The 72089-nt window shown below is 34.6% G+C and overlaps 4 protein-coding genes and 1 long non-coding RNA gene across 9 annotated transcripts in view; 2 read left to right on the top strand and 3 right to left on the bottom strand.

Moving 5' to 3' along the window:
• Window positions 1–4991: 4991 nt before the first annotated feature.
• Window positions 4992–14494, bottom strand: g3bp1 (GTPase activating protein (SH3 domain) binding protein 1). Of its 3 annotated transcripts, none has more exons than XM_087280210.1 (12): window positions 14379–14494; window positions 13146–13262; window positions 12980–13061; window positions 11895–12068; window positions 9460–9550; window positions 9263–9353; window positions 8014–8224; window positions 7794–7895; window positions 7441–7582; window positions 7100–7228; window positions 6899–7008; window positions 4992–5700 (listed from the first exon to the last, which is right to left on the bottom strand). In XM_087280210.1, exons 2-12 carry the CDS (start codon window positions 13238–13240, stop codon window positions 5470–5472), a joined length of 1458 nt encoding a protein of 485 aa, XP_087136336.1. In that variant the 5' UTR covers window positions 13241–13262; window positions 14379–14494; the 3' UTR covers window positions 4992–5469.
• A 206-nt stretch (window positions 14495–14700) lies between these two features.
• Window positions 14701–18925, top strand: LOC141377524 (uncharacterized). Its single transcript, XR_015507519.1, has 2 exons — window positions 14701–14831; window positions 17387–18925. It is a non-coding gene; the product is annotated as an uncharacterized LOC141377524 (long non-coding RNA).
• Window positions 18225–36186, bottom strand: sparc (secreted protein, acidic, cysteine-rich (osteonectin)). Its single transcript, NM_001001942.1, is given in 10 exon segments — window positions 18225–18980; window positions 20549–20697; window positions 20788–20936; window positions 21919–22052; window positions 23724–23844; window positions 24071–24192; window positions 26390–26477; window positions 27510–27536; window positions 29020–29089; window positions 36133–36186. Coding segments are annotated over 9 exon segments (876 nt in total). The 5' UTR covers window positions 29077–29089; window positions 36133–36186; the 3' UTR covers window positions 18225–18951.
• Window positions 36187–62328: 26142 nt separating this feature from the next.
• On the bottom strand, window positions 62329–65134 carry atox1 (antioxidant 1 copper chaperone). Its single transcript, NM_001256633.3, has 4 exons — window positions 65038–65134; window positions 64792–64864; window positions 64447–64595; window positions 62329–62627 (listed from the first exon to the last, which is right to left on the bottom strand). Exons 1-3 carry the CDS (start codon window positions 65041–65043, stop codon window positions 64471–64473), a joined length of 204 nt encoding a protein of 67 aa, NP_001243562.1. The 5' UTR covers window positions 65044–65134; the 3' UTR covers window positions 62329–62627; window positions 64447–64470.
• Window positions 65135–66287: 1153 nt separating this feature from the next.
• The window catches only part of slc36a1 (solute carrier family 36 member 1), an 80810-nt gene continuing 75008 nt past the window's right edge, over window positions 66288–72089 (top strand). For 2 of the 3 annotated variants that reach the window (XM_087281518.1, XM_087281520.1), the window contains exon 1: window positions 66288–66411. The gene's annotated coding sequence lies outside the window, so the exon portion shown is untranslated. Of the gene's footprint in view, window positions 66412–68768; window positions 69149–69973 lie in introns of those variants that run through there. The other variant, XM_087281519.1, reaches the window with a different exon arrangement.

Raw genomic sequence — 72089 nt, forward strand, 5'->3', positions numbered from 1 at the left:
AAATTTTTTATTTTCAATGGGGCTGTACTTATTTATGCTGTGCTTGGTGTATGTAGAAGTATAACTAAAATAACATGCATAAATCAACTTGATGTTGGTTAACAGCTGTGTGAACACATCATCACGGTCAGTAAAACGCTTCTGTAATGGCAGACTTCAGCTGAAGCAACCCTTTGAATAGCGGTGCCGGTGTCTGTTGTGTTATAGGCCCCAAGGGTTTGCCAGGGTCCAGCTGGGGGGCCGTATGTTTGGTGGGCTCTGGCCAGCTGTAGGAGGACATCTTGAGCTCATGTGGGTCACGAGGGTGTGGGGCTTCAAAATAAAGTGGTGGAAAGAAGCCTCACTTTCCCTCTCATGAATACTAATGCTGGGCCACCTGCTGGTCAACACCCCCTACATCAGCTACGGCTAATCATACTCTGGGCTAATCTAGTTTATAAGGTGCTACAGTTGTAATTTTGCTACGGTCTGATGCAAGTGCAGGAATTCATAATTAGGCCCAGTAATCTCAGTAACCCAATCACGCTGAGAAAAAAAGGGAAGATGATTGGCTGGCGTGTGCCTCGGGATAAGGTATCTGTAAAGAACACTGCCGGGGCAATATAACATATTGATATTTGTTGAGAGTGGCAGCACAATATTGCAAAATCTCATCATTTTGGTGACTGGGTGATGGATGTCTATAGGTGCAAAATTGACTTTTCTGTTATGACCAGCACTACCCCAGCAGTAATGGAAAAAAGATTGAGCCGACGCTATGAGGATCTTCAGCTGCCGGAGCCTCTAGAAATTAGATTTACATATATTCTACTATACATTTTATATTTAACGCAGGATTCCCACAAATCAGACAATCAAAGGTGCATTCGAGAGTTCTTTAGTTAGTGTTAATATAAAGGAGCTGTGTAGAATTCAAAAACCCTTGTTATTAGTGGCCATTAAGTGAACTGCAGCCACCAAACTATTGCTCGTGCTCACTTTTGCACAAGCAGCATAAAACTCTATTTAATTCAGGCCTTTATATACTTCAGACAAAGTTCTTTCTTGTTCTCTGATCTAAAGTAGGTGGTATTGTGGCTCAGTGGTTAGCACTCTAAGCAAGAAGGTTGCTGGTTTGAGTCCCGGCTGGGCCAGTTGGCGTTTCTGTGTGGAGTTTGCATGCTCACATGCGTTTCCTCTGGTTTCCCCCACAGTCCAAAGACATGCGCTATAGGTGAATTGGAAAAACTAAATTGGCTGTAGTGTATGTGTGTGAGTGTGCGGGTGTTTCCCAGTACTGGGTTGCAGGTGGAGGGGCATCCGCTGCCAAAAACGTTTGTTGGATTAGTCAGCAGTTCATTCAGCTGTGGCGACCTGTGATAAATCAGGGACTAATGAGTGTATGTGATCACATCTAATCGTAAGATTCTACCAATCTTACCTTGTGTAAAATCTGATGTCCTCATCTGAGCTGTCAAACCGTTCCAATCCAAAATCACGCTAAACGTGTAGTTCTTGTAGCTATTTTTACATTAAAAAGTTCTATTTTAGCACATGCCAGGTATAATGATTAAGGCTCAAGTATGCTACAGTAATCATGATCCATCGTAACATCCATACGGGCCTCTCACTCCTCTCCCGCACTGGACCACGATGCTTTAACTAAATTAATCATTCCAGGTAAAAGCTTTAAGTTTCATTGAACTGCACGGAAGATGTTCAAAGCTGAATACAGCACTGTACAATGTATACCTTCTGCTGTCTTTGAAATCAATAAATTCTTTTTTTTTTCTGAACATTTCCTCCTAACTTCAAAACAATGGCCGACGAACCGGAGCCAGCCCAATTACGTCAAGGCGGAACTACGTCACCAGTCTGCATGCAAGTAGCGTATTTGGTATGATTGCATTCATGTCAGAAATGAACCGTACCCCAAACCACCATTTTCAACCACACTCGAATAAGGTTGCCAGGTGCCCACCTGAGTTTGAAGACAGCATTCGCACTAGATTAATTTACCGAAATCTGATGTCAAACAAAGGGTGTGAAAGTACCCTTAGTTGCAGTGATGAAGTTCCTGTTTCTTCTTACAGCTGTGCATAGATTAATAGTTCTCCCAAAAAATGTTGAAAGAGAAAATCGGCCTAAATTATGAAGCAAAAAAAGGCTATGGTGCATGGCAAAGCTTTCCCACCAGACGCAGAAAGCTATGCACTATGAAACCCATTCATTTCAAGGGTGATTTATTTGCAAGGCTGCGCACGCTCTGTGGTCAAATTTTAAAATAGCTCAATATTCCCTTCTGTTGATATACAGCTCCTGCCCATACATATGAACCTCACATGGTCACCAGAAAGGCAAAGTCTGCTCAAATAACAGGACTTTTTTATGTAGTATATTTGTTTCTGCTGCTTGCATTACCGCTACTGTGCTGTTATGGCAAGGCTGGTAAAAAGAAGCCTCTCAACTGTCAATAAAATGTGATTTTTTTTTTTCATTAGGGTGTGCTTTTTACGATTGAGTTAAATTAAAAAAAAAAAAAACTTACATCATTATTTATTCAATTTGTTTCGGGTTTTCAACCAATTCAAAATGTTTAATTTCAGTCCTGACGTTTCATTTTGGTGCATCCCTAATATCTATCAACACTGTTAGACCCTTTGCATCTAAATGAATCTGTTAGAGGGTAACAGTCGTTTGGCTCAACTAGTAGCAGTAATAAAATTCCAGACAACTTTATTTTTGTACCAAGATGTGAACAATTTTTACTAGTTGGGATTCTCATAATTACAGTATTGCAGCTTTTGTTAATGTAGTATTTCGAGTCTAGACTATGTGAGTCTACTTTGAATCAGTCCCTTTTCTTAGCATGACACATTGGCATTACAGTCCATCTCCTTCACTTCACATCACAGAATGAAAGAGGCTTTCAGAAGGGAGTAAATGTCACATCCTCCTGATATTCCTGGCAAAAACATCCCGAGTTCTTCAGATAAAAATCTGTCTACAGGGCTTCACAGATGACATAAGACGTCTGGGTTACAAAATGTTCTTGATGACAGTCAAAAGCAATACTTATCAAAGTTCATACGCAGCTCATTTAAGACACCAGTGTTGAGAATCAGGGACGGAAGCTGCTCCGCCTCTATTGATGAGGATTAGGATTGAGTTTAAACGCAAATTCTGAAATTTACACCTGTTCTAGTGACTTTTGAAAAAGCGGTTTATATGATAAACGAAAAAAAAAGCTTCACTTTGAAGGTTCTCAAATCTTCTTGGTTGTGAATGCCATACGGTCTTCTGGTTATACAGGTATGTATTTATGTATTCAATTTATGTATTCATATATACCTGCAAAATAAAAGTTTTGCAAACAAAACAAAGTATTGAGCGAAAAATAAATAAATGTAAATCTCCTAAAATTGCAAAGTGAAAATTAATTTGAGAAATTACAATGAATTTCGCAAACAAAAACTGCATAGAAAAAAAAATTGAGAAATAAGAACGAAATTTGCAAACAAAGAAAGAACTGCAAATAAAAATCAAGCAGTGCAAAAACAATGCCGTTTTGCTGATTTGATAAGGGAGCGGAGTAAAGGGAACTTAAAAGCCCAGTAGGTCCATGCTTGCTGTAAATGCCTTGACTCCACCCCCTTGTCAAATCTGGGCCACAAAGTGAACCATGCAGAAACGTGAAGCGCAAAGTGAAAACAGCTTCACAAACTCAACGATCAACTAGAAAGCTAATCAAAAACGAGCATTGCAATTGACTGGACGAGTTTTGTAAAGGTATAAAAAATGTTTTGCATATACATAGCTTTATAATTAATTAAAGAAAGTAAATTTTATTTGCTGTTCTTTTGTTTACAAATTATTTTCGCTGCAATTTTTGGAGATTTATTATGCCATTTATTTTTTTCTTTTTTGCTCTATACTCTAATTTATTTGGCAAGTATAAATGGCCCTAGATTAACTCCTTACATATTCACTATTTGTCTTAACTGGTATATCAAAATAGTCATTTTTCCATCATTTAATTTTTGTTGATAGACAGGGAAATGTTACGTGAAACATCACAGGTCATGTCATTTAAACACTGAGTGATCAATCAGAAAGGTTAACCTGAACTGTCCTGTCTATTTAGAACTTAAATAAAAATGAGTGACTTTGTGCACGCTCTTCAAACTAAATTCTTAATGTGCTAATTTGTAATGACCAGACTGCAGCACATTTATTTCCCATAACTTTATGGCCATGTATCACTGCTTCAGCATTGGGCTGCACAACAGATCACTTTAGCACCAAATATCCCCATGTGTGAATCTGCAGAAGTCACAATTGCAAGATGTGCAATGCAGAGTAAGGATAGCAGTTGACCAGTCGTTTCATTTTAACCATAATAAAATGAAAGCTTATCAAATGCTCGTGTTTAAATCATTTTAAGTTTAAGCATTTGGGCAAAATAAATATGTTTGCAATTTTAACATTTGCATTTGATCACTTAAACATTTAATATGCAGCTTTGTTAATTTTGATTTTATATATGCATGTGTATACTGTTAGACTCCCTCATTTGTATATTTGGGCAACACTTGTTTATATTTTATGCAGATGCACTCCCATACAAAATAAATCGCAATCAATCTAAAATTAATAGGTTATGTTGTGAAATACTGCAATATAACCCAGAGAAAATCTAGATATTGCAATGCAAGTTGCATACACAACTAACTAAAAATATAGAATTTTAAATATGTAGGAACACTTCTAAAATAAAAACATTAAACCTATTAAAAATAGCTTGAAAATCGTCCTCAAAATAAACAGCAAATACAATTTGTTTACAAGAATTTCCAGAAGTACTTAAAGGAAGTTCACCCAAATCTGAAACTTCTTTCCTTTACTCTGCATGACTGTGAACAAAAAACAAAACCAGCGATCTTCATCAAGCTATACTTTCCACAGGACCATGGGAATCCATCCTTCTTCCCAGAGACAAGACACACCCATGCTTCAAAATAGTACATAGAGTTTATTTTGTTCTCTCAACAGTGGAGTTGTTAAAATATGTTGTCATTCTTGATGAAGTGCAACAGTAGAAGGCAAACAGGATTCTTTACATGCTAGATAGTCACTCACACACAACCATGATTTGACTTGGCAACAATTCCAAATAAAACCATACTTGCACTTGACCTGAAAGCGGGTGCTAGCAATACACAGGATTGCCCAAGCAGTAAAAACACGTTCCTTTAAGAAACAGGGAGAGAACGCTAAAACCAAATGCTAGGTTTCTCCTTTCCCCAATTCAAGTAGTTTTGTTTTTCTACAACAAATTCAAGTTCAATCTCAGAAATAAAAAGGAAGAGTCCAGATAAAGAAGAATCGCACTCCCGGGTCCTGGAGTGAGGGATGGAGACAGGGAACAGGGAAGCCATCTTGTGTTAACCAGGGTGACTTGCATCAGCAGTGAATGACGTGGGAGCTGCATCACTGACGTGGTCCTGTGTAGCGGCCCTCGCTGGGTCCTGTGCCTCGACCGGCTCCAAAACTGGGTTTCTGAGCCATGCCTCCACGGGTAGGCGGCCCCCTTGACCCTCCTATCCGGTCACGTGGTCCCCCGGGGCCTCTGGGCCGGATGTCTCGTCGGTCACCTTCACGGGCTGAGCGGGTCTTCTTTTCCTCTACGTTCAGCCGGACATCTCCTCGCAGTTTAATGGGCTGCGACAATGGAAAAAAAAAAGGTCATTCTGATGATCCAACATCAGTCAAAACATCCCATAGCACACAACATTGGGGGATATGCACATGGACTACATTTACAGTTATCCAGTCCAATTGCTCCAGGTGAACTAACACACCATTACAAAAACATTTTTAAAAAGTTTAAGACCTAATTTACAAAAAAAATCTTTGATCTTTACTGCCTGATTGATACACTATATAAAAGCTGGTTTCAGATCAGACAAGCACCACTGCATTAAATCACATTTTACCATTTATTTTTTTACTGTATTTTCAATGTAGCTTCTGCACTTGCCTGCTGCTACTGAATCAAGCGGCAACCTCCCGCTCTCCCTCAAAGCGAACACAGACGTTACTGAAACTGCAATTCATCGAAATTCTGCTAGTCTTGTTAAAATGGCTTTATAGCAGAAAAAAAAGATGTTTACAGCCGGGTACAAAAAACTATTTTGGTTCATATAGCTAATATTACCCTTCATAACTGTGAGGGGGGGTGAATTTTTTACAACATCTGTTTTGTTTATATTAAGTCTGCATAATTAAGGGTGTGGTCACTTGAGTGATAGCCAAGTCTCGCTGATCGCCAACTCGTCACCTCAGCTGATTACCCACTTAACTCTGCTATATACCGCATTGTCATTTATTTGGCTTTACAAAGTCAATTGCCTTTTTAAATTATTTCCCACAATATCAGATAATATGGCATGCTGTGTGCACTTGTGTTCACAAACTGTTCAAGTGGCCTTCAATTCCTAGGTGAGTGAAATTATACATCACATCTATAAAACGTATGTTTTAGATAATTTTTCATTTCTATTTTTCTTTAGAGCTTGAATGCATGCCAGAATGACATAGATTAGCTGTAGGCTCCAGAACAGTCATCTGAAATGCTGTCATGCAGTATTATGCATGGATTTCATAAATGGCCTTGTTTGTACAGTCTATGTACCGAGTAAGCTTGCGTTTAAACTTTTTTTTGTTAGGCGCTTTATGCATGTACAACTAAATAAACACTTAAGTCTATTTAACGGATTGTATTTTAATTACTTTACAATACTAATGCTGTAAAAGAAACTTTATAAAAACTGAAAATGGTCACAAAACTATCACCGGAAGCTTACTGTTGGCTGAAAAACACTAGCTGTGCATATAGCTCTTCGAACATCACACGTACCCGATTGTTGAGGATCTTCTGCACGGGCTCAGAATCATCAAATACCACAAATCCAAAGTTAGGCAGCTTCCCGCCACTGTTGATTCTCAGCTCAAGGACAGTTCCGTACTCTGTGTGAGACGTTAGGTTAGATTTAATTACAATTTCAAAGCAAGCCTAATAGTAAAAAATAAAATAAATAAATAAAAAAGCCTCACTTACGTTCAAAGAATTCCTTGAGCTCATTCTTATCCACATCATGAGGTACATTTCCAACAAAGAGCTGGTGACTGTCGGGATATCGGACTGTTCGTCGCACCTCTGACTCCCCGCTCTCACCCTCTCGTACCACTAGAAACAGATAAATCGATTTCATTTGATCAGTGTCATTTTAGGTTGAAGGTTAACCAGCAATGATGAACACTTCTCATTAAGCGAGGTTCAGGAAGGGTTAATTACTTTCAGCAAAGCCAATGAAATCTAGAAACTGCAAAAGTTAACAGATCAAATCTTTTTAATGAAAAAAGAAAGAAAAAAAAAAGCCTCAAAATGTGCTTCCATACTCAGTTCATTAGAATTTTGCACACCTCCGGGCCTTGGTGTTCTGTGAGCTGGAGAGGGTCCTGGTCTTTGGTCACGTGGTCTCTGATCTCTCTGGGGTCTCTGTGCTGTGGTCTGCGTTTCTGTTTTCACCTCCACACGTGGCTATGGACCACAAAAACGCAATTAGCCACTCATGATAAAACTGGATAGGAAGTTTATTTGTGAAAAAATGCAATCTACAGCAGGTTAAAAAAGGCAACGTTTACAAAAGCTTAAATATTTTATTTAAAATATTTATTTTAAAAAATTATTTTAGTACCTTTAACTGTAGGCAGTCTTACATCAAAAAAAAAAAATTGTGATGAGCATTTACCTGTGCTGATGGGACTCTGACAACATGTGGAGGGACTCCTGTGGCTGGGACCACTCCTCCAGGTGGAAGATTCTTGCTAGTGACTGAAGCCCATGAAGATGGCTGAAAACAAGAAGCATCTGACTTTACAGGTGACCTTTCTTGTCCTTTCTGCAATGACTGTACAGGTCATGTTGACAAGAGGGACCTAAAAGACAGTGATTAATGAGGGTGGTCTTACCCGGTTGTCCTCTGGCATGGTGGGTGCGGTGTCAGCAGGTGTGGGCGATGGGGGAGATCTCTGAGTCTTTTCCTCAACATGAACCTCAGGCTGGCTGATGGGCTCTGCTTTCAGCTCCACAGCTGCTGGCTCCGGCTCCACCTCCACTTCTGGTTCAGGCTGGGGCTCTGGGGTTACAGACACCTCTTCCTGGGGCACCTCAGGCTCTACACTGTAATTGCACAAATGTGTATTAAGACACAACTCAGCAAATCTTTACCGGTTTTTCAAATGTGCATCATACTTAAGAGAGGGTTCCCACTCTAAACTAAAATGCCAAGTTCCCTGATTAAAAAGCTGATATCCATTACTTATAATGAATAGAAAAAGATGCAGCTGTTGTTTCCCTGCAGATTTTAGGGATTAGGTAATAACTGAATTTAATGCTAAATAAATGACGGATATTTTAGAGTAGCTTGCTTTGAAGCTCTATAAGAGCTGCAGCAGATATCATCTAGCCAGCAAGGACATGGTTTAAATACATTCTGCATAGTTTTATATTAAATTGCATTAGATCTGCATATATAAAGCACTTATCCACTGTGTGAAAGTTGACAAAGCACAACAGTGCGTGACATATGACATTAAAGAAACACATACAGCCAAAGCTTATTGGAAGGCCATCTTTGTACTGAATGCTCCATTTTAATATAGTGCTGTAATAATAATATAATCCTGTTGTTGATAAAATTAAATGCTATTTATTTTGACCTTCTAGAATATTTCATTTATAAAACATGTAGTACGCTTTATATGATAAAAGGTAGTGTCATCATCTCATTGTTCTAATTATATAAAACAGACTAATAGTGGAGGTACAATTTTATGAAAAAGAGGTTTAAATGTGTACCTTTTTACAGCAAAACAAGAAATTAATCAACCATTGATGCATATTATTAGAAAGTTTTCTGCCAATCAAAGTCATTAACTCTTTAATTAGAATTGGCATCATCACTGATTTTCACCCTCTGGAATACACCTTTTAAAACTCCGATATTCCAGAAAGGCTTTGAACACCTTGAAGACCTTGTAAAGTCTAGTATTCCAATAGAAACATTTAAACCTGCAGTAACTTGGGCTTACTAAGGTTAATGACAAAACTTGAGTGTATTTTGTTTTGACTTGACACACCTGCATGATTTGTACCCTGCCTTTCGAATGGTTGCCAAACTGAACGATTAAATGAGCTGCAAAACTCAATACAAATTACCATGGTGTCTGTTCGTAATACCCAGAAGACTCCTCTTGGACCACCTCAGGTGAGTGCACTCGCTCCAGCTCCTCCACATCCTCCTCAGATTCTGTGAACAACAGGAGATGAATGAACTCATCTGCTCACAGCGAGAGCAATTGGGAGACAGATTACTCCAAATATGCTAGAAATACCACAATATATCAGCGGTTTACCCTCAGGAGGTTCTGAGTCAGAGTCCCCAAACACTTCATCCTGGTACCGGAAGATATCATTGTGTACGTAGAACTTGTTTGCAACAGTTCCCTAAAAGATCAAAACAATAATAAGAATAAAAAAACTAAAAAATAGTAAGAAAAAAAGCTATGTGCCTCATTTAGTAAGCAACCCCTAATGACTTGCACAAGTAATAAAAAAAAATAAAAAATAAAAAAACAGCTAATTCTTTTCAGGGCTTCAAATAACTAGAAAATCTTAATTGAACAAATGCACTGAATACCACAGCTCAATGTAAAAAAAAAATTGCTTATTTGAAGGACTGAAGATATTCTACAGAATTAGGGAGGACACAAACTAGACCTTATAGCAAGCAAATTTAAGCCAAACATTTCAAAATACAAGTACACAATCACTGACCCCATTCACCTGTGCATATTAGTATTTAATGAACAATTCTCTGTAAAAAATGTATAAATACAAAAGAATATTATTTTAGAATAGTTTGCAGTTTCAAACCAATAGCTTCCCATACGGAATCAAAGGACTGCTGACTGTTTGGTCAAGACATCTTAAATCATTGCCCTTGAATCAGCATGTGCTGAAAATTAGATATGGAGGTGTTATATTAAGACACTTTCTAGAATCACTGGATGATACTCTTCATAAAAATAAAACCACTCTATCAATCTGGAAGGTTTAGTGGTCAATTAGTGGTACACTATCTTGAAATATTGCAGTCAGTTCATATGCTTGATCTTTATATTTAAAATGTAATAAAAGGATATGAGTATGTACATTAACGAACACGCATTAAATGCAAATTATCCGTTAAGTAAAAAGGAAATGGTCAAATTAAATAAATCAAAGTCATGACCATTAATATCACTAGTTGAGTATTCTCAAAGCATGTTAATCTTTACAAAAAAACTTGTAACTGGTCAACTCTATCGATGATGCACAATAATTAAAGCAAAACACTAAGCCCTAACGTCTATATTTCTCAATCATTTTGTTTTATTCTGACATACATTACAATCCTAAAATATACAAATGTATATAAAAATTATGAGTTTAACTAAATCTGAACACTACTTTTATTAAAGGGTAAGTTCATTGAAATGAAAACTCATTTATGTCCTCTTCAGCCATGTCAAGTCCCCAGTGCATGTTTATTGCATGCAAAACAATGCTTGCGTGTAGCACTGCTGACTTTACTCATCTCCATATCATAAAACACATATCTCCTTATTAAACATGCACCCTGACTAACTAACAAAGTAAAAAAAAAAAAAAACATTGGTAAATGTCATGTTTACAGTTTTATTTAGCACACGTGTTCTTGTAGCTTCATATATTTACAGTCGAACCAGTGAAGTCATATGTAATGCTTTTGGTTTCTTTTCTGAAATTTGAAAATCTCACAACTCTTGGTTTTTAAAGACGGTCTGAAAGCTCTCAGAACTCAATCTAAAGCATCTTAAATTGTGTTTTGAAGATGAATGAAAGTCCAATGGGATTGGAACGAATTAATCATTTTTATTTTTGGTTGAACTAATCCTTTAAATCAGGGGTCTCAAACTCGCGGCCCGCGGGCCATTTGCGGCCCTCAGTGCAATATTTTGTGGCCCGCGCCGACCGCTGTACACTGACAGAATCAGCGGAGCGGGGAGAGAGAGCTGTGACGTCAGTGTAGGAGGGAACTCGCGCCGGCCAGAACCAAGGTAAGCTGTTCCCGCCCCTGCCTGCCACTTAGCTACCTATCTGCATCCTGCCACCTACCTAGCTATAGCCTGCATCTTATATATATTATAGGTAGATACAGACTGGTACAAACTGATGTGACTGGAGTGGGGTGGGGGTGTTTTATTTATACATATATACGCCTTTTTTTTAGGTGAGGGAATGGAAGTTTTGAGTGAGTTCCCGCAAGCCATACTGAGGGTCTCAACTGCTTCCGCTCTAAAGCCAAATGTGGTTCAGATTTGTGAGAAGCACTGTCAAGTCTCTGGCAGCAAGGAGTAGGCAAAAGATGCCATGTTCAGAAGAACTGTTCATAATCTTCACTCAATGTTCTATTAATGTTCAGGACACTTCATGTTCAGAAGAAATAATTAAAACTTAATAATGACATTTGAGGACTTTTTTTTTTGTAAAATCCCTTATGCGGCCCAGCCTCACCCAGACTTTGCCTCCTGCGGCCCCCAGGTAAATTGAGTTTGAGACCCCTGCTTTAAATATTACAATGATTCCTATTATGCCAGTTGGCATATTCACTTCCATTTTACTGATCCATGAACATCTGCCAATGCAGATAAGTACAATAAATCTATGATAGCATGAAAACTATTTTTCAAATACACAATAGTTTAATTCACCTCAGGACATGCTAGCAATTTTATCAGATAACACATTTATGAAGGAATGTTCGTACCTCAGGTGCCAAAACAAATGTCTGCATGAACTTCCTCATGGGCTGCATGTTATTGGACAACTCCCCCAAAACTTGAACCACCACTCCCTCGTTCAGGGTGGCATGAGCATCGACATGTCTGATCTTAGTGTGACAGTCACGGAAGCTTAGAGCCATCACCTTCTTATGGATTTCCTGTTCACATGAGAGAAGAATAAAAAATGATTTACAGCACCGAATTACATAAGAGCAGCTACCATATCTCACATTTTCACATAACATTTATTCAATATGTACTTTACATGAAGTGTAAAATAGAGAATTGCGAGATATAAAGGGTGTAAAAATCTTTAAATTAAACATTTTGCATCTTTAATTCAAAATGGAGAGGTTTATTGGTGAAGCAAACCCCAAAACTTTAAGTGCGTCAGTGATAAACAAATATGATTGGTTGTTGGATTAATAGTTTCAATTCCTGCAGATTCATCTAAACCATGTAAGAGTTAGATTCTGATTTAATTCACAAAATGGAAATATTTTTGTGCACATATGGATTATTTTTTATTAAAATTTGCTCTTGATTGAAACTTGATTTGGATTTTTTTTCTCCCTGGTGTCAAAGAGGAACTCCATGATGACCACTTTACATGGTAGAGCATGCACATTCAAGACCAAGGGTACACCCACAATCATGCTTCACTCAGGATGAGGAAGTCACTGCAGCACTGCACAGCATTTGCTAAAAAAATGGTTAAAAGGTGGTCTTATTGGTTTGTAAAGGGAAGTTGGGCTTATTCAGGCGTAGATGATTAAATCCTCTCTCATGCAAGCTTGTAAATGCTTAAACTGAACTCTCTGTTGTTTATAGACTGGCACAAAATAGCTTATGGAAATAAAGGTTTTTAAAGACTGTCTTCAAATTAATTATTTGAAAAATCTTTTAGAAGTAATGTGAAATGTATCTTAAAAAAAGCAAAAATGTGGGGGTTTTTTTTACCCAAGACGCACAAAACTTATTCCAGAAAACCTCTAAAACAATGTTAGGTTCGGTTATAATAGTCTAAAAGGGGCAACTTAATTCACAACAACTGTAATATAATACTCACAGACTGTCCATATACTGCTTCTGCTGGTTTTCCATTGTTGTCCAGTCCACCATGTACATATGAGGAGTTCTTGCCATAAAACCTTAAGACAACAGCAAAGTTTAGCTTTACTGCAATATAAACTACCAAAAAAAGGAATGTTATACGTTAACAAAGGGCAAGTCACCTGTGCAGGTAGTCAGGAGCCTGGTTCAGCAGGGTGTAATACTGTCGGACAAACTCTCGCCCGACAAGCTGGGCACTTGGCTTCTCCATCACCATTTCTTTGGTCAACTGGTTTCAACTAAAACAAAAATGACTTATTATAAAAAAAGCACCTCCACTGTTTCTTCACCCTTATGTGGTTCCAAAGACACATGGTTGCTTCTTGAGGACCACAAAAGGAACTGCCCTGCGACATCTCCTTATGCGTCCTTCAGAGGAAAGCTAACGTTATCTGGATTTGAAAATCCTGATAGAGGCAACTCCCATTCCTGACGGAACTCATTTGAATATCAACCGCTATAAACGATATTTGATGAAGGAAATCGGGACAGGCCGCTTGTTGAAACCGAAACAAATCCCTTTGTTAAGCTCATGAAGACGTAACGTTAGACGCAATGAGGACGTTTAACAACAGCGTCTATACATTTCCGTCGCGCCCTAAAAGAACAGCAGTTCAATTAGATGTTTTAACTCCTAGTGAAGGGTGGGAAATTATTCCTATTGGAAAACTGTTTCAATCTGATGAATTCATTGTAAGGTTGAGCCAAGTAGGCCTGGACAACAGCGACGCGTTGCCATCTTGAGCCCCGTACCTAAGAGATAATCAATATTTCTTTCGTTTTCGAAAGGTTAACGAAAACTACTTGATCAAGGTCACAATTTAATCCACGTCCTAGAATTCTTCATTCGCCATTCATGAATCAGGCACGTGCCCAGTAACGTTACCGCGCTGACTTCAATTAATGTTACACGATCGTAATATATATCGAATGACAACACAATACGCAGAAATTTTGTTAAACTGATCTTAAACATCAGAAGAAGCGTAACACACCCTAACGACACCGTGAACGTGTGCTCCCTCTTTGTCGGAAATGTCGGCTGGTGGTCAAGCAAATGCAGCTAAAGCTAATCCTCACAGCGTCGACTAACAAAAAGACCCAGCCAGCGACCTAAGGCGGATTTGACCTTTTAATCGTCTGAAATAATCATAGCATTCATAATATGAAATATTTTTTATACAAAAACTACCGGAACTATACCTCTATATTAGATTAATCACATACTTTAAGCACATGGCTATTAGCTGCGCAGGAGCTAACAGAAAGCAGTACGCAACGCACAAGAACAAAAAAGATGTAGTGAAAAATAAACTGTAGAACATATTTAACTTAAAAAGCTAAAGTGAACTTACCGAAAGGGAATCAGTAATGTGTTTTTGGGAAGAGTTTGACGTGATTTAGGTGAAGCACCTCCTGCGCCGGTAGCTGTGAAGCTTTTAGCTGAGACACTGGCAGCAGCGCGTGTGGCGAATTGCCGGTTTCACAGCAGCGCCTACTAAACTCAACGGCCCACATGATCGCAGAACCCAGCAGCCAATCAGAACACCGCATTGGAACCCCCCATCCTATCATAATTCGTTCTGCCGTAAACCCCCTAAAATTACCCAACTGAAAACGTGGGTGAAAGAAATGATCATAGCAAGTTTGTCTGTCCCGCACGTACGTGAACTATGTGGTGAGCCATTGCGCAGCTGCCGATGCTGACCGTGTTGTTACTGTGCGCATTTTTGTTTGCGAAACTATGAGTTACTTGGTGATTTCCGTGCACATTAGAAACTGTACACTACAAACATTCAACTGCCAATGTAAGTCATTTGAGAAAGCGCCAAAGAGTAAAGAAAAGAAAGAGTAGATGATTAAGAAAATGTCAACAAGTCTTCATCTAAAGCAAGACAAGACATTTTGTACTGTGTTGTACTCATTTATGTAATTAGATAATTAATGACAGGGCTTTTGATTTAATTAAAATTATTATTGAAAGTTATTTCTACAGTTATATAGACATAATATAGCAATATTCATATATAGCAACATAACAATTTTTTCAGCCTCAGTAATGACCTAATGTTATTTACCGAAAGGTTTGAACAAGCAAGTAAAGAGTCATCGAGTAGTAAAAGATGGAAGAGACAGATTTTTTTATTTTTGGGTCAACTATCACATTAATGTCTTAAATATATATATATATATATATATTTATGTATATATATATATATATATATTTATGACATATATATATATATATATGTCAAGCCCATAGTCAGCATGATGAAATGGGGTGGTTCTTTTTCTCAAAAGTGGAGCTTTAACTTTCCTCATTCAAAATTTGGCCACTTGAATAATAAAAAATTAAAACAGAATAATAATAATATAGAGCTTCATAATTTTAGATTTTATTTGAAAATTCATGGATAACAAAAATAGCCAATTTAGCTTTCAAATTAATTTTAATATGGGCCTTTCGCGGTGCTTCAAGCCTTTTTATAGGTTTATTATATCAAAAATAAGGTTTAAGATTTAGAATAAAAGTTAATTGTAAATGTTTTCTCTATTTAACGACAATACAGTAGGTCAGTAGTGAATTTTCACAGTATGTCTGATAATATTTTTTCTTCTGGAGAAAGTCTTATTTGTTTTATTTCGGCTAGAATAAAAGCAGTTTTTAATTTTTTTAAAAAAGATTTTGAGGTCAAAATTATTAGCCCCTTTAAGCTAAACATTTTTCGACTGTCTACAGAACAAACCATCATTATACAATAACTTACCTAATTACCCTAACCTGCCTAGTTAACCTAAATAACCTAGTTAAGCCTTTAAATGTCACTTTAAGCTGTATAGAAGCGTCTTGAAAAGTATCTAGTCAAAAATTATGTACTGTTATCATGACAAAGATAAAATAAATCAGTTATTAGAAATGAGTTATTAAAACTATGATGTTTAGAAATATGTTGAAAAAAAATCTGCTATCAGTTAAACAGAAATTAGGGAAAATAAACAGGGGTGCTTATAATTCTGATTGTAGTTAGAATTGAGGTAAAGTTGATTTTACTTATTTTACTTTCACACATTCAGAATTACATTTATTCTTTGGAAATTCTGAATAGTGAAATCCTATTAGCAGCCAATTATACACAAAATTGTTCACAGTGAAATAAATAGTGCTAATGTTGTTTTGTCATCCTTACAAGTGATTTCAAACCAAATATTCAAAGTACCATGGTAAACAATATGGGGAGCATGTCACAAGTTGTCACTGAACGAATGTACGAATATAAAACCAACTTTACCTGAATGTAGTTCAACTGCTGTGAACTGCATTGTGATTTGTAAATGTGAATATATTGAGATAGGCTATATTGTCCGTTAGGGGGCGTCATACAACTCATCATAGTACAAAAAGTTAAAAAGCGAAACAGATCATTTACGTATTATATTTAAGCCAACCATCAACCAAATACTATTATATAAGAACTCAGAACAGCTTTATGGAAATTGTGTGTTTAAATAAATATTTCCAGTTTAAGATGATTGACTAAAGATTAACCTCTTGGCTCTGTTCATATTAGATGAGAATAAATAAGATTTAGCTGTTTATTAATTGCTGTATAAGTGGAAGAGATAGTTCATATAATATCTCAAACTAAATTTAAAAATAATATAATTTTGTATGAATCAGCCCAGCATGTTCAGATATATGTGTGTTATATGTGTTTGCATATATATATATATATATATATATATTAATAAATGACTTATAAATAAATGCCTTAACAGAAAAATCCCTTTATGCCATGATTTTAAGAAGACATAAAATACTCTATAAGGGAAACAGTGCAGCCATAATTAATTATCATTTTAAATCTTTGTCACTGTATCCTTCAAACCACAAGGTTTACCAATTTCACAAGATGTAATAAAAATGATATTTAATTATTTGTTCTTTTTTATATTTAAATATGTGCAAGTAATAATATGTGCTGTTTCAGTTTTACATGCATGTATTCATATTATGCAGAAAAAAAACAGACATTATTTTACTAATTAGTGACATTTAAGTTTCACTAAAAATTGTTTTGTTTTAAAAGTAAAGTATTTCATCAAAACACATTTATATTTCAAATCCAGTATACTATAAATGTAATTAAAAAAGTATTAGTCTCAACACAAAGACTTCGACTCAACATACTTAGGTTTTGAAAATATGTAGTTTCTGACATTGAAATAGTTTCTGACATTGATAGTGACCGATGAAGTGTCTCATAATTTTGACAAAAAGCAAGTACAAAAATAGGATATTTCTGATTGATTTCTGTTCAATAATGTTAGTATTTATTGTGGGTTTTGTGCATTCTGTTTTCAGGGTTAATAAGGAGTTTAGAAGAGCGTTTTACTCCTCCTCCCTGCTGCTGAAATGGGCTGAACGGTGCACAGTGTTCTGGCTGGAGCTCTGCCATTGTTTGAGATTCCTGATGTGAGTGTCTGGCTGGAAGGGTAAGCCTGGTGACTGGGTAAATCCTGCTCTCTCTCTGCTTTCCCATGACTCCATCTCCACTGAGACCAGTAACTCTTTTCCAGTTTTCCTCAATCAACACATGCTTTCATTTTTTTAGTTTGCAATATAACATACCCTTTTGATTTAGAGTATAAACTAATAATGTGAAATATTAGAGTTTTAGCATATAAACCAAACATTAAAAGTATAATAATTGCCTTGCTATTGAAATTATCCAACATTCGAAAGAAAATTTATTTAATTTGTTGATGTTTTTCAGCGTTTTATGCTTTTCAGTCGACCAGCAGTTGAAGTAGCCACACTGGCCTGGAGGCTTAAAATAATCCTTTAAACACAGGGTTCTCAAATATATATTTTAAAATGCTAAGGGAAATTACGTAAACATCCACTCCACCCTTGAGAAAACTACTAACATATGTGTTCCAGATTTTCAGCACCACAGTGTATAGAGCTCCAGCATTGTTTTCTTTGCACATTTACAGTGTTTATGTAGTTATATATTTACATTTATATTTATATTTGCTTCTGTGCTAAAATGACCTTGGCTGCCTGAATGAAACAAATGATCTGCAAACATCATGTTTGACAAAGTACCTAAGGCAAACATTAAAGTATAAATGGGTTATGTGGTTATAAACCTGGGGCAAAACATCAAGAATAATGGAGAAATGTATGCAAAGATTGGGTTTGGACATTTCAGTAGCTTTTATTTATGTAAAGAGATTCATAGTGCTCACATTGTGGCAAATACTGCAAATGTATGTGAACATGCTAGAGGGAGAAAAAAATAAAAATAAATCTCATCCGGCGAGATTCTGTCCTCTTCAATTCAAATATTATTTCCTTTTATTATTCAGCTTTAAAAACACTCAACATTTGGCCCTGATTTCTGACAGGAAAAATATGCAAATAAAAAACATCAGCCTGCAGATATTCAGGGCTCAAATTAAAAGACTCTTTAAAAAAAATCAAAAAGTAAATCCACCACCAAAGAGTGCAACAAACAAAACTAAAAGTTTATAAAGCAAGCAGAAAGAACATTTATTTGGAAACTTTATTATTTTTTTTTTTTTGTACATCTCCACCATCCAAACTTACAATTCAAGCCCTGAATCTGAGTTTTTAAAAGAAATTGTAGATCCAAAACAAAAAGTGTATCTTGCAATATACATGGTTCATAATATTTAACTCTCTTGTTTGGCTGACATCAGCTAACGTAAAAAATTGGCCAGTATTTAATCACTTGTTGTGATATAGCTACAGTGTGAACTGTGCACTTTTTTAAACATTTTGAATGTTTAGTGGTATATGCAGCTTGTTAGAAATCGCAATTAGCACCTTTACTTTGATTTTAACTTAAGGGTTAGCACCTCCCCCCAATAATAACTAGGAAGCATCAATGGAAGACGTCCTTAGATGACAAGGTCTTTGTCGACATCCTCTGAAAGCAGAAAAGAGACTAAGTTAGCAAGGAATTTTTGCTGTGTATACAGTTGTGTAAACTACTTAAAATATCAGAATTGTATTTAAGCAAAACATAATACTTGTTTTATACTGTAAACAACTGATGACATTTCATTTGTAATTTAGATTTTTTTTCAGTACAAAGCAATAAGGTTTTCAGAAATACAGATTAAGTCAGAATTATTAGCCCCCCTGTCAACCCCTGTCAAAATTTTGGAAAAACTTTTCTAAACATAATAGCATAATAACTTATTTCTAATGACTGATTTATTTTATCTTTGCAATGATGACAGTAAATAATATTTCACTAGATACTTATCAAGACACTTCTATACAGCTCAAAGTGACATTTAAAGGCTTAACTAGGTTAATTAGGTTACCTGGGCAGGTTCATAAGTTATTGTATGACAGTGGTTTGTTCTGTAGACTTTAGAAAAAAAATCTAGCTTAAAGGGGCTAATAATTTTGACCTAAAAATGTGTTTAAATTAAAAAAAAATATTTTATTCTAGTCGAAATAAAACAAATAAGACTTTTACTAAAAGAAAATATTATCAGGTAAACTGCAAAAAAATTCATTGCTTTGTTAAACATCATTTTGAAAAATATTTTAAAAAGGGAAAAAAATTCAAAGTGGGACTAATAATAATGACTTTAAGTGTATATTTACATTAATACAACACAATACCGATATTTTCGTCTTATTAGTAAATTTGGTAGCAAAAAAATCGACCTATCCATCCATCTATTCATCCATCATAAAAATCTTCATATTTACAGTTATGAATTGCATTATGGGACTTTGTTCTCTGCTCTGTCAACTTTGGATGTTGAAAATTCAACTCTGTAGTTGTATTGAAATGTTAGTAGTTTGAAACAATATATTGTATAAGAAATATTGTACTTAGAAAAATGAAAGTCTGAAAAATAAAAGGAAAATTTCTGGCAGAGTATTTTTATGTTTTTGTACCATAATTTACAACACCAGTCCAGGCAGTATATCACTTCAAAAAATTAAAAATGTAAACAAATTCTTTTAGTTTTTATTATTATTATTATTATAATTATTATTATTATTATTATTATTATTATTATTATTATTATTATTATTATTATTATTATTATTATTATTATTATTATTATTATTATTCAAAATATCAAAATATTCAACATTAAATGACGTTGGACGAAAGATCAAGGTTCCATAATCCAATTCGAAAACAATTTGATAAATACCACTAATACCTATCTATCTATCTAAAGAGAAAGATATGCATCTATATGGGTCACAGTTTTGTGTATTTATTAATCATATGTTTATTTCAACATTTACTGATCAATTATTAAATAATTCAAAGTTGTTTATGGTACTATTATTTAATTCACTGTGGTTTAACAATGGCTAAAAATATTTTTACACCTTAACCAAGATAATGTATTGTTCAGATTTTTTCTGATGCCACAGTAAAACATCAGCTAACATTTACCTAATGGACCCCTATTGTAAAGTGTTACCCATAGATAAATCATATGATCAGAAACTCACGCTCTTTGATCCCGAAGCAGTTTGCCCACTCCTCCAGAGCGATGTACTTGTCTTGGTCAGCATCGCACTGCTCAAAGAAGCTGGTGGTGCAGTGCTCCATTGGGATAAGAGGAGCACGCAGAGGGGCCAGCTCAGTGTGGGACAGGAACCTGATGAAATGTATAGAATATATGTAAATGAAACTTATAGAATAATAGGATGAAACTAGCTAAAATAGTTGTAAAAATGAGACAGCATACCCATCAATAGGGTGCTGGTCAAGCTGGCCAAACTGCCAGTGAACGGGGAAGATGTACATGTTGTAGTTCTTTTCAAAGTCCAGGGCCAAAAGGTCCAGAGAGTGATCACCAGCCTGAAGCCTCTTCTCATTCTCGTAAATCTTCTTCACCTGCAACAACAGGATAAGGTTTGCTGGAATTTTAGAGCCATGTGGGTTTAATTCCCATACAGAAATCTGACATGTGGTGATATATGGACATCCCAAAGGGCACCTTTATGTCAAAATGACATCAAATTGACATCAAGTATGATGTTAAAAAACATGTCAAAAATGCAAATTGATTTAATGCCATTTTGATCACCAAAATAATGACACAAAAATTATTATATAATAATATAAGGAAAGTTTTATTCATCTGAAAGCTACGATTCCAAGTTAAACTTTACACTCGATTCTATATTCATAGTATGCATGTAAACCATCTTGATGCAATCAAATTGACATCTAACATTGACGTCGAAAACATATAAAAACTGTCCTGTAATTCAGTGTTTCTCAACCACACTTCTGCAGAAGCACCAACACTGCAAACCCAATTCATGTTTTTGATGTCTCCTTTGTCTGTCCCACCTATTACAGGTCTTTTAGTCTCTGCTTATGAGTTGATGATCTGAATCATGTGTGTTTGGTTAGGGAGACACGGAAAATATGCAGAGCTGGTGGTCCTCCAGGAACGTGGTTGAGAAACACTGCTGTAATCGATTTTGGCTTTTTGTTGCCAATGCTAGACGTCAATTTGATGTCATGTTGACATTAAGGTAGTAAATTAAAATCAAATTAAAAATTAATTATCATAATTTATAATTGACTATTTGCATTTATTAGATTTTTCTAAAATAAAGTACATAAATTCAGATTCCTTAAAATAGCATAAATAGTTTAATTGTGAAAACTATTATATTTTATTTCTCTGTTATTGCTGTTACGTTGAGTAACTACTGTAGTTTTATTAATAGTTTAGTTTTCTATTTTTTCTATTTTCTAAATCAGATGTCTTTAAATTGTTATGCTGAGTTAAATGGAAAAATCAGCTAGTCAAGCTGCATCATAAAGGTTTTTCAGACTGTAAAGAACACGAAGTTGAACTTACCCTGAGTTTCTGCTTCTCGGTGAGCAGGTTGTTGTCCTCATCACGCTCATACAAAGTCACCAGCACGTTCTTCAGCCAGTCTCTCATGCGCAGGGGGAACTCATTCAGCTCATTCTCCAAGCAGGGAGCGATGTCTAAACAAAAGTACACACAATAAAGCAATCCATTTCAAACAAATAATAAACACAAACAGCATGCCAGTGCTCCTCCTGTGCTGACATATACCGTAGTATTATAGCCTAAAAGGGGGCAAATTACAGCCCTCTGGCTAATATTAGTGTAATAGCTGTTAGGGCTTAATTCGTTTACGCCAGAAACACATTTAGCGAGTTTCTGACTGAGACACCCTGCTTAGCGATGAGACAACGACACAGCAGGAGCTCCATCTGAGCCCTTCACTCCCGACTCATCCCATCAACTGTACAGCGGTGGTGGATCAGGCAGATTTAAGGGGATTCAGTGTGCTTTGTGCAAGCTCGGGCTCGTCCTGTACTCAGTGTTTGGAGAGGGCAACAGGGACGCCTCAAAGCTACAAGCCATCAATCACTCCAAAGCACTCAGCATTGATGGCCGGGTTTGTGAGTGGTCTGAGTTTTACGCTCAAAGTCTGTGCGAATCAGGGTCAGAAATTATTGGCTTGAGAAAAAAAAATGTACATAAAATGTACCAAAGAAATTGCCAAAAATTCACCATTAGACAGAGTTGTCTAATGTCACATCAGAGTAATGTTATATTAAATTTCTTATGTTGTTAGGCTATGAGCATTCTAACCAATCACACGTGTTTCTGCTGATGTTTTGATTGCAGTAGCCAATTATCATTAATAACAAAGTGTTTGATTATTTACCAACGGGTTTTGTCCGTGTGGTCAAATTATGAAGTGCATTTTTCTAAACACTTAACGTTTTTAAATGTATTCTATATTTTAAAGTTATTACTCACTATAGCAATATCAACAGCAGTTATTGATACTATACTTATAAGGAAAATATCTATCTTTATAACTTTATAAACTCCTATCACTGGTTTCCAGCAACTGCCATACTTTTATGTTTACTGTCATCACAAATTGAGCCAGGATATTATTTAATATTACTCAGATTGTGTTTGCCTGAAAGAACACATAAATAAATCTTAAATAGGATAGTTTGATAAATAGGGAAACATTTTATCAGTTTAATTGTGTATAATACCAAATTTAATGCTGTATTTACATATTTAACATAAAATATTGTAAAAATACATTTAATTATAATCAATTAAACACCTTTCATAGAAGAAAATGTATTTAAATTCTACATTGTAAAGCCCAAACAGTTAAGCTTACTTAAACCGTTTGAGGAAACTGATTGCAACAAACCCTTTAAGTTCAAAAACTAATCCTAATGAATACTCTTAACTTAATCCATTTGAGTAAACGAAGCAATTTGAGCACAGTAAAACTCAATAAATGAAGAGAACTCAAACCAACTGAGTACTGTAAAACTCAAGTAAAGGCAACTCAAACTGTTTGAGGAAAAATTGCTATAAACCATTTGAGTTAAAAAAAAAACTAATCTAAATGAGTACTGTGAACTCCATTTAAGTTGAAGTAATGAGGTATTTAATTAACTCATTACCTTCAACACTGAGTTCAAATCTCTTTTTAAATGAGTAGAATTAACTTTCAGTCAATTCAATTGTGAGTTAACCACACTCATTTCATTTGGTAAAGTTGACTGTTGGGTTTTACTGTTTACTGTTGGGGTTTTTTTAGTGTATAGTTTGAACATTTCCCACTTCTTTTTCCACAGGTATGTGCTCACATTTGCAGGGTCCGATGTAATCCATGTGCAGCTTGTGGCCCTTCTTGGTGCCCTCCAGAGAGCATTTGGTGGCAAAGAAGTGGCAGGAGGACTCGTAGGTCTTGTTGTTAGTGCCGCAGACCTGTGAAATAAACAGCGTAAATGCGAGCAGCCAGAAATGCCACGGATGTCAGGAGACTGACAGGTTTGAGTTCCCCCACAGTATTATACTAATGTTTTCTGACGTTATTTGCCCAATACATAAGGCAACGTTTCAATCAAGCTGCTGAAACTGTGTGCATGTATTCTTCTAGGCATTGCTGTCACCATACGGAAGTGAAATGAAGGGAATGAGAAAAGACACGCACATGCTCGAAGTCTCCGATTGGAGCGGGGCAGGTCAAAGGGTCCTGGCACACACACATGGGCTGGTTGCTGTCATCTACCTCACACACTTTGCCCTTCTTGCAGTGATGGTTTAGGCAGGGGTCTAGCAGAAAAAAAAATTCTTTAATGGCATACTTGAAGTCAGAATTATTAGCCCCCCATGAATTATTAATCCACCGCCCCCGTTTATTTTCCCCCCAATTTCTGTTTAACAGAGAGATTTTTTTAAACACATTTTTTAACATATTAGTTTTAATAACTCATTTATAATAACTGATTTATTTTATCTTTGCCATGATGACAGTAAATAATATTTGACTAGATATTTATCAAGACACTTCTGTACAGCTTAAAGTGACATTTAAAGGCTTAACTAGGTTAATTAGTTTAACTAGGCAGGTTAGGGGAATTGGGCAAGTTATTGTATAACGATGGTTTGTTCTGTAGACTATCAAAAAAAATAAAGTTGAAAGGGGCAAATAATTTTGACCTTAAATTGGTTTTTACAAAAGTTAAAAAACGCTTTTATTCTAGCCGAAAGAAAATAAATACGATTTTCTCCAGAAGAACACATATTATCAGACATACTGTGAAAATTTCCTTGCTGTATTAAACATCATTTGGGAAATATAAATATATATATATATATATATATATATATATATATATATATATATATATATATATATATATATATATATATATATATATATATATATATATATATTTCAAAGGGGAGCTAACAATTTTGACTTCAACTGAATATTCTAAATGGTCTTTCAGTCTACTTTCATAGCCCCAAATTATTTTTTTGTTTTGTTATTACTTACATCAAGTGTTTTTGATATGCATTTTAAACTTTTTAGTTATTTTTTATGAATTTGATATAAAAAAACATTATTTTGTATTTTATTTCTTTAAAAAATCTTTTTCAGTGTATTGTAATAATAATAAAAATTTTACATATATTTTTGTTTATCAATAATATATAATAATATGTTTTTAATTTATAAATAAAATGAATATATAATAAAAAAAATTATGTAAATAATATTAATTAATTTTATTATATTTATTGTATTTAAAAAATAAATTGTTAGTTATTTATTTAGTTTGAAGTGTTATTCTTAATATAATTTCACTAATGTGTAATTTTGTAATATTTTAGTGTATATAATATGTTATATCAAATTATATTACACATTATAATATATATTTGATTTTAAAATACATTTTGATGTATACTAAGTTGTGTTTCAAATAGTATATTTCTTTAAAGTTTACATTTAAAATGTTGTTTTTAAATGTATTTTTAAAATCTTTAGTCTAATATGTAATTTATAATTAATGTTTAATTTTATTTAATTTTTTTTCAAAGAGCATATTTTGAGAGTTTTCTTTAAATAATATCATTATTTATAATAACAATATTTTAACAATATTGTTATTATCCAAATATTAATAATAACATGTATTTATTTGTTTGTTCGTTCGTTCGTTCGTTCGTTCGTTCGTTCGTTCGTTCGATCGTTCGTTCGTTCGTTCGTTTATTTATTTATTTATTTATTTATTTATTTATTTATTTATTTATTTATTTATTTATTCATTCATTAATTCATTCATTCATTCACTCATTTTCCTTCGGCTTAGTCGCTTTTGTTTTACACTGCAAAGCCGAAGTTTTACACTGCAGACTGTAAAACTTATGCTGGATAAGTTGGTGGTTCGATCCATACACACTCATTCACACACATATACTATGGCCAATTTAGTTTATTTAATTGACCTAAACCTAAACCGGGGTTGGGGTTGGTGGGTTGGCGCAGCACACAGAAATGCCAACTGATCCAGCCCGGACTCAAACCAGGGACTTTCTTGCTGTGAGGTGACAGTGCTTACCACTGGGACACCATGTCGCCTTTGTTCATTCATTCATTCATTCATTCATTCATTCATTCATTCATTCATTCATTTATTTATAAAGGCATGTGTTTACAAATGTTTGTCCTCTAGTGGATTTACATTTCTAACTATTTTGTGGTGGGCATGTGGCTGGATGACTGGCACTGGCATCAACCAGCTCCTGTTTAACTATAGTCTGTCTGAAAATATAATTACAACTGTCTACTTTTGACTTATGCACAGCCTGTTATTACGCTTGTTCTTCTATATAATCTACACACAATATCACAACTTAACTCACGAGGGACAGCAGACATGATGCACACAGCAGATAAATCTCCTAGTAGGAAAACAAATCTGTATCACTGTAACCTTAAACACATGAAAAATGAACTCACTCTCAGCAATAACATCCTCCACGACCTCAATGGCTTCATCAAACTCTCCGGTCTCCACCTGGACTGGGTTTATTCCCACTTCCAGCTCCTAAAATGTAAAAAAACAGAAAGTATTATTGGTATGGATCGTGTGCAGCCATACCCAGTTTTAAACACAGCTTTCCTCTTTTATGTGAGGAAAATATGTAAAAGCTGAACTTCAAAAGCATAAGTAAGCGAATGACCCACATTACTGACATCTGTGTGCACATGTGGCGAAGCAATGAATTGTAATTATTCCCTTTTAGATATATTTTCAAACTTTTATGGATTCCAGGCCCTCAGGGAATTAAACAGGAAGTTGCATACAAAGACATCTGGTCCCATAATGAGGTTTATTTTTGGACTTGACTTGGCTCCTTAAGATACACTCAAAAATAAATAAATAAAAAAGGAGATGCACTTAAATATTAATGTAATGCAGGGTATCCACGAGGCCTTAAAACGTTTTAAAATGTCTTAAATCTCAAAAACTAAATGTTAGGCCTTTAAAAGTTTTCAATTTGCTGAAACTGTTGCTTGTGTTGTAGGTCTTAAATCTTTTTTGAATAGGTCTTAATTTTTCTTTGTTAATGTATAGCTGCTCAATTTGGCCATTACTAACATTCCGCCTCAATAAAACGTAACTTTTCTATTTAAAAATGTTCTATGTTATTTTTAATAGTTCTCCTTGTAATAACTGCTGAGGACACTGACCTGGACAGATATTTGTGCATATTTAGTTTATTATTGTTTTTAAATTATATATAAAAAAGTTTCATTTTAACGAAAGATTATGTTAAAAACAAGTGTATGTATAAAAACTAGAGCTTGCTTGTTTTGAGACTTCATTTAAAACATGCTAAGAAATAACTATTTTTATAACATTTTTCATTATGAAATTTTTAGTATTACTGTACAGTTAAATGTATTAAACTACAACTTTTTTGATAGGTCAATTCCATTGGGCCATTAGAAAAACACCTTAGCATTTAGCCTTGTATGAGTCTAAATTTACATTTATAATCGTCTTAAAAATGTTTTTAAAAGTCTTAAATTTAACTTGGTGAAACCTCCAGAAACTCTGTAATGAAATAGTTACCTCTTCAACAGCTGGCTCCTCTTCAGTCTGAAAAATGAATTTAATATGGACTTTAACACATTTAATTATAAAACAACTTTACTGTGGATGTTACAGAAATAAAAATGCTTAGTTTTGATAGAAAACTTGTTTTAATTTCATATTTTGCCATTCAAACAAAAGTAATCATTGAAATAACATCAAAAGATTTTATTAAATACACATGTATTTACAGTTTGGAAACAAAAACATTTAAGAGGCTACACATTCAGTTTTTCTGGATTAACTGAATGTTAGTATTTGTTTCATTCTATAAAGTACTTGCTGGTTTGCTTATTTGTTGATTTTATGACAACTGGTAACAAAAATGCAAATGATAAATCAGTGCTATTCTACTAAATTGTTCATTCATTCATTTTCCTTTGACTTAAGGCTGATTTATACTTCTGCGTCAAGCGTACATGCTTTGGCACAGCCTGTGCGCGTTCACATAGTCCTCACCGTGGCTAATGCCGATGCTGATGCGCACCTCTCAAAAAATTTAACTACACGTCGCAACGATGCATATCGCAAGCTCTGTGATTGGTCGGCTTAGTACCGATTGCGAGCATGGGCAGTGCTAAGGGCTGCAAGCTGGATAGAGCAAATGTTTAAAAGCATCGAAGGCCCTTGAAGAAGCTTCAAATGGAAACTTTTGTTCTGTGTTTACCTTATGATTAAAGTCTTTGCTTGTCTGCTGGTTCCCATTACAAAATGAGCAAGTTTTAGCTACTTCAGAAAAAACTAAATACCCATGAAGAAACTTGACAAAGTGGAATGTAAAAACCAGCTAGCATATCAGAAGTGTAATTGCAGAGTAACACAAACAACTCGCAGTATAAATGCACGTTATAAATGTGCATAGTCACAGTTATCAGGGGTCGTCACAGCATTATAAACCGCCAACTATTCCAGCATATGTTTTACACAGCGGATGCCCTTCCAGCCTCAACCCAGTACTGGGAAATACCTAAACACACTCATTCACACACATACACTACGGCCAATTTAGTTTATTCAATTCACCTATAGCACATGCCTTTGGACTGTGGAGGAATCCGGAGCACCCAGAGGAAACCGGAGACAACCCGGGGAGAACAGAATAGAAGAAATGCCAACTGGCCCAGCCGGAACTTGAACCAGCGTTCTTCTTGGAGTGAGGCTAACAACTGAGCCACCGTGTCACCCCATTCTACTAAATCTTGATTTCTTAACTGTTCTAAACTTAAAAACATAGGAATTGTGTTGTCTAAAAATTTAAACATGCAACCTTTTTTATCGTTTGTCAAAAAATGCTCTAAATTACAACCTTGTTGCTTTAAATTGATTTGGAATTTCATCATAAGTCTACAGAATACAACCAAAAATGACCCAAACACATAACTATAAGCTGTTAATCTAGAGCATTTTTAATCGCTCTCCTTTTTATCGCTGCATCTTACTTAAAATGATTAGAATTCATTTGTTTTTGTCATTTTTTAGCTTTACTTACTGGAGCTGCCAGAGTCTTGCCAGCGAGGCAGAACAGGAAGAAGATCCAAACCCTCATCTTGAGTTTCAGCCTAAGCAAAAAGAAAAAAGGAATTCCTCAGATTAACTCCCACAGCACCCAAAGCTCAAGGTAATCTTAAGCATACAGAGCATCACATGATTATATTATTATTATGCACATAACTAGTGTTATCCTGGAATGAAAGGGCTGTAGAAAACAGAAACACACACATACATTGCTTTCAACCCTATATACTCCTGTGGTATCAGTCCAGCTGTGGCTTGAGATCAATACCGTAACAGATCAAGACCTCAGCGGCTGAACCACACGCGTTCAGGCCACCAGACCTGCTCTGTATTCTAGACGACAGAGAAGTAGCCTACAGAAGTCAGTCTCTACAGACGCTGAAGCTGATTGAGATAAGAGCTCTGTCTGTCTTTGTTCTGCTGGCTCGACTGCTCACCTCTAGCTCAAAGAGACAGACTGATGTGAGATGTTCTCCTTGAGCAACGACACTTTCCTGCGGGGCGATACGGGCTTTTTGTCTGAAAGCATTCGCTACCTTGTCCATTTTCTCCGTACCAGAGATCTCTCTTCCTTTTGGTTGCCTTGTCTCTTTCTATCAATATAGATATGTTTTGTTTATGGCTGAAAGGTTCAAAGCAGTCATTGCAGCAGTGATCAAATCTTTTGACATTTTCGGGTGCACTAAAGATAAAAGATGAAAGCTAGACAGTATTGTTTCCCTGTACAAACACAGATCCGGTACTAGCTACAAAAACAATAGACACCCTGCAATTTGTGAACATGAAAGGCATGATTGTGATGCTTGCATACAAACTGCTGTAGGTTTGGCTGTTGAAATGATGGGTTATTGAGGAAGTGTCCGTCAGTTCTTGTAATAAGTTTGATGAATATGCATCGTGACATATTTGGACTTTATAAGTGATTTGGATCCGAGCTAATTCCCTCCCCTCAAGCTGTGCTGGGTCTGTTTGTGCTTGAGTGGGTAATGGGTGGGATCACCTCATATTATCTGCGCATTCATAATTGGCTGAGTTGTAAAATTCTTATGGGATTTAAGGAGTCTTCTTGAAACCATTGACCTGAAAATAATTTGCCCAGCAACTGCTGAGAATCTCCTTGGCTTGTTGCTCAAGGTTGTGAAATTCCTTGTTTTGTCAAGAAAAAAAAACCTTGAGGTGAGATGAGCTCATAAATTCTAATGAATATGAAAGACCTCCTTCTAGTGACATATGCCAAACTTTTCTTATAATTTTATCTACTTGGGGCTAGATTTACTAATGGTCTGTGTTTCTTTTAACCTTTTTAAACCCTGTTAAAAAAACTGCTGTCAGAATTCACTAAAGGGAAGGATTAAAAAGATGTGGACGCCAGTGACCTTATACACTGTAATAAACGATTAGTTGACTTTACTATCCTTGAATCAGAGTAAACCATTAGCATCTCACATGAAGTGATCAAAGTGGTTCAATAGGTTTCCTATTTAAAACTTGTCTCTACTGTAGTTATGTTGTGTTCTAAGACCAATGAAAGATTAATCATACTCACAAGGAACAAGGAACTTGGTACATAATGGCTGCAGCAGGCGCAATAATGTTACACAGTGGCAGTACCTGAAATTAGACCCCAGCTGGGTAACTTCCAATGTTCAATTCAATTTAATTCATGTTTATTTCTATAGCGTTTTTACAATGTAGATTGTGTCAAAGCAGATTAGCATAGAAGTTCTAGTAAGCTAAAACTGTGTCAGTCCAGTTTTCAGAGTTAGTTCAGTTCAGTGTGGTTTAAATTTCACTACTGAAAGTCCAAACACTGAAGAGCAAATCCATTGATGCACAGCAACACAAGTCCCAAGCAAGTCAGTTGCAATAGTGGCGAGGATGAACCTTCACCAATTAACGAAAGTGAAGGAAAAAAACTTGAGAGAAACCAGGCTTCTATGTTAAATCAATGTCACCAAAGCTAAGTTAGTGTAGTTGCAGAGTTGATGAAAGTTAGCTGATTTTCTGGGCATTATAATAACATTGCAACATCGCCAAATTGGCCTAGAAAAAAGCTACTTTTTGTTTTTGGTCAGTCTTAGTACACAATGTAACTACAGAAGATTCAAACTCTTTTGTCATTTTTTAGCGAGATGATAATGATCTAATTTGATTCAATGATTTATCCTAGCTAAGCTAAAAATTCTCCTGCCAGACCCAGAGATTAGCTGACTGGATTCAAAACGTACAATTTCATACGAAAATGTATGATTTTAAAAAGGAGGCGTGGATCCCCAACCTCACCCCTTACTCCAATCGTCATTGTGTGATGAGCAAATCCTACTAAATTGTACGTATTAGATCGTACAAATTCCCACGAATTAGCCACTAAATCAAAAAGTTACGAATTACTATGAGATTGCGTTGTATTTACTGACTTATTTTAAGGGAAGTAACTTATTGTTTTTTAAAATGTTACATAGGTGTTAACTTTTGAACTTTTTGACTTTTTGTGTGATGGTCCTTTCCCTTATTTTTATTAGACATGATTGTTTAATGTAATTTAAATAATCATTTTAATCAAATAAATTATAATGTAATTTAATGTCTCCCTAAAATTATGGCTTAGATTATGTTAGTAGTAGAGTGCCTATATCTGAATATCATCGGTTCTGCTTGTTTGTGACCCTTTGCGAACATTTACATGACAAGAGCATATTAAAATATACATTTCCTTGTGCTTTTGCAAGTAAATGGCAAAACATTTGCAAACACAGGTCAGCAAAAAATTACAAACAATGCTGTATTATCAATGCCAGGTCAGTTGGCCATGACTAGAAAGAAACATCTGCATGATGTCACTGTTTTCACAAAATCACATTGATCAATACTTTACAAGTTGTCATTTCATTTTCAAGTCTTAAAAACACTGTTTAATGGATAAAAAAAAAACTATGGAGTAAACTAATTTTGCATAACGAAATTTAGTTACGTTTCCTTGTGAGAACAATAACATTCTTACACGATTAGTGGTTTGTTGCAACACAAAATTGACTCAAATATGGATGAACCAATTGTTGTCTAATGTAATGGAAATGTAATTGTAAAAATAACCCAATGTTGGGTTTGTCCATATTTGATCCAACGCTTGGTTATGACAACCCAGCATTTAGGTGTATTTGAATAACCAATTTGGTCTCTGTCTAATTTGCCTATTCAGTATGTTATATATGACATTTAATCTGCACCCCTCTACAACTGACTGCATGGGTAAATGCTGATTTGCTTTCATACAATCAACCTCTGTCACTGCAATATACAAAAAAAAAATTGTTTTTTCACAGTAATCTCTCTCAAACACGCCAGAATTCCATAGATTAGATTACATTTAGCCTATTGTTGCTATTGCTAAATTTACCGTAGAACACTTGTTTTTAAGTGCATGAAGCATGATCTCTTGTATTTATCACATGAAAACTGTGTAACCAGGTGCGTAAACCCTTCAATGGCTGTTTTCTTTGGAAAAATAGCTTGTTCCTTATGACTTGAGATGCCCCATCTCTCTAATGCACCTAGACATGGAAAACTACAGAGACTCTGTCACTCGTTGACATTTTGAAACTTGGCAGACAAAGAATCTTTTCACTTTCTGTCAAACAAAAATGCCCTATTTTCACAAGCTGAAGCTGTGTGAGTCATATGACGAAGGAAGCAACTCGACATCATGTCCTGTATTTAATTTGGAGGTCCGCTCTGTACTCTTCAGGCATCTTGGCACATTTATGTAAGTCACTTTCTTTGGCTAAACTAAAAAATCTATTACTCTGGTGGAGTCACTTTAGAGCAAAACAACTTGTTTTATTTGGAAGGTCACTTCCAAAATCAAACATCTCTGAACCCCAAGGTATAAAGGATGCCTTTTTTACCCAGTGTTTAATTTAGAGTTTAGTTAGGTAAGCAGGTTGTGGGGCGTAAACCCCGAGCAAAACAGCAGCTCAGTACTCTGCTTTTTCATTCCCTTTTTTTCTTCCAAAGAGTCATTTTCCAGAAGCTCTGCAGACGCAGTTCTCTCCCTCTCTGGAGCGACAAAACAGGTGGCTCAATCTCTAGACAAACAAATGAACTGCAAAAATGTATCCACCACATTTGAATTGCTGCCAACTAATCTTTACAGATTTAAATATTAAACAATACATGACTTCTGATTTCTTTAACAGACATCACCCAAGGTAGTTTTAGTATATATTTAACACACATAGACACAAAAAAAGCCAAATATCATCATCAGTGCCCAGCACTGGGATTGAGAATTTGGCATGGTGGGCATGCTTGATTTATGGAGCAGGAAGCCACTTGGCATGAGGAGTAAACCTCTGCATGAGCCACCTGTCCATTATGACACAATTACTTCCCTGCATCTGTGCAATGTTTGGCGCTAAACAGAAAAACAGCCTCCTTTTTAGCGAAAGCCATCTTGAAGCAGTGAACCTGCCACATGGAAAAAACATTTAACATGACAAAAACAAATCTGCGCTGACATGCTAACACTAAAACGTGATCTCAAATCAACACATCCTTAGATTTCTGGTTTCACAGGAAATGAAACCTCTCTGTAACCGTATTGTGTTTTCTGCAGAAACAAGGAATTGCTATAAAGCTAAACAAAGTGGAAGAGAGGATATTTTATCCTGTGTTGAAAAGCAGCTGTACCAGGACCTCTGAGACAGACAAAGGACAGTCAAAAGAGAGTGACTGAGCAAAAAAGGATCCGTGTAACTTGAGTTAACAATCACCTGACCTTTCTAAGTGGTCAGCCCTTCCCCCAGCGCTGTGTGTAAGTTAAACCGTTCTGTTGTTATTACTACTGCTTCATCCCGAGCAACCGTCTGTGGGAAAGGAAATGAATTTCACCCTATGAATAAAAGTGTATCACCTTGAAAAGACCTTATCTTGTGGCCAATAAAATGTGACTTATTCATTTATATTCCTATCTGATCTTCAAGGTGAGCGCAAGCCACAAACCACTGCTGGAAAAAATGGGGTTAAAACTAGATTTGGGCTAATCCACATTCTTAACCTGATCTGATAGCTCTTTCCAAACTATGAGAGTCCTTTTTATATTTTAGGGAGCAAATCTTTACTTTAAAGAGTGTTTTTTTTATATATATATACTTTTTGGACTATTGTGAATGCATTGCAAATAGCTATAAAAAAGAACATATCTGATTCTCCCCCAAAACTGGATTATTTCACTTGTCTGATGAACATAAAAGAAGATATTTTTTAAAATGGCTTTATAGTATTCTTGTGTCTTATCACGGAAAATAACAACTGCACTATAAAAAAATTTACTATTAATACAAAAAGTTCTCAAGTAAATATATATCTATTTAAGAATGGTTAGATAGCCAAATACTTTTTTGCAGTTCTTCAAAATATCTTCTTTTATGGCTAACAGAAGAAACTAATGTAATAAATGATTGTGCTGGTTTGAAACAATTTGACATGAACAGATGGTATAATTAGCATTTTTGGGTTAACTATCCTTTAAACTAGTCAAACAATTCCCACACTTTTTGTTTCACCCAATGGCACATAAAACTTTTGATAAAACGTCATTTCCTACATTTTCTTATAAAGTTGGACTTTGCATGTTATCAACTTACACCTTCATGTATTTGCTTGTATATTTTAATAATCCACACAGTATTTTAAGTAACTATTATTGAGTTAAACTTGTGCTTTTAAGTTTAGTTCTAACATAATTTAAAAAAAATTATACCTATATTAACTTCGTTGAATGCTTAAAAAACACACGTTTAAAATATTGTACAAATGCATTTTAAGGTCAGTATTATTAGCCCCTTTAAGCTATTTTTTCGACAGTCTACAGATCAAACCATCATTATACAATAACTTGCCTAATTACCCTAACCTGCCTAATTAACCAAATTAACCTAGCCTTAAGCCTTTAAATGTCACTTTAAACTGTACAGAAGTGTCCTGAAAAATATCTAGTCAAATATTGTTTACTGTAAACATGGCAAAGATAAAATAAATCAATTAGAAATGTGTTGTTAAAACTATTATGTTTTGAAATGTGTTGAAAAAATCTTGTCCCTGTTAAACAGAAATTGGAAAAGACAAATCAGAAGAGCTAATAATTTTGACTTCAACTGCATATGAAATTCAAACTTGTTTGTATCGTCATACAAAGGGAAAAATAGATCTTAAAAACTTGTATGACATGCATCGGGATGCTTGAGAATTTGCTAGAAAAACTTTCTAACCAAAGTTTTACATAACAATACACTCCTCTGACAGCTGTGGCCTGACAGTTTGTCTTCTCACGAATCTTGTTTGTCTACAGCGGCGACATCTGCCTCATTTCGACAAGGTCTCAAACAGCTGGTGAAAAATCGGCATTGAAACACGCATTCCTTTTGATGGGAGTAATTGTAAAGGGAGGGTCTATAAGGCCGAGTCTATCTCCCCTCCCCCTCCATCCCTGACTCCAGCTTCACCCCTCCTGCTGCTTATGTGGCACACAATACCTCAATATTGTGCTGCTCGCTGAGCCCTACAGCTCCCGTTCTGCATCAAACTTTGAGTAAACAGCACAGTAAGGAAGCCAGTTTGATAAAAAGCCAGTTCACATTTAATTCACAAAGACTTTGTGATCAATAAGTGCAGAAAGTTTACACAAAATAACAGACACCTGCTTAGTGTGGATGTTGTATAAATACTTTAGTGCTCTCTGTAAAATCTGTGCTTTCAGGAGAAAATGATGCTTACAACTTTGAGATAGTTTGGAGGCAAATTCACTTTCAGAACTGCAGCAATTCAAACATTTTCAAAAGATCATAATAGGATTCAAGCTGGTACCCTAAAGCTAGATTTTGGTGCCTTACGTGTGCATATTAGTACCTAAAAAGTACAAAACGTTGACAATGACTTCTTTTGTATCTGTACTTTTGAGCATGTAGGACAAAAATGAAGCTACTGTTTGCTTTGACAATAGTTTTAACAGTGTTAGTAAATCAACGCTTGTTAGTTTGTTAGTCAAGTTTTTGGAGAATGACAAGGTGAGGCAAATGAAAGCTCTTACCTTCTGTCCGTCTTACAGAGAAGCCAGAGGAGAAGTCAGCTGGTGAAACTTTCTGAGAGAACTTTCTGAAAGCAGCACAAGTTCACACAGAAGACATTTGCTGTGGGCAGGTCCACTCAACCCCCTTCACTTGGGACGTCCCACAGTTAACTCTGTGTATCCAACTCACGTGGACCTTGTCGAACTTCTAAAAGTTCAAACTTTTAACATTTAGGTATGTGAATATTAACATCATCCTATTGTGCTAAGCTTGATAGCTTTAGAAAACTACAAATATCTATTTTTTATTTTATTTATTTATTCTTTTTTTAAACACTTAAAAGAAGATTTTTAGTGAAAGGGATAGCTCACCCAAAAATCTAAATGTCCTCACTATTTACTTTTTATGACTTTTTTCAAATGTATGTTAGTATTAAAAAAAAGCCAGAATACTGTGGAGGTCAATAGCTGCTTTCCCCCCAATATTCTTCAATATTCCTTCTTTTGTGTTCAACAGAAAAAAGAAACTCAAACCAGTTTGGAACAAGTGAGGAGTGGGTAAACCATGACAGGTCTTTATTTTCGTATGAACTATACCTTTAACTGATTTCAGTTTGAGCAAACACTGACAAACACAACAGGCTAGATCCTGATTTGTGTCTGAGCTACAAAAACTCTCCCTTCCAGCAAAATATTATTGAATTAGGCTTCATGTCAGATCATGTAGGTCAGTGTTGAATAGAAAGACTAATGCAGAGAATGAGCAACAAAGACTGAACTCATTTGGGTTTGTCTGCTTAGATGTGCCTATTATTTTATTGAAATTAAACTACCATAGCTTTAGTTCACCTTAAGTTTAAAGGTGACACTTTACTATTCCATAAGTTAATGTTAGATAATGTATTTACGGACACAAACAAGTGAAAAACTAGGTAACACTTTATTTTGATAGTTCATTTGAGTATTAGTAGACTAGTTAGTAGATAGTAGATACTGCTCCTTTAACAGAAATAACTGACTATAAGAAACTTTGCAAATACATGTATGCTTATGAACCCTTACCCCAACCTAACAGTCTACTTATAATCTAATGAGCATTGGTTGGCATGTAGATGCAATGTAACTTAATTTCAATAAATGGATTATCAAAATAAAGTGTGACCAGAAACTATTATTAAAGTATTTTCTCATCTTTGTTAAAGTTAGTTCATAAAAATAAAGTTTCATTTTTAGTCCTTGTGAAGTCGTAATGCATTAACTTATAGTGCATTTACTTTAATACATTTAATAATGCAGTAAATGTCAAATTAACTAACAAACTAAAATTAACTAATGGAAATGTATTGTATAATGTGAGCAGTTTAAAATCTGCACTGATAATTCCAAATTAATTAAAGATGGAAATTATAATTGACATATTTCTTCATTACTTGTAGTTGACTTATTTCCATAAAATACATACAATAAAAAACAATGACATCAAAAACTCCACCAAACATATTTTAATTCAAAAACTACAAAACAAACAACAATAAAATATAAATAATTAAAGTCTTTTAGTACAGTCTTTGATGTTATGTGTTTTTACGTGTGCTCTATTAACAGCCTGTAATTTACATAAATAACAGACGTTAAATTACAGAAATGTACCATAAAATAACAGATGTTAAATTACAGTAATTTATCGGAATTTTTATTTAATGTTCATCATTTTACGATATGTAATTCAACATATTTATTTAACATTTTTTTAAAAGCCCTAAAATAAAGATTTTTTTTGTTTTGTTTTGCAGTGTACAATAAAAATAAAACATATGTAAACCCATTACTGCCTGCTGCTAGTTGTATAATAAATATATTTTATACACTTTTTATAATATTTTATAATATATTATATTATATATATATATATATATATATATATATATATATATATATATATATATATATATATATATATATATATATATATATATATTAACATATTATATGATTTTTACAGATGACAGTATTTTCAAAATAATCTCTGTTTACACTGATCCCACTGGTAATGGGGTGGGAAAAATAATAAGCTTGTGCTTTATCCCGCTCCATTTTCAGCCATGTTGACATGTATTTTTTGTCAAAGATATTTTATGTATGATATTTCTGTTTGAAAATAAATAAATCACATCAAATCAAACAAATCAAATTCATAAAAACAGTTAAACAGTAAGCTATTTTAAACAGTGTTCATTTTCTAAAACTTTCACTTTCAACCCTGTTTTAAAAAGTTTGCGTTTTCAGACCAGGAAAAGGGAAATTATCATTATTTACAGCAGTATGAGGGTGAGGGTGAGCACATCATCCATTTTGGGTGAACTGTCCCTTTAAAATCTAACCTAACTAAGATTTATATCGGAAGAATTCTATGTAATTGACTTAATCACTGAGTTTGCTAACTTTTTTGTAATTAGAAACCTGCTGTACACTCAACAGTGTTCACTTCACTGATAAATAACTGATTCATTTCTGATCCTCAGATCATTTTTGATCTGATAACGATGCACAGATAATCTACAGTGGCTGACTGCAAATGTAGCATGTTTTTCAGATGCTCAGCACGTTTTTTTTTCTTTCTTTTTTGGAGAGAGAGTGTCAAATTGTTGAATACTCTAAAAAAATCCAGTCTGAAATTCCAGAGCTCATCCCACTGTACAGTCTGTAAGTTTTGTGTGTCCAGACAAACAGGCTAAAGCAAATGAGCTCTCTCTTTCCATTCTACAAACGTCCAGCCAGGTCTAAGCAGTTTACTCTGCTATAGATTGGTCATGTCTGTACTTTCTGAGTGTACAGAGCAGTAAGGAGAGAAACATCTGGATGAGACAACGCTGGAAAAAAATAGTTTCTCTGCAACGTGGCATTTTCCATTCTGGCCTCTGCAGACACTGAAAACAGGCCACGGAGGAGTGTAATTATTCTGTGCTCTGCAGACGTGGCGCTGTCTGTGGGATCTAACAGGATCACGGAGGGTCACAGTCTCCAGGGAATTTATATTAGATTCTCTCACGTTTCAATTCCTCTTATAAGATAAAAAGAAATTGAACCCACAAAAGTAAACTAATAAAGTTCATGTGTCTTAAAACAGTGATACTGTGAAATATTGCAAAAATGTTGCAAAATAAATATGTGAAGAGTTCAGATGCAGAAACCTTTAAATGTTTTTTGATATTGTCTTCTAAAATGAGCATTTATCCCTGACTCATGTGTAGACATTGCCTTTAAAGTAAAATAACTGAACATAAACATAGGAGGCTGAGAAAAATGCAAATTTAAGGAGAAAATTTTAGATGGCATTCAGAGGTTTTTGCATCTGAACTCTTGAAATATATATAACTTTATAACAGTATAACTTTAAATTATAATTTATTGCAATAAAAACAGTGACATTTATAATGTGGTGGAGTTCAATGCTGAACACAGTGTTTAAGCAGAATCTGCCTTTGTCTTGAGTTGCTCACCAAAGATAATCTGATTATTTTACACCATTTAATGAAAACATTTATTTCCGTTCGCTTTTAACAGTAAAACAAACAAACATGGTTTACATAAAATTTGAATTGACAATGTTGAAACCATCCCCATGATTCTCTTTCTCTTCTCAGATGGGATGGCCAAATCAAAGGTTACCATTGGCAAACTTTGGCCAACGGGCCCTAGTTTGTGCATCTCTGTGATTTAAAAAATTACAGTTGTTTTTTTAATATGTCAACACATGTATTAAAAACGCTGGCTGCTGATTTTAGATTCAGGTATGAATAGTATATGCAAAATTTGTTTACGCAAAATAATTCATGAATAGAAATTGACAAATACATTTAACACCCTGTTTATTGAAATAAAATGTAATAATCCATAAAACAATCTATTTGAAATGTCAGTGTGTGTGTGTGTGTGTGTGTGTGTGTGTGTGTGTGTGTGTGTGTGTGTGTGTGTGTGTGTGTGTGTGTGTGTGTGTGTGTGTGTGTGTGTGTGTGTGTGTGTGTGTGTGTGTGCGCGTGTGACAGTTTAAAAATGTTTGATTTGACTTGTGTTTTTCTTCTTTTTATATTAAATAATGTTGTATAATAACCATATTTTTATTATTCCTACACTGTAAAACAGTCAACTTTATGAGTTTCTCAAAATTGACTGAAAGTTAAATCTACTCATTTCAAAAGAGTTTTGAACTCAACGTTGAAGGTAATGAGTTAATTAAATACCTCATTGCTTCAACTTAAATGGAGTAAGTTTACAGAACTCATATAGATTTTTTTTTTTTTACCTAAATGGTTTGTAGCAGTTGGCTTCCTAAAATAATTTGAGTTTCCTTAACTTTTTGGGTTCAACAGTGTAACAAAAAAATCCCTAAATATGGTTGACCATATTCTTACTGTTTTAAATAATGACTGTTAAAGTCATTTAAAGAATGACTGCTTTTTAAATAATTGTTAACAAGACACAGCATTGTTGGTTTGCATAAAAAAAAAAAAAATCAAACAAACATAATCCTGTAGCACTTACACTTGATTTTGGTTTTATTGTAAAAAAAAAAAAAAAACGGGAATGTCATACATCAAAAAAATAAATATAAATATGATTTAGAATTTTAAAAAATGTTTTATTTTGATAATGTTTTTAAATAAATTGATCTTACACTTTTTCTATGATTTTTTATAGTAAATGTATTAATTCCCGTTCTTTTACCATAAACCGAAACATCAAACATGTGGTAGAGGTTGATATTTTAGTAATTATAGCATGTGATGAAAAACATTAAGGGTGTGTTAGGATAGTTGGGTGTGTTAACTAGTTAATTTTTTTTTCTTAGTGGGGCATTTTAACATTTGATTTGTCAGATTCTAATATAAATAAAATAGAAAGAATCTGCAACCATGAAATTAATGTAGGCTTATGCTGTATACATTTTACAAACAATATTAGATTTTTTTTCTTTACTCTACACTGAGTAATAAAGGTACTAGAGCTGTCACTGATGTGGTACCTTCACAAAAAGTACACCTTTGCACTTTTTAGATGCTAAAATACACACTTTATGTACCAATGTTTCAGGTACAAACATGTACCTTGCCAGTGACAGCTCTCATACCTTAATTTCTGAGTGTACATTATTTGCACATTAAAACTTGTCAAAATATTGCATCACAAAAGTTGGCCCCTGATTTATTTTGAAAGAAGTGATCTTTGGTTGAGTTTTACGGGAAATACCTCTCTTGGGGCTTGACTGAAAATAGCTGGATGCTGAATTACACACCAGACGGTGGGATTTCGACCACCGTTTCCTCAATAAATTTCCACAAGCTCTTCAAAGATGGCCATCCTTTAAGGAACAAGGTCCCTTTTCATACTTGTTCTTGTTTAGACTTTATGTAAACTCTGGCCAACAGTACCAGCAAATAATATCAACACTGGCCAGAAATATATCATCACACATTAGCACTATGCATCTACACAAGAGGATGTGAGCATAAATCATTTGCTTTATAGGGCAGGCTCAGGTGGCTTTAAGCTGATAAAGCTGAAATATAATTAAAACGTACAGTTCAACCTGTTATATAATATATAACGTCAGTAAGCAGTATGTTTCCATGTTACAACTTCTGTTGACTAAAAGTATCTTTACTCATAAGCAGAGCATTTATTTTCATTTTTTATTTTAATGACAAAATCATTTATTACTGGTGGGTCTCAATTAAATTAGTTTAATCAAGTAATTTGAATAAGCAAGACAGTTTACAATGTATTCACAGCACGGAACGCGTTTCCAGATTACCTCAGAAGAACGAACTTGGTTGGAAGGCTGCGAGAACTCAGAATATCGTTGTGAGAATGGAGATGTCTGCATATTTGTGCCAGTCTGTCAAATAAAATAGCTTAAAACACTTTAATATTTTAGAGAAAGTAAAGTTTGCATAACCAGTGATTAATCTTAGATCCACACATTAGTAAAAATGCAGCCTATTTTTTGACCTGACCTCTGTATTAACGGCAGCACCTGTTGATAAACTGCGACTGATAAATTATGTGCTCCTATTGTCCACTGCGTCTCACGTGACGAAACTCATCGTGAAGATCAGGGAAAAAATTAAACATGCTAGACTTTCTGCGATGGTGTCTTGAGGCATCGCAGACATGGTATCATTTGTCGTGAACTATGCCACATTACATGAGTAGAAATAAATGAATGAATATGTCACGATACCTATATGACGTTTACGACTCCCCACGGCATCCTAAACAATCGTGCTGAAATCATGACAATAATGTGTGATCTGACCAGGGCTAAATTAACATACAAAAAAATAAGAGAAAACTATATGAATGACAAATGTGTTTAGATTTTTTTCAGGAATAATGTGAACACTGTGAATTTGTTTTCTGTTTATTTATGGATGTGAATTGCATAATAGTTTATCGATCTCTGCTCTGTTGACTTTTAAAAGGCCATGACACACCCCACTTTCGGCAAAGAGCATAGAATCACCAAGAGGCAACACTCTAGTGCAATTTAGGAAACAGCCACTAGATGGCGGCCATTTTGGGAAGTTGGAATGAAAACTCCAATAAAACTACAGCATCATTGGCTAATTTCTCTGTCAGTCAAACTTCTAGGAAGAAGGAAGTATTTCTGACTGATCAATAGCAAATGACTGAGAGACATGCAGAAGGTCAAAACACTCGGCTTTGTTTAGAATTTAATAACTATAACTTTGACTTTTTATTCTGTTTTTGGTCTCATTTTATTTGTAACACTGTAAGCTATGACATAGCCTTGCCTTTTACTGCAAATCTGCCATTTTCGCGTGTAAATACCATGGTAAAACGGTGTAAACAATGGTCTCCGGCAGAAACGGTGACATAAACAAATGAATAACCATCCATAATTCAACACTATTGTGTCGGTGGACTAAATGTGCTTGATGGTATGTTTTTCTGTGGACCTTTTAAAATAAATCGTGATGTACAGGAATGGATGAGTGTGTGTGTTGTTATTACATGACATGTACGCCATATCTAATAAGCGTTTTCTGCAAAACTTATACAAATTTAGCAAATACATCCTTTATAAGCTTTCCATTGAAAAACAACTAGCTGCAATGGGTGCTTAGGGGATGTAGCTTTAAACTGATGTAGAGTTTTTCAAGATTACTCTTGTCCTTTTTTATTTTATCTATTCAAAAACATTGACATATGGAATAAAACAGCGCCTCAGTGTGTCCTCGTCGGGGCGCCGTGGAAGGGGTTAACAAAAAATTCAGAAGGTTACATCAGTCAGAAATGAGTGGGAAGTGTTAAAGGACTTCAGCACATCTGGACACCAGTCTCTGCTGTGATCTTCATCAGGTGAAGTTTACACTAATGCAATTTTGGTTTAAAACACATTTGTTATGGTTACGAATGGTGTCCACATTACTCTGGCATCCTCGTCTCATGAAAAGGATCATTTTGAAAATGCCGCCTATTTTAGTTTGGACTAAAGTTACAGATAAATTGAAACTAAAACCTTTGAAAAAAAAAAGGCATGACTCTTCTCAGACTGATTTTTTTTTTTTTTTTTTTTTGAGAACTATGTATCGTCTCTAGTCCGGAACATGTGACTATTACAGTGCAAAGATGCTGGCAAAATGTGTGCTTAGTGAGCGTGAATGGTCTTGTGCCATGTATTTTAGGCTGTATAGTGAAGTCAGAATTATTAGCCCCCTGAATTATTAGCCTCCCTGTTAATTTTTTCCCCAAATTTCTGTTTAAGTGGGAGAGAAGATTTCTTCAAAACATTTTAGGTACTAACATTTTCTTACTAAAACATAATTAAAAAATGTAAACATTAGTGTAAATGGCACCTGTGTAGTGTGGATGGAGACCATTTTTTTTCTGAACTGAAACAGTAAAAACACCAGTCTAAATGAGGAGAGCTTTAATTCTAAAACACAGTTTGAAAAGCGAAAATGCACTAGTGTAAAAACAGCCTAGATTTTTTCCATTAGGTTTAGGTCAGGTTGGCCATTTCATTATTTCAGTGTTTTCAGCCTCGAGGAACTGCTTCTCCTGTATTGTTCTGTGATGGTAGCTTGTTTTTCTGCATGAAAATTGCTGGCTGATTTTTTTGGTGAATGCAGGGAGGGAATTTCATGTTGCAGAAGAAGCTTCTGATAAACATGTAGCTTTTTAAAGGGAAGTCAAGTTTACCTTATTTTGTACATTGGATTCCACTTTAATGAAAATATATTAAACTTGATTAATGTAACCATTTAGAAAAAAAACAGCATGTTTCACTATAGATTTTAGACCTAGGCGCAGCCATCTTGGAATGTCGCTGTGTCTGACTTCACGGGGTTGGTTCAGTTCTCTCCGCTGAACAGATACAGTGGAAGTAAAAAAGACTGTAAAGCCTAATTTTACCCAATGTGTGAAGTTGTGGACGTGGAGCTGCTGCAAATACAAGCATCAGATGTGTGTCTAATATAAAAGTATAAGACTTCAGTTGTGTATTTTTCTTTTGTTAATACTTTTCACTTGATGTGCTGTGGTCCACTCTCTCACACTGCTCCAGTGCTGCCTTACGAGGGGATTTACATTGAGACTAATGCAATGGTTAAAATGATACATTTTAAAATGATACAATTTAAAAGTATGTTTAGAAATTGAAAGAGAATACAATTAAATTCAAGTAAAATATTGCAAAATTACAACCTACAACATTTCAATTAAATTTTTCCTTTTTTTTTTTTTTTTTGCTTTTTTTTATTCCTTTGAATTTATTCTCTTTTTTTTATTTGTAAATAATTTTTATAACTTATACATTTGGGTGTACGAGTTTTTGGACCGTTATTACAAGTTATTTTGTTGGATAAGCTCTATATTTGGCTTCATAATCTAATGTATATGCACACATATAATATTATATAGCTTCCTATTAAAAAATTAATTCAAAAGATAGATTTGTGAGGGGTTAAATTTGTACTTACATATGCTGAGCATTGTACGTGACTACTTCCAGTAGGACTAAACAGTGACCTCATAAAATGTAGGAAATTTTGTTTTTTTCTTTAATTTAATTTCAGCTGTACTTGTTATGTACAGTTAGTTGCGTAATGTCTGTTGGAGAAACATCAAAATATAGTGTCAGCAGATATTAAGTAGACAGTCTACTAATCCTCTAATGACATGCAGTTATACATTCACTTGTAGTCAACATAATATCTAAAAAGAGACCATCAAAATAAAGTGTTACAAGTTTCATCTTAAAAAAAAAAAACTGCAACGGCAACCACAATGAGCGAATGTGTTTGGCAGGAGAAGCGTCTCTTTGTTGTGACGTCAGTTGAAAGTAGCCCACACAAACTCAATGTGTCTTTTCACTGTGAACCATCTCATTGTCTCTAAAGCTGCTCTGTAATTTGGAAACAGACCCTATCATCTTTGCCAGTGTGGCTACTGTGGAGACACAAAACACACACTCTTTATGCAATTGAGTTGTGTAATAACACTGCACAATGGATAATAATAAGGAGACTTAATGAAGCTTGGATGCAGCTGTAAACCTTGAGAACAGATTTAAGTGTTTGTTTTTTAGTATCAACTCATTTGTCATATTCATGAAATTTAATTGTACACTGCAGACACTAGTCAATATGCCATATATTACTCCATTTACTCCGACCCATATTTTATTATAATTTAATGTTTGTTTTCATGCTTTTATATTGTGTCATTTAAAATATTAATGGTCATTACTGCAAAAAAGTAGTAGATTATATAGCAATCTAAATAATTTTATATATTTTCATATTATTTTATGAAATTCAGTATCCATTTTCCATTCCATTTTTAGTGTCTATCATTTATTTATTTGTATATTTATTTAAACCAGTTTTGTTTTATATTATTTATTTTAAAACAGAAATAAATGACAGTTGATGATGCAATATCAAGTAGTTATTTGTCTTTTTGTATTAGTTTTTTTATTTATTTTTTATTTTATTTAAAGGGCACCTATGATGAAAATCATCGTTTCGAAGCTGTTAGGACAATACTGTGTGTAGGTATAGTGTGTCCAGAGTCATATTGGGGTCATATAAACACAATAAGTACATTTTTTTTAATTTCTTGATGCTCAAAATAGGATTCAAATCCCTCCCTCTTTAAGGTTGACCATAGGAGGGTTTCCCTGCCCACCAAATTTATATACAGTCGAGTATTAACATGTCTCCGTAGTAATGCATATAATCATATCACCAAGACAGGACATGCGCAAAGCAACTGGAATTGAAAGTTCTGTTCAGCTGTTTGCGATCATTAGTTGTCATCAAATGTGATCAAGAATGAGTTTTAGCTTTAACTGCAGTTTGGCACTTTCACTTAAAAAAACCTCAGCATTTCTCGATAGATGCACTTGGTAGTAGCAAAGAATAGTATCAGAAAGCCGTGTATGTATAGACCAGGGATGAGCAAACTTGATCATCGAGGGCCGGTGTCCCTGCAGAGTTTTGTTCCAACACTAGTCAAACACACCTGAACATGCTAATCAGTGTCTTTAAGATCACAAGAAATCTATAAGCAGGTGGGTTTGATTAGGGTTGGAGCTAAACTGTGCCAAAACACAAGGCTAAACCCTCCAGGGCCGAGTTTGCCCACCCCTGGTATAGACTATCCTGTCACAAAATGCAGTGAAAATGCCACATGATGGTAATAGTTTGATTAAGGTGTTTACATTCGGAAAGCAGCATTTACAGCGGATCTTTCAGTCCATAATATTGTAGTGATATTATTGTACGTTAAACTTAGTAGCTAAATCATTTGGACTAAGGTATGTCTTTAAAAACTGAACGAGTACTGCTGATGATACAAAGGCCCAATTCCAATTCTACCTCTTAGCCCTTCCCCATTACCCCTACCCCTATTGGGGTGTCCCAATTCTCTTTAGCTTGAAGGCGAGGGCTAAGGGGAGAGGATAAATACCTCTTTGAATGAAGATTTTTCAGCACCACACTCAAGACCAAGGGGTAAGAAAATTTCCCAGAATACACCAGCCACAACGGCAGCAAAGCTGCATCCTGAAGAAAGGAGACCCACAAATTAGTATTTTTTGTTAATTCTTAAGTTTTTACAACAAACAAACAAACATATGTTTTAATATATTCATTAGAGCGTTTGTGTTTTACCATCATGATTTTAAAAAAGCTGAAATAAAAACCGCTCAATTTCGCTATCTGCAATCCACAATAATAACTCCTGTATAGCCGTGCCACAACATTCTGATACTCTATGACACTCGAATACCCTGTCAGAAAAGTCTAGTGGCTGGGAATGACCATTTTAGTGTATAGTATAATGTCAATTTTGTTTTTCTGTGTTTACATAGATGAATATGGCCACTGTGTAATGCGCAGTATAGTTACGATCTTATTGCCACATTATATCACCAAGATAACATGATATTTTTGCCTTCAGTGATTTCCTGAAGATAAATACTGAAAAATAACACATCTGGAATAACTACAGCAGTTACAATCGTCAATCTCATATGAAGCAAGAGATCCCAATTACTGTACATATGATGACGTGTGCAGGTATAATAGTGATGTCCCATTTCTTAGGGGTAAAATTTGAAGGCCTTCCCCTTCCCACTAGGCCAAGGGAAAGGGGAAGGGGTAGGGGTACAAAAATAGGATTGGGATTAGGCATCAAACTAATTTTGCCTCTGAAGAAACATGAACAAAGAACACTGATCACACACTTACCAAATCTGTAGAGACAGAACAATCAACGCGAAGTGGAACAACATCTTTTTGTTAAAAGAAGACAAGTGGCAAATCCGCATTTCACCATTTCCAGATGTGAAAAGCTCTTAGGTAAAAAATGTTCCTTACAAACATATATTTGTCACGTGTTAGCAGACCACTGTAAATCACACATGTGAGTCCACACGCTGCGCTCTCATAGCAGGGAAATGAAAACAACACCACCTTTGTAGCACATTTATAAACACAACACTAACGACCCATATCTCCTAACAATTCTTCTTCTTCCACTTGTTTTAATTACGGTTAGCAACACATCATGGCATCTCTCTGCCATCTGAACATTGTAACAGGTAAGAGGAGTCTTCGAAGCTACATCATGCAAATTAAAGAAGTTGCACCTCATACACAATATAGAGCGTACTGATTGGTTCGAACTAAGTTGAATTAATGATGAATTAATTCTCTTGAATTAATGATGAAAACTCAAAGACTTCACATTGTACCTGCCGGTACAGACATCCAGTCTCCATGCTGGAATTTACAAAAGGGTCTTATGGCCGTGACGTAGCTTCAAAATTTCTTTTCAAACCAGAAGAATTTCCTCGAAAAATGCAAAAACAACCAATTTTCACTTTTTTTTGTTTGTGAAATATATGTGTTCTAACAGTGTTTTAGCAGCATGGGTCATACTGTATATATGACTGTCAACATCACAAAAAATGTGTTTTAGTGTTTCGTGACCCTTTAAAATATTAACATGCCTATGTACATGACAAAAAATAAATATTGATTGATTAATTAATTGATGGATTGATGTCATGTTTTTAAATTATACTAAATCAATAGTGTTTGCAAATATTTAATTAGATATATTTTATATAAATTGATTTATTTAAAATATTTAGAGATGAAGCCACTAATTTCAATATGAAATGTAATTATTAGTTTGTTTAATTCATTTTTTTTATAATTCAATTTAAAACATAATTAAATTAAGTAATTTCTGCCAGTTTAATTTCTCTGCACTGCCTTCTCGGCAGTGTATGGTATTAAACTCCATAAACTGTAAGATTAAGCCGTGGATCTAACAGCACTGTCAGTGATGCTGCAAATCCTTTTCAGAGTAGGATTAGATGTAATCTGTGGTTATAAAGTGGCCATCTTATCTGACAGCAAAAAGAAGTCATAGTATTAAAGAAAACCGTGTTATAAGAACTCCGTATCGGCGAAGAAGCAGATGGCAATAGCGTATAGACAAAATACAATGGTGTTTCCTCCATATCCCTTATTTCCTTCACTCCACAGATGACTTGGACAGATAAATGTGGAGAGAAAACATCTGGGCATGAAATCAGGAAGACAATAATGGTGAACTGCCAGATGGAGCCAATGGACAGAAGAGTGAGCATGTCGTGATTCTGTTCTCTGCTTCTCCTGCAGTGATTAACTGGATATGAAGGCAGTGTTGTGGACATCAGATCTTGTCAGGAATTAACAGAAATGTTGGTCCAGACCTGCTGCTGAAGGTAAACTGGTGATGCGTTCTTAAAGGAGTGGTCCACTATGATATCATATGTTAAACTTTAGTTGATGTGTAATGTAGCTGTGTGAACATAAACAACATCTCTGAATGTAAAAAGTTCTAAGTTCAATCCAAAGGGAGACCTTGGAGTTAGCTTAGCAAAGAATACAATGAACGCATTTTGGGGACTACAAAAAATACTTCCGCCCCTTGTGAGATCATAAAGGTTTGTTTACTGCGCACACAAACTGCGCAGCTAAGGGCCGTGGCCAGAGGTGCTGTAACGTTATAGCAGAGAGAGCTAAAATGCATCCAGACACTGCTGTTTCCACAGAGCTTTGTCTGTTTCTGTATTTGAGCTTCCAAATGACACAACACAAAGACAGAAGTGCTTACTGTTCAATATTAATTATGTTCCAGAGAATTATAAAATACATAGCAAGCATGATTTGACAAAACAGCTTTCAGAATCTCTCCCAGTTAAGTGCTTGATTCGGCTAAAATCTCCTCAAAGCAGAAGCTGTGAACTACAACCTGTAAGTGTTTTTATTTGTTAAAATTGACCATGACATGTTCAGTGTCTAGCGTTAACGGTAAGCTGTAGCAACGATGTAAACAATGGGAAATGCTGCTTTGCACCGCAAACAATTTGGCTACAAATTCAGATTAATCAGGTAAACTGCTGTAAACACACACACACTCTCCACCAGCACGTTCGTGTTTCTTATGTGTGTGCGTGACTGCATTGATTGTCTTCAGGCAGCTTTTCCATACGTTTCACATCTCAGATAAAGAAGTCGCAAAAGATATGTGGATGATTCATATTACTTACACCTGCATATTCCGGATATATGTGAAAGGCGTCGTGTAACGCGTGGAGTTAAAGAAAATACAGGAGAGATTACCTGACTCGTGGTAGCAGCAGAAAAATAAATCAAGACTCACACACGTCGCATTCCACATCTTGTGCTTTATTCTTCTGTCACGATATATTACAGAAAATAACTTAATCCGAGCATCAGAGAAAAAGAAAAAAAACAAACTCCAGTGCACATGCACTTGTTACAGAAAGTTCACACATTCACACACACACACACACACACACACACACACACACACACACACACACACACACACACACACATAGTTCACACATTCACACACACTCACACAATGGCAAAAGCTCAGATTTTATTTTAGTGAGCAGGCAGGAGATTGACTGATTGTTTACACAGCAGAAAAGCCGATCCGCGAATCGCAGCACATTATGACGCTGACCAATCAGAGTCACTTAAGAGCGGGCCTTTCAGAGGAACTAGGAAATATGACAGTCGTTTTCATGTTAGCTGAGTAGCTGTGTATAATCAAAGTGAGATATATGAAAAAATAACATGATTTCCTTCAAGTGAAACATGAGCACATATTGCATTGCATCTTATAAACACAACTAAGTCTTAAAATTACATTCTGGACCCCTTTAAGAGATTAGAGAAAGCCCAGATACTGTTAAGCTTGTACTTCAAATGATTAAAATGAGATCAGATGAGATCTCAGTTTGAAATGTTGTCTAGCTGTCATCAATTAAAGGAATGCTTAAAAAAAATAAGTTCACTTCACAACTACCCAGTTAAATTTTTACCATCCTTGAATCTATTCAGTCAATCTTTGGGACTGGTGGGAGCTTTTTTAGCGTAGCTTAGCATAGATCATTTAAATCAGATTAGACCATTGGCGTTTATCTCGAAAATGACTTAAACTTGACTGTTCAATACATTGTAGCTACAAAAGCCCTGTTTACACTGTCAGTTAAATGTGACCCAATTCTGATTTTTTGCTCATATGTGACACAGATCGGATCTGTTCTATGACCATGTAAACACTAAAAAAACGCATGCATTCAGATATGTGACAATGCGACCATCATGTAAACAGGCAGATCAGATTTATTGAGGCATTAGAAAATTTGGATGTCATTGAACTTGCGACAGTGTGGTACTCCTCACCTGCTTAATGACGTAGACGAAAGAGTGTCCCACCAGACCTGAGATCTCTCTCGTACAAATAAATTCCTTTGAATGGTGAAGGACACCATATATAAACCATAGGTGCAAGCTGCGATGACGGCCCTTTTCCTCCTTCGCCTCAAAATCATTTTAGAGTTGGGTGAACTTCACATATTTCACAGAGCTAAAAGCAAGACAGTTACTTCCATCATAGCTAGTGTGGTGCAGATGCTAGAACGCGCCTTTACACATGTGCAACATTGTAAACTGTATGGCAAGTGTAAACACATGAATCAGATAAAGGTCACAATTAACAGAACGTGTAAACGGACATGCAAATGACATAGAACAACATGCAACAAACCGGAAATGGGGATCAAGACCTGACAGTGTAAACGTGACCATAGACTGGAATAAAATGAAATTTTTTATTTACTAGGCCAATATGGACTACATACGTTTGACTGCAGTTTCTAGAGGAAATAAACATTTTTTATGATGCCAAAAATGTTTGTTCCTTTTCATAGTAAAGATATTGTTAATACATATTGTTAATGAATAAAGGAATGTTTTCATGCAGTTTTTTGTACAACAAACTGCAACATGCATCAAACTGATTTGATGTCAATTGACAACATTGCGTAATACAGTATGTGTAACATATGTTTTTAAAATAAAAAGTCATAAAATGTAAACAAAATGTAAAACAAATGTAAAATGTAAACAAAAAATCCCATAATGTAAAAAAGTTGTCATTCAATAAGAATATGTCAATAACTCAATTTTGACCAAATGTTCAGATAGAACCTTATATTCTAAGGTGACGATTGATGGCAAAACATCAAATTGATTTCTAACATTGCTGTTAAAACCACATCAAAAAAATTGCAAATTTATCATAAACACCTCAAACAAGGATTAGAGGACTATCCTGTAACTGATTTGAGGTTTTTTTTTTGTTGTTTGTTTGTTTTTTTACAAATTGATGTTGTTTTGGCATTAAGATATTTTACATGCATTGTAGGGATGCAAAATTATTCATTCAGCCAATATCTGGGACTGGCGGGAACATTTTTATCTTATCTTAGCTAGATCATTGAATCAGATTAGACCGTTAGCATTATTTGATAAATTACTTTTTGATATTTAATTATTTGATATTTGATAAATTTTATAAAACAACTTAATCTAATGTTTGCCTCATCTATCTCCATATGTACAACTTTTCTGGTGTGGTCTGCTTGCTCTGTAGCTCAATTTGTTTGGTGTTGTATGCAGAGTGCTCAGGTTATAGTCTGGTGAAGCACAGTTCCACAAGAAGCTAAAGTAATGTAAAATCAAGGTAAAACTCAAAGCACCTTTAGTTTTTTTTTTTTAGAGAAAGTTTAGGTCAGTGGTTTACAATGCGATCTGGCTGTATTGTACAGGATGTAGCAACGTATTTTATTTTTTATAAAAAATGTAGCCTGAGGCATGCATTTCTAATGAACCTAGACTGATTAGTTCACTTCCAGAGTGAACATCTCCTGATGATTTACTCACCCCCTCGTGATTCAAGATGTTCTTTCTTTCTTCAGTTGAAAAGAAATTAAGGTTTTTGATTTTTTTCAGGAAAGTTCCTTAGTGGTGACTGGGACCATGCGGAGTCCTTTGAAGCTGCACAGAAACTGCAAATTGGAAGTTCAAACTACTGAGTAAAACCATAGAAGTTCAGTATAGTATAATTCAAAAGACATGCTGTACAGGTGAATTGGGTAAGCTAAAATGTCTGTAGTGTGTGTGAATGAGAGTGATGCAGCTGGAAGGGCATCCGCTGCGTAAAACAAATGCTGGATAAGTTGGCGTTTTTTTCCGCGACCCCAGATTGACGACAACAGTTTATAAAGGGACTTAGCCAAAAGAAAAATGAATGAATGAGGGAACAAAATGCTGATCTGAAAGATACAGTTTTAAAAACAAAAGATTTAAAGAACACTGCAATCTATAAAATTATGTGCACAATTCATGGTTTAGACTTTCATTATGAAAGAAGTTCATTATGAAATATTTTAGGATCCTAATTTGTACTTCAAATTCTAATTTTAAGCTGAAAATTAGTTTGAACATCATAGTACATCCTGTAATTATCACTTAGGTGCTACATTAGGCATTAGGTTTCATAATAAATATAGGTGGTCTTTTGAGGCTGTTTAAATGCTTTCAACAACATGTGCCTTTACACTATTAAAGCAATCCAAAACAATTTCATGGCAATTCCTAACTTTTCAATTTAGTGGCAAATTAATAGGAACTTATACATCACTCCTACATTTTAGTATGATTTGCTCATCCCTCAATATAAACAAATAGCATTTTCATTTGAATAAAGTTATGTGAATTTCTACAAATTATCCACTTTTCTGACAATACATAAAATAGTTACATTTCCTTGTTATATCAGTCTGAGAAATCCACTCAAAAAGGTCAAAAAGTGACAAAAACAATTTAAACACCTGCCAAAACACATCCTAATACCAGGTGAAAGAAATTAGACTTGTAGAACCCACAGTATTTTAGAAAACAGAACTGAAATAACCCCCTTCAGGCTAAACAGGAGAACTACAAAATTACCAATCCTAACCTTCCTTCCTTCTCTTTTATTTTCCCATTTTCTATCCAAATGTGTGAACAACACTTTTATCATCTCAATAGAGCTCATTTTTAATCCATTCTTTTTATAATGGCAGTCCTGAAGGCCGTTATTCCATAATAATCCCCACAAGGAGCATTCGACACAGAAGACATTTAAAATATTTGACAGCGCAGACGACAAGAATATTAAGAGCGGAAATATGATCTCATAAAAATGTCCTTGTGCTGCCACATCATCAATTTTTCTTCTAAATTCTGAACTGAATAAATAATCCGAAGAGAAATCCTAATAAACACCATTTAAATACACAAATTAAAGAGGCATTTAATCAACTCTCGCTGTTCATAATTGGCTTCAGTTTTAGTCCCATCTGTTAAAGGGATGCTTCACCCAAAAATGCAAATTCTTATTAGTTTACTCATTCTTACCTTTTTGAGTTTATTATTTTGTTTAAACCCAGAACAAAATATTTTGAAGAAAGCTGGAAACCAGCAACCACTGATGTCCACAGTATATGTTTTTTGTTTTTTTTTTAAATAAAAGTCAATGCTTACAGGTGTTTAGCTCTCATTAAAATAAATTATTTTGTGTTCAACAGAAGAAAGAAATTCATAATGGTTTGGAGCCACTTGAAGGTGAGTAAACTTTTATTTTTGGGTGAACTATCCCTTTAAGCCTTTTTAACAGTTAATTTAGTGCAAAGCTGTTATTGTTTATGCAGTCACTATATCATTGAGGGCAAAATTTTAACCCTTTACCCCATGAATTAAAAAAACTAATTATATTGTTTTCAAAATCTATTGTGACACATCATGATGTTTGTTAAGTGAAACTGAACTTGAGACATTGTTCTAAATTTGAACCACATGTCAACTTCAAATAGTGCTCAAAATATTACTAAAATGCAGTATTTAAACCTCAAAATATTAAAGCTCCTATTATGGGTTTTTAAAAATGACCTTCCATGCAGTGTGTAATACAGCTTTAAGTGAAGTGAAATGAAGCAACATATCCAGCTAAGGCTTAAATCTGAAAGTGCACCGTGTTTAAAATTACATTCACCTATAAAAGAGTTGACTCATAGTGGTTCGAATAAATCACACTGTAATGAGTCTTTAGCCATGTCAGCATGACATCGATGCAGAACTTAAGCCCCTCCCATTTGTTGCACTCAAAGCCCCGGGAAAATTGACCCCTCCGGCCCCGCCCACAAACACTGTAGAAAGAAAAAGAGGGAGACAAACACTGTAGCAGATCCCAGTTGAATCATGTCGTGAAGACGCTGTGCTCTGAAGTGCACAGAAAGTTAGTGTTATTTTCCCTGATGAGGATGTGAAGAGTCAGTGGTTGAAGTTTATTTTTGCAAAATACCTCAGTATTATAGCCCCAGCCTTGTGCTGTGTTCCTGTAATTTTTCTGATGAGTGCTTCAGCAATCTATACCCTTATATTCGTTGGCCAATTGATAAAGGAAGGATCAGAAAAGACTATTGATGTATTGGACTTTGTCAGAGCTTGACAGGAACTTTACAGTACACAGTTCATGGATCAGTTCCTTCCTCCATTTTACAAGTGTAAGTAAGTTAAGTGCGATTAAAATGGCCGCTTTCTTGTTTTCTCTAGCTTGCAAATTTAATTGTGTTTTGTTAAATCTCTTGTACACTCTCAGAAATAAAGGTACGCTAGCTGTCACTGGGGGGGGGGGGGGGGGGGTACCTTTTCAAAAGGTACACATTTGTACTTAAAGGGTTCATATTGGTACCTCAAAATTATATTATAGTACCTAAAAATTTTAAGAGAAACACTTTTTTTTTTACTTTTTAGGTGCTAATATGTACCCTTGAGGTATTAATATGGACCTTTAAGAAAGGTACTGTGACTGCTCGCGTACCTTTTTTTCTAAGAGTGTACTATGACCTTTTTAATGCATAATAGGGGCTCTTTAAATTGAAAATTAGTTGAATAACTGCAAAAACCACCACTTTTTGAGAAAAAAAAAAACGGGCCTGAAATTAGTCAGCTTAAATCATAAAAATAATATATTTTCAGGCAATTTTATTTTATGCATGGAAGCATTATGAATGTGTTTTTGAATTTTTGTGAGCTCAATCTCTTTAAAAATATTTTATTAAGATAATAGATACAAGTTTGGATTTATTATTATTTTTTAAAATTCTGTTTTTTATTTTTATTTTTTTGCAGTACAGTATGAAGTGAATGGGCGTTTGTTGAAAGTCAGGAATGGATGCACACTAATTGGAACAGTCTGTGCTGTGCTGAGCTTTAGTTACGGTGGATGCTTCTCACCTTGATCAGCGTGCATGATTACACTTGTCTCTACCTGTCTATAGTCACGTCCTGTAGGCTCAATATTTTGAAGAAGAAAAAGGAAGGAATTCTGGTTTGCTACATATCAGCAGATTTTATCCTTTGCAAAGTTTCCCATTCTCAAAAGTATTAAGGAGAAAAATGTAAATATTCTAGAGGAGCAGTTGATTGGTGGAAGATTTGGATGTTCGATCCCGACCTGATCTCATGATATTGCAGCAGCTGATTTGTGAGATAAGGCCTGTCTGAGCCTGTCAATGTCTGAACATGTGTATGTGACTTTTTTGTTTCTATATGTGTTTGTATTTAAAGGAAATAAATTCAGGGGCAGCATGGTGGCTAAGTGATTAGCATGTTTGCCTCACAGCAAGAAGGTCAGTGCATGGATAAAGTCCCAGCTTTAGGACCAGAAGGCCTTTCTATGTGGAGTTTGGATGTTCTCCCCTTGTTCACGTTGGTTTTCCCTGCAATCTAAAGACATAGGTAAATTGGATAAACTACATTAACCTTAATTTCTGTTTGGAGTTTGCATGTTCTCCCCATGTTGGCGTGGGTTTCCTCCGAGTGCTCCGGTTTCCAAAAAAGTCCAAAAGGCATGCGCTATAGGTGAATTGAATAAGGCATCCTCAGCGTAAAACATATGCTGGATAAGTTGGCGGTTCATTCCGCTGTGGCGACCCCTGATTAATAAAGAGACTAAGCCGAAAAGTAAATGAATGAACGAATGAATGAACAAACATTGGCCATAGTGTAAATGGGTGAGTATGTGGGTGTTTCCCAGCACTGAGGGTTGTACTGTTTCCAACACTGCAGTTGGAGGGGCATCCATCCCTTGAATATTACCTGTAAAGTAGCTTTTAGAAATATTAAAAGATCAAAATGCTTAATAAATGGAGTTATTTTTGCTCACCCTAAAAACAACTGATTCTAAAGTGCCTGAAAGTAGTCATCAGCAATTCCATGCTTACATCCTACACAAAACTATTAGTAGATTTGTAACAAATTTACAAAAGGACAACCTGTGGTCTTTACTCGTAGTCAATGTCTGCTTTTACATGCCCTATAGGTAGATGGGTCCAAAACTTCCGGTTTGGTATCAGTGGCCTCGCGTCACAGGAAATTTAAAAATAGCTAAAACAAGTCATGTGTGAGTAAACTCTCCTCACATTGATCAAAGTTTCACAGTTTCACAGTCCCGCTCAGCTGTCATGGGGTGGTGGTTTGGTGGTTTGACAGGGTGCACGCGACGCATCTGAAGAGCGAAGAGGAATGCAGTGGAGAGGTGTGAGAAGGGTACGCGATGTATTTGAAGACCAGGAAGGAGATGGCAATTACCTGGTGATTATCACTTGTTTGCGGGCATTTGAGTTTCTGTGCATTTGCAGGAGACTCACGGAACTTTCGGGAGACTTGGGATGTCTGGAATGACAATTTTGGACTGATTGTTTTGGCCCGATTGCTGGATTCACATACACTAATTGGGGAAACGAGACAGGTTCCGAAACAAAAGTCTAGGTGTGAAAGCACCCTTAAAATCAGTGTGTGTTATCCAAATGGACATTATGAAAACCAAACAGTTCTAGGTCAGTGCATTTTTGAAAACAGAGAAAAGGAAGAGACATCACTCACAGATACTGTATGTATCTTTTACATCAGTAAAGTCATTCATGATGCATTTCATGACTCTTTCTTAAAAAAAAAAAAAAGATGTGATAGTGTAGAAAATGTGAAATTATGCATTTTTGAATGTCTAATAAATAAGTTACGAAAACCAGTTCTTTATTATTTCATAAGGAAAATAATCAGAAAATAGAGTCAACTGCATGTTAAGTTACTTCTCATCATCATTATTAAAAATGCAATTTGGTCAACAAGACACATTTGTTTTGATGCGGTGGTGAGCATGATGTCCTATGCAGTATGCAGCGGACACATTTCATCTATAGCGATTTTAAAATATATTGAAGGCAAACAATATATGTTTGCCTTCAATATATATTTTATCTAACAGGAATTAATTGGCACAACCAGAATGCAAATATGATGGCTGTCTAGACATTGGCAATTTCCCTCATGGCATAAAACACATCAGTAAATATAAATATATTTTTTAATTACAAAAATATGAATGATTGAATGAATCATGAACACAACTGTGATCTGAAATAGGCCTCTATTTGTGATCTGCAGCACGACACACATTCATTCTCTTACAGTGACTCATTAATTCAGTTAAATAAATGGGCTTGTGACAAAGGTCCTGATAGCAATCAAACACTTACTCTGCACCACAGATTTAGGTGGAGATGCCTCATTTGTCATGCAAAGAAAAAGAAAAGTGAAGACTCACTCATTGTTCAAGAGAAGTCCTTAATGCATGGATACTTGTATCCCTGCTGTAAACAGTGGGTTTCCTTGTCATTCACAGCCGGCAAGACACTTGTTATAGTTGCAGAGGCTTCTTCAGTCACTACACTTGGCTTGGATGGCTGAGCATTCCTTGCATTTTCTTTTATTAATCTAGCCATTCTAGACAACAAACTATCAATTGTGTAGCATCACTGTAGCATGAGTGAGCTTCAATCTCAATTTCCATCACTTTAAACCAGAAAAGCTTTGAAAAGGGTTTTGTTTTAAATATATATAACAAAAACATATCCATACAAAAAATGTATACCCATGATATCTGATTGAGGTCTTATTGAGCAAAGAGAAAGATCTTGATCACATAAGGAATCATAAAAAAAATTCTACTGAATAATCTCAGATAGCAAATTACAGCATTAGTTCACCCATAAATTAAAATTCTGTTTTTAATGATATTTTATGGAACACAAATTGAGATATTTTAGATGAAATCCGAGAGCTCTCTGACTCCCTTTAAACTAAAAGACTCCGTTCAGAAAAGGAACCAATACTTCAGTGGTTCAACTCAACTGTAATCAAACTTCAAGAACATTTTTGTGTGTGTAAACCTACTGGTCCTACACCACCCAACCCATTTTGAGCTGGGATCAAACCGGCAACTTTTTAAATGGGAGTCGGTTACTCTAACAAGGTGGCTAAAGACCATGGCCTCTAGAGCACCTTTAGAGGTAGAAGGAGTGAGGTTTACCTGCATAGCACTTCCCTAGCTGGCCTCCGCTACACTCAAACCCCTAAACCTCACTCCCATCTGGGTCACAGCACCAATGTAACCCCACCGGTCCTACACTACCCAACCCGATCTGAGCTGGGGGCAAACCAGCATTTCGCATGGCAGTCGGTTGCGCTAAAACGGAGGCTAAAGACCATGGGATCTAGCTTTAGCTAGCTTCTTTTTCATGTGCAAAAAATAAAATAAAAATAGAAAAAAAAGGTTGTTTACCAATGTCTTTTACATCAGATCAGGGTGCATGTTCACTGTTGGACACTTGTATGTTGTGCTGCAGAATTGAATGACAATACGTCATATTGGCTATAGTAAATGTATGCAAAGACCTGATATAGAAGAGAAGATATATGTCATTGTAATTTTGCAGTATTTGGGTTTCCAACATATACTTTCAGAAAAAAGGTACGAGCGCTTTTTTCAAAAGGTACACATTTTTAATTTTTAGGTACTAATGTGTACCGTTGAGGAATTGATAAAGACCCTTTAGTTACAAACATGTACCTTTTCAAAAGGTACCACACCCCAGTGACAGCTTTTGTACCTTTATTTCTGAGAGTGTAGTAAACTTGCCATGTTGCAGGTGTAATGTTGAATTTTATAAATCCTGTGAAATGCATTTCAACATACATGTAATTACTAGGTAACCTATAATAGGCTATATAAAAAAGCCTGTTTTTCATGAGCTCAGAACTGTATATTTAACTGCAACATTGCTGCAATTTTGTCCAGACTGGGATCTATTCCTGGAATTAAATTGCATTGTTTCATCAGTAAATAAATAAATATGTTCCACGCAGTGCAGACAGTTGCTAAATTCATGGTGGACCTCAAAGACCCCTCACCATAGTTGTTTGCCCCTGATGACGGCTGTAGTTCAGTAGCTACACTGCCTGTCAGCATCTCCTCTGTGCTTTTATATGCTTCTCCCTTAGCAATTATCTCAGCTTCAACAACGGAGAGCAAGCCCCTGATTCACTCTTTCATATTCTCTTCAGGTACAAACCTGTTCTACATCTACACTCCCATATATTTTGTGGATCTGTTTCCCAGAAGCTAGTAAAATACAAAAAAATAAACATTGGTATTCAGCAAATATCCAGTACAAAATGTACATCAGTTTTTGCGCAGTCATTTGTATTAAAGCGAAACTTCCTGTCGTGTTTTATTACATTTTTTGTTTGCAGTGGAACTCAGCTTGAATGAGTTTTCTTTGTTACGCTTGTGTTTGTGACCCTTCTCTAGAATAACTATGCATTTAGAAGGAGAAGGTAAAACCATTTCCTTAAACAATGCATCAAAATTCAAGCTTTCTTCTTCTTTGCTTTCATTTTAAATGATTTTCACTCCCTTTGCAATAAATCTGTGACTTTCCAAGCATCAAGTAAAACAGACTGGTTATTTTGCATTCAAAAATGGTAAATGCTTTCCTTGTCATTTTTTTTTTTGGCCTCTTCAACAGAGCAGTTTAAAGCTGTAATGTATCAGGAGAAGGAGAGCTGACAGCTGCACCAACACAACATTGTAAATGTAGATGGGATATGGATATTTAACAGGGGGGTTGCAGTGGGTTTGTAATGACAAAGAATGTACATTTAAAATGCATATTTCGCTTCATCTACCTTTGGTGTGAAAAACTATGCAGACAGAAATCCAATTTTAAAAATGCTGTTTTATTGAAAGGGTAACATTGCCCCCTTCTGGTGTATTAAGAACTTTTCAAATCAACCTACCCCATCTGTCTGTCTATACCAGAGATACCCAAAGTGGGGCTAAAGTGGTAACCTTTGATTTGACCCACCATCCCATTTGAAAAGAGAGGGAGAATGATGGGAATGTGGTTGGGGTGGATGCCTTTGACAGAGATTGTTATTTTGATTTGAACATAACCCTTTGTTTCTTTGTTTTATGAGCTACAAAAAAAAAGTCACACTGAAGTTAAAATGTTTCTATTAAATGTTCAATAAATCAATTTAGAATCAGAATTTTAAAATGTAAAAAAATGTCACTTGACAAAAGGTGAAGCACAAGATATTGGAGAGCAATCTTGGCAAAGGTAGGGAGCAAGTCGACTAGTGTTCTCAGCACTCCATTGTGGTATAAATGAAATTGCTTATGTTTTTACTGTAATAATAAGTGTATTATAAAATGTAAAAATAAAATTAATATGATTTAAAGCAACATTTTCTAGCTATTTTAAAATGTCAGCAAAAATAAATTAGAAAATAACCAGTGGCAAATTTTATGTTATATGATGTGAATATATTCAGCCCACATCCCTCAAATTAAGCTTAGTTTTTGTCCGTTATAAGAATAAGTCTGGGCACCCCTGTTCTATACACTATGGCGATTAGGTCAAATATTATGTACTGTCATCATGGCAAAGATAAAATAAATCAGTTATTAGAAATGAGTTATAAAAACTATTATGTTAAGAAATGTGTTAAAAAAATCTTCTCTCCATTAAACAGAAATTAGGAAAAAAATAAATAAAAATATTTTTATATCCTTTTTTTGTATTGGAATATGCATTGCTAAAAGCTTAATTTAGACAAATTTAAAGGAATTTTTTTTAACCTTTAGATTCCAGATATATCAAAAAAAAGGAAAAAAAAGTATAACATGATGTACATTAAGATGTATAAATTTCAATTTTACGCTCCAGGGTCACATTTGCACCACACACACACAAAAAAATTAAATAAATAAATAAATAAATAAAATTGCATTAAGCTATTATCTATTAAAATTGACTAAAACTCTAGTTACGGACAAGCAAAAAACACTCTGACAATTTTGTTTTCCTCTGAGTAAATACAGGAATCTTTATTTAAACATCTGGACACATACAATTACATGTAGACAAGTGTGGCAGGAAAAAGACCACACTGTTAACGGATTGGCTTTAATCAAGATTCTTATAATTGTAAACAGAACATTTTTAAAAAGAAAAAAGCAAAGCCTGGTAGTTGTTTGTGGTTCTGCTGAACAAATTTCCTTTTGTGGTCCCGCAGATACATAGCAATTGATCAGATATGTAATGTACAGGCCATTGAAGGAGTCCCATTTTATAATCTCCAAAGCAGCATGATTCTGACCTATTAAAACATCAATGAATTTCAATGAATTAATGAGCACATGTCCACTTTAGGTAATCTCAACTGCAATAAAACGGTAGCTCAGAATATAAATGAGATCTTTTTAAAGGGATAGTTCAACCAAAAATAGAAATTCTGTCATCGTTTACTCATGCTCCACTTGTTCCAAACCTGTTTGAGTTTCTTTCTTCTATTGAACACAAAGGAAGATATACTTAGGTATGCTGAAAATAACAGGTATTGACTAGCATAGTGGATGTCAATGGCTGTTTTTTTCCAACATTGTTCAAACTATCTTGTTTTGTGTTCAACAGAGAAAATAAATTCATAAGTTTAGAACCATTAGAATATGAGTAAACAATTATTTTCATTTTGGATGAACTGTCTCTTTAAATCAGAACAAATTAAATCATTACAACAAATATGTCACAGACTATTAGTACAAAAACAGAGACAGCACTGATTTGTCAACCTTAAAAAATAAAAAGTTCAGCCCTAAGAATAACACTTTTTTTTAGCAATTAACTCTTTTTTTATTTAAGAGTATAATTAATGGGATTTTTAGCTGAAACTGAGACCATTGCTGATTTGTGAAATGCAAGCCAATGGCTACCAGTATTTTGTGTCAAAAACATATACAAGAAAAATGAAAGGAATATCCTTGATTTCTGATATCACAAATCAGAAATTTATTTTGCTGATTGTTTAAATGACTTATTTAAAATTAGCTGAAACAATTATTGAGTTTTTTTAATAACTTAATTGTTTTATGTTCAATCCACTTAAATTTGTAGTCACACTTTACAATAAGGTTCATTAGTTAATGTTAGTTAATGCATTTACTAACATGAACAAACAATGAAGAACACATCTACTACTGTATTTGTTCATGTTAGTTAACGTTAGTGGAAATACAGTAGTTCATAGTTTGTTAACTCATGATGCATTAACTAATGTTAACAAGCATAGATTTGGATGTTAATAATGCATTAGTAAATGTTAAATTATGATTAATAAATGCTGTACATGTGTTGTTCATGATTCGTTCATGTTAGTAAATGCATTAACTAATGAACCTTATTGTAAATTGTTACTATTTGTACAAATTAATAAGGTAACTAAATTCCGTCATGTTGTTCCAACTCAAATCGATTGTCTAGAACCCAGCATTTTTAGCCTTCTTTAAGTCCACACAGCCTAGTTTTTTTTAAGCAATCTTGAGTATAATAAATTTAAGTAGCGCAAAGTCAAACATGAGCTGATGCTGCTGTACTCGTTATCAAAATACTCTTTATTTGTTGTTTCTATAAAATGTTGTAAACAAACAGCATCAGCTTATATGTGACTTTAAGCTCATGAATTTTTAAATATCTTCTTTTGTGTTCAATAGAAAAAAGAAACCCAAACAGATTTAAAACATGCAAATAAAAGGTGATTGATTTTAGTTTTTGTTTTGGGATGAACTATCCCTTTTAGTTTTTTCCTTCTCTGTATATGCTTTTTACTGTCAAAGTGCTTGTGGTTGTTGAATATTCCAATAAAGCTTAACAAAAAAAGCCATATTGTGAGGGCTGAAGAGAAGTAAAAATTAGCAAATTTGTACTTATGTATTTTTTGTGACCTATCACTTTAACAGGTGGATGGAAACTGATAATGCAAGCTTTATGTTACAATAAAAACAAACTTTGGACTGTCAAGTAAATCCTGTCTGATCACAAGACCAAGAAACTTGTACTATATAATAGTTCAGTTAATGTGTTATAATGATTTTTAACTTCTGTGAGTGCAATTGACTGAAGTATTTGAATTGAGTTCTCACCTTATTGTTTTAATATAAACCTTTTCATTTTGTACCAATGTAGGTAACAGTTTTTCCAGTCTTTTTTAGTGTTTCCAGAAGGACATCAGTGTTTTTGTCTGACTCAATGAAGACCTTCTTGTTGGGAAGATCGATATCAAACTTGACATCTGTTGAGAAATACAAATGAACTATGAACTCTGTCCCACCATGACAAAGCACTTTTTAACACAAAAAGCAAAGAAAGCAGCAACATCTGATGCATTTAATAACACAATTCACAAACATCTCATTTAAATGGTTCCAGTACACAATTCAACGATATTACGATTAGAATATTTCAAATGTAAAAAACCTAAACCTTACCCAGTTTATTAAGTACTCGAGTGACTGCACCAGAGCATCCTTCACATGTCATGTCAACAAAAAACTCGTGAGTCTGTGAAGAAAGAAAACATCTTTGATTCAATAAGAGACACTCATCAAAACGTTAGCAACTAAGCTAAGTCTGGAAGTTATCTTGAGTAAAAACGAACTTAGGATGTTCTGAAACCCTAAGCAAAAGTAAACGGATTATTGTTAATTAAATGTTATATTAAAGGGGGTAATTACCGTCATGATCGATCAGACTGTTGCTGCAAACTCAAGTCTACAGACTCGATTTTGCTGGCACTGTTGCTGGACGGTCAGGTGACGCACTGTTTCCTTTAGGGCTCATCAATAAACTATCAGTTTCTGACAAAGCGTTCATTCGCACCACAAAAAACACGTGGCATTATTAAACTAAATTGATTATATGTTTGTTGTTTGTTTGTTACTGCTCATTTAAATTAATGTTAATGCTGTCATCTGAACCTTGGTGCTCTACACAAAAGTGGAGCGAAACTGGATGAAAGATGGGTCCCAATCTGTTTCAGACTCTGGTGCAGTTTAAATGTAATGTAAATGCAACATGAACAAATAAGGACATCTAAAGCTAATAACAGGACCCACATGACCAAAACCAAACATATTTCTTGTCATACAGTCATGGAATTGCCATGTCGTAAATGTCTATTCCAGATGTCTTGGTATTGTTTTGACTCATTTACACATTTTATAAGCTCCTCACAAGTCCGATTTAAATACCATCCCCACATGAAAAAAATTGAACCATACTAAAATACTTGAAATAGTTTGTTATTGTAATAGTCCCTGGTAATACAACAAATAGTGTCAAAAACCCAATAGTGTACCAAGTTTCTACAACTAGAAAATATACTACTATACCAATTTACTGTTGAGTTTACTGCAGTATTTTGTTACACTTTATCAGTTTGCTAATACCGTAATAACAGTTAGCCTGTGCTCTGTAAATATAGTAAAAGACACTTTAATATAATATGGTTCAAATAGACTAGTGTTTACTACATAGTATTTTCCATATACATCTACAGATACAACGATATATTCAGCAGCACACAACATTTTGTTGGATATCGCATCAGAAGTGATATCAAACGTTTTAAACGTAAAACACATTTTTTAGATGATCCCTTGTTTTTGTTGCTCTCTAAATAAAATTAAGCAAAATTAAATAATTAAATTAAATACGTTCAAATTAAATTAAGTTGAGAACTGTAATAATAAAAAGTTTGTTAATTTCCTTCATTAAATTTGTTCATTAAAAAGTACTAAAGCATACAGCTTCCGTCATACTCTGTACGTCATTTTGATTTTGCAAAAGCTGCAATGTTTTAAAAGTGTATCGTTAACTTTTTGATTTTTAAAACAGAAACACGGAAACGTAATCCGTGAGAGACCGCGTTGAAGTGAAATCAGCTGACATGTGTCATGTGACAGCAGAGCGAGGACGCAGAATCAGAACAACAGAGTCGTTCAGCGTGTCGGATCATCTTGTCTCTTTTCTGTCATAGCATGTCCGGGTTAAAATATGGACTTTATTAGGTTTATATAGTTGGTTAATATCATTCAGCGGTGCTTGCGGTAAGTCTGATTCTGTCATTTCATGTACAATATGATACGTGCTAATGCTGAGCTACATCTTGTAGAAAGCCTGCTGAGCCTTCGAGGGTTGTGACATCACTGACATCATGCTGATATTGAACTTATTACCGGTTATTTATGAAAAGCATTTATTACCACAGATTATTGAATTGATCCAGACGAGGTCTTAAATAAAAAACAACAACAACTCAATACTGGATAGCTTTTGTAGTATGAAACAAATGTGACTACATTGTTAACAATATGTGTAAATTAAGCAGTTTTTAACTGTAATATGAACTGCATTTTACTGCAGGGCAGTTATGCAGTATGTTAATGTATTTTAAAGTTTGTGAAAATTGCTGTACATTTTAAAGTAAAGAAATAGACATAATTCTGTATACATGTACAGCAAGATAATGGTGCCATACATGTAAATACAGTATTTTTGCTGTAATTTATTTTCAGTAAATTACTGATGAACTGCTATTAATAAGTTACTGTAGATTTTGCTGACATTACTTACAGGTAACATTTTAATATTAGGTTTTCTTTTGTTAACATTAGTTAGTATGCGCTGATGGTTTGAGTATTACCACAACATTTCTTAATTTTAGAGCCTAGCCCATACCTAGGGCCAGACAGAATCTGCGACCATTTTTAGCTATTTCTGCAGAGAATTTTGTAAAAAAAATCTGCGAATTTATGCAGATTTTTTATTTTGGAAGTTTCATAATTAAAAATTTAACCTATGATTTAAAACATATTAGCTTTTTAAACTTTTTATTTAATGTTTACAGTGCAAATCTAATTAGATCTACTTATTTGGTAAACAAAGCAAGTCTCTTATATAATATGTCTACTAAAACACAGAATTTATTACTTTACAAACTGTATTGTAAATAAATCATATGAAGATTTTCATATTAGGCAAAAATATTACTAAAATTAATTACAAAACTGGATAAATATAAATTTACACACATTTACACAAGTAAATAAATAGACTCAATAATGGGCCAAAAAATCAAATTTTAAATTGTCCCAGTACTTGCAAAAATTTTGCAAATATGTGGATGACAGAAGATATCTTAAACTGTTTAAATATTTACAGCTAAGAAATTGTGGACATTACAGAAGCATTAAATTAGATTTGTTTAGGTTTGTATTCCTTTTGGATCATCCTGTACACTCAAGCTTGTTTATTTATTTATTTATGATGAAGGAAAGCAAAATAATTGTAATTAAAGGCAAACATATAATATTAGTAATGTTTATTTACTGAATAATCCACTTTGTTTTGTGGAAGATGGGTTAAAATTTTAAAAAGTTATTCGTCTTCCTATTTTTTGCCATATAATTTGAAAACAAAAAGTTTAAAGAGATTTAACAAACAGTTCATTCAATAATATGAAAAAAATAAAAACAAGCAAACCAGTGTATTACTCTATAAATTAACTGTCGTGACATATATAATACTTTGATTTTCATTAAATGAGATCAGTGTTAATGTTAATTTTTCTTCCGAAATAGTTAGTACGTAAATTAGGAAAGGAAAAGCCCTCAAATTTGGCTGTTCTGACATGGAACGCTCCATCAGAAATCCTCAAACTGTGACCTTAACTATGTTTGCATTGGATTTAGCATATTGACTTGAGACTTTATATTTAGAACATCTTCCTCGTGACATGTCTATTAAATCTACATCAATATCAAGCGAACTGCATCATCACGAAAGGCTTTTATTTTCCCATTGATCTGTTTTCATATTGATTCAACTTTTACATTCCAAGACATTGAGGAGTCAATGGGAAAATGTTCAAGGCAAAACACTGACCACTCCAAAGTCAAACATTGATTTTAGATACTGTATGACGGCACTGAATAGAGACATATCATGCGACAGTGTTGTTGTTCATATTTATGTTTCATTTAATAACCAAAAATACTGATAGCTTCAGTCAGGTTATATTTAAACTGAGTGGTTTGCAGTTTAATATTCATAACAGTTGAGACAGCCTGTCATTTGTGTTTTAATAACTTGCTTGTAATTAACAGCGCCTGAATGAATGTGCGGAATCGCCTTGGTTGTTTACACCCATGTGTTTTGGAATGGTTCCAAACAGTTGTGACATATTTCTGAGACTGTTGTGAATATTAATGTCCATTACAAAACTCGCATGGGTGTCAGAATGAATATACACTTCCCGTCAAATGTTTGGGATGTTTTAAAAGAAGCCTATACTGCTTATTAATGCTGTGTTTTTGGATCAAAAATACAGTAAAGCTTAGAGCTGCATCATATTACAAAAATCGGGTATTGCAATATTTTGTTTCTTTGCGGTTTTTATTGCAATGTTAAAATAATTCCACCAGATAGCTTGAATAGCTCAATTTGGAAAGAAATCCTAAATTTTGATTAATTGAGGGGCGTTTTGTAAGGGTGTGAATCATGTATACAATATATAATAAAATAAACAACATGCAAGCAAAATTAATTACTATAGAACAAAGAAAAGGTTCAAATAAACAGTTCTTTATGCTTTTCCGGAGAGTCAAACAATGTTCAGACACAGAAATTGATTAATAAATGTAAAAAATAAAACTGTATATAGTCCTCGTTCTAATAATTTAGTAAAATTATTCTACATTAAAGTTACTAGGATATTTTTTTGTGCCTAAGTATTTTAGGCTCACTTGAAATGCAAATGGCCTACTATGGTTATACTTTACAATGGCACCACAATGTATTCTCAGTTGTTGTGCTGATTAACCATAATCCCAAATATAGTTATAAAATATAAAATTGCATATCCTACGATGTGGCTACTGTGGACACACTCATTGCGATATTGATACTGAAACAATACATTGTGCAGCCCTAGTAAAAATTGTGAAATAATAATGTTATTTAAAGTAAATTATATTCTTATTATATGTACTGTGTTTAACATTTAATCATTCCATTATAATATGCTAATTTGCTGTTAAGTTAAACAATGATTTATTATTGATGCTACTCAATCGTTAATAATGATTCTAACAGTTATGAATAAAACGGTTTTCTTGCTGTATTTTCCTGTTTTTTGGGAGGATTCTTTCATAGACAGAAATGTGTAAAGACAGTATTTATTTTGAATAAATTATCGTTATTGTTATTAATGTAACTTTACTTTCACTTTTTTACTTTTTTGAACAACTTAGTGTGCTCTTAGTGAATAAAAGCAAATCCATTTTAATAGTACTTTTGAATGATACTGTTTCACAGTTTCCACTTCTACACTGATACCAATAATATATGTTTGTTGAGCAACAGATTATCTTATTTAGTTGATTTCTGAAGAATAATGATGCTGAAAATTCATGACAAGATATTTTCCTGGCCTGGAAAAGTTTTGGACAAACAAACCAACCCAAAATATTTTTGAAAAGTCAGGGAAATGAATTTGTTTAACAAAAATCTATTTACTTGAATATGTTTGAGGTGATAATATTGGGTTCATTTTAAATACAATTGTGCAGTTTATCTCTTCTCTGTGTGGGGTAAAAAAGTAACTCGCAGTTTTAGCTTCGGCTCTCTTTCACTCATATACGTAATTCAAGCTACGTTTTTTAAGTGTGGTGTCCAGAAACTATCTCTTACCTACAGGGCTAAGATACTCTGGGGGCTAAAAGCTAATTTGTACTATTTTTATAGGTTTTATGAAAACACAAACATTTCTAAAAAATTTGTAAAAAAATAACAAAGCAAAAAAAAAAAGCAAAAAAAAAGATATTACATATGAAAAAAAAATTACTTGTACGCAGACATTACATGAGAAATTAGGTCATGAATATTTACCTGAAAGTTTTGAAAAAGTTCTGGAAAAGTCCTAGAATTTTTTCTAGAATTTTTACTAGAATTAGTAAAAATGTGTATTAACTCTAAATAACTTAAAATGTTTAAATGGTATTAATACTTCTCTATTTTTACTGTATTTTTGATCAAGTAAATGCATCCTTATTGATTAGAATAGGATAAAAAAAATAAACAAATATTAATTATTCCAAATTAGGACTCAACAATAAGGACTACCTGATGGCCCGCCGCCAGCATGAGAGATGCTTTGGACAGTAGACAGGATCGTTACTGGCCCAATCGACCCAGTACTGCCTTGTCACTTAAGCCTATTTTTCACTGCACAACAATTTATTCATTACTTTCCAATTGAGAGTAGTCCGGGAGCTGTGTGGAGTTCCGATTATCTCCGTATGTGGAAAATTCGAATCCAATTTGAGCTGCAGATGCGTTAAAATATTCTAACTCCTGCGACTAGACTGTATGCGACCGGATGTGATGTATTTCAGTGTTTTCCAAGCAGGTCTGTGCGTGTGAGATAAGAAATAGTGTTTTTTGTCGTTATTTTTTAAATCAGAAAAAGTCTATATTATAAAATTAGTCTATTCTTAAATGAGTAATAAAATGTTTTTATTATGTCTGCACATTCCCTCCAAAAGCTGTCTGTGAGTTTCTTGTATTCATTCATTCATTCCATGGGGAATGTAAAGAGAATAAAGGCTCTTGCTTTTGTACTCCTTTATTTCGGACACCGCGAGCATCTTCTCTCCCATGGTGCACGACAAAACTGAAAATTCTCTGCGACTGCCACAAGGGGGTATATTCCGACTGTTGTATCCAAATGTCGTGTGCGGTTGGAAGGAGGCTTTAAGTTTCACTTGCCTGCGAAAATTTGTCAGTTACGTGCAAATACAGTCTTTTTGAGAAACAGTTTGTGCTTTTAAGCTTTTAATTGCCGCCATCTCTGTTGTTGTAAACACCATACTGCTTTTCAGTTTCTCTTATCTGTTTGCAAGGGTGTAGCGGTTGTATGAGATCCAAAGGTTTACATTCATATAATTATTAATCACGTGTTTCTAAATGGTCTGTCTCTAAAAGTGAGGGGGATGCTACGCCCCTTTCTGTTTGGATGTTGTGAGCACGTTATTTATTTCTCATAAACTTGTAACAATCAGTACAGTGAAGAGGTGGCAACATGGCAGCAACATCAAATTCATTCATTCATTTTCTTTTCGGCTTAGTCCCTTTATTAATCTGGGGTCGCCACAGCGGAATGAACTTACAACTTACAATTGATCCAGCATATGTTTTAAGTAGCAGATGCAGCTGCAACCCATAAGTGGAAAACATCCATACACACTAATTCACACTCATACACCACAGACAATTTAGCCTACCCAATTCACCTGTACCACATGTCTTTGGACTGTGGGGGAAACCGGAGCACCCGGAGGAAGCCCACACAAACGCAGGGAGAAAATGCAAACTCCACACAGTGATGGCAACTGACCCAGCCGAGGCTCGAACCAGCGACCTTCTTGCTGATAGGCGAATGTGCTACCCACTGTGCAGCTGCTACATCAAAATATGAGGTTAAAATCTTGAAGCAGACATTTACATGGGTACAACACAACGAAAAAAATAAAGTGATGTTTGCCATCAGTTTGGCATGTCAGCAAACTTTTGTTAAATAATTTAGAACTGCAATAAAATAACTGCACATTTTCCATACTGCTCCTTATTGTTTTGCATAGAATTTTGGTCATTTTGCATTCAATAACATTTTTAAGATATTTAAAGTTTAAATTTTTGACACATTGTTTAAAACATGTGGCTAAGA

The sequence above is a fragment of the Danio rerio genome, chromosome 14 (genome assembly GCF_052040795.2).
Source record: "Danio rerio strain M-AB ecotype USA chromosome 14, GRCz13ab, whole genome shotgun sequence".
NCBI lineage: Eukaryota > Metazoa > Chordata > Actinopteri > Cypriniformes > Danionidae > Danio > Danio rerio.

Excerpts from the sequence above, each read along its gene's own strand:
- atox1 (NM_001256633.3), bottom strand. Across the intron at positions 64,596-64,791 it reads TCGAGTACTTAATAAACTGG|ATGTCAAGTTTGATATCGAT; the intron begins GTAAGGTTTAGG and ends ATTTCTCAACAG.
- g3bp1 (XM_087280210.1), bottom strand. The coding sequence starts at position 13,240 with ATGGTGATGGAGAAGCCAAGTGCCCAGCTTGTCGGGCGAGAGTTTGTC. Across the intron at positions 7,583-7,793 it reads TCAGAGTCCCATCAGCACAG|CCACGTGTGGAGGTGAAAAC; the intron begins GTAAATGCTCAT and ends TGTGGTCCATAG. Across the intron at positions 7,229-7,440 it reads GCAAAATTCTAATGAACTGA|TGGTACGAGAGGGTGAGAGC; the intron begins GTATGGAAGCAC and ends ATCTGTTTCTAG.